We start from the raw sequence: 72,089 nt of genomic DNA, 5'->3' as shown, positions 1-72,089 counted from the left end.
GCAAGAATCATTTTCTCTCCTTTCACTCAGTTACTATCTTAGTTTAAATACGCATCACTTCTTCCCCAGACCATTAAATCACCTATTAATGGATTTTCCTCTTTCACCCTAACACACACACATACACACACAGACACACACTTAATTGTGGAGCCTTTAAAAATATTTCCCCCCAATAATTGATATTCCTGCCAACTAATTCTATTTGCTTTTATTTACTTCTATTTTAGAAGAAGTTCTGGTTCTGGAGTCACTTATGATCACTAGCCTAGTTGAGTGTTGTGAAAAATAAAATTTATATTCATTTACTTTCATAGCAACCATCTTAGATACCTCTGCTTTCTTCTACTGTCTTATCTCTTTCTAAAAGGGCCTATTGCCTTTCCAGCTTTAACTACTTAAAGATACTGTACTGTATCAGCAATTTAAGGAATTATTAAGGGTGATTTAGGACATTAATGCCTGAGAAAGTAGGTGTACGGTAGACAGAGTACCAAGCCTAGAGTCACAAAGACTCATCTTCCTGAATTTAAATCTAGCCTTAGACACTTACTAGCTGTGTGAACTTAGGCAAGTCATTTAACCCTGTTTGCCTCAGTTTCCTCATCTGTAAAATGAAACTGGAAGTAAATGCAAATCATTCCAGTATCTGTGCCAAGATAACCCCAAATGGGCTCACAAATACTCAGACATGACTAAAAATGACTAACAACAGCAGTGCCTGAGAAAGAGGTGAATCTACTTCCTTTTACAAAAAAAAACATGTTAATAGAGACTTTCAGCAAAGGATCAGAACCTTTTATTCATTCCTGCGAATCCATCCTTATTTCCTTTTGCTGTGATCTGTATCCCTAGAGTGAATGGGGCATGTTCAAGGACATAGAGAACTCTCACATAAGCAAACTCTACCAGTGTAGATCAGTACTTTCTCTACAACTTAGGGTAATAGGGGGTTACCTAAGGCACAGAAAAGTGAAATGCCTTACTCAGGTTTATACAGCCCATATATGAGCTAGGGAAGACCCAGGTCTACTTGGCTATAAGGATAGTTCTCTATCCCCTGTACCACGCTGCCTCTCAGGGTTTAGAAAATAACAAATAGTACCTCCAAGACAAACATCCTTATCTGCACCCATAGAATTTAATAAAATCCTAGCTAAAAACTCAGAGAAAGAAGAGCTGTGGCCTCATTTGCAGTTTGCTAATTTGAAGCTTTGATCATTCTTACATTAACTGAGTTCAAGTTTAATTTGGATATATTCTGTGTTCAATAGCTTAATATCATAAACCACATTGCAAAGGGACTTTAAAATTACTTAAGGGACTCTTTCATTCATTTGACACAATTGACTTGTTAATTACAAAACCATGTTATCTTTTTATTATTATAATTTCTGGTTCCCTATGGATCTCTATTAGGCAATCTACTGTTAGCTGAGTTCAAGTAATTTTAGATCCTTCTGTAGTGGGGGTATTTATACCACCACTAACAACCTTCTTTTGGATGTAGATACTTACAGCTCAGAATGTACCTTGACCCTTCCTATGGGTGGGTCCCTTGCTATAGTACATGTGTAGACAGTCTTCTCATTTTGCCCCTGCGATTGGCTTATCCCCCCATAACTTGGCACCTTATTAAAGATAATTAATCAAGAAAAAAATCTATCCATTGAGTATAAATTGAAAGGAGAAAGAACAACCACTATAATGCTCTCTCTCTTCCTATCTTCAGAATATATTCAGACTATTGAAACTCACCCTTGGGCTTCCATTGGAGGGTTAGACAGTTTCAGGGGATATTTTATTATACTCTCTAGTAGCTAAGATGGCTGCTCACTCATGGAAGCAATAACATGTTGCTAGCAACACAAACTTGGGATTGGACCTCCTATCTTTGGCTGTCTCTTCTATCTGAGATGATCACAAGATTCATGACAACTTTGTGAGTTGAAGATTTTAGGAGCCCTAGGTCTATCAGAGTTCCCAAACTTATTTGGCCTACCTCCCCCTTTTCAAAAAAATTACTCAGTGCCACCCCCTAAAAATCTATTTTCTTTGACCCTTTACCTGTAAAAAAAAATTGTGCCATTTCATACTATGCCCCCCCATCATTCCAATGCCCCCCAGGGGGCAGTATTGCCCACTTTGGGAACCTGTGGGAGATACTGGTTGCTCAGCAAGAAAGATGACCTCTTCCAGTAGCATGAGCCCAAACTGTGCCCTGGCTTGCCTGAGGATGGGACCTTGAATGAGTTTCTGAGATAGTGCAGAGTTAAGCGAAGGTGAAAATGCCTGCTCAGTAATCCCATAATATTTTTTATAATGTTTTAAGTTTCAGCCTCCTGGGAAACTATAGTAAGAGTAAAAGCTTATTGTGCCATTTCATGTTGTCAATGTATGTTTCAAAGTCTTTTTATTTTAAGCATATTTTTATAGAGGCTATTCCTGATCTATTTTACACATTGAACATCATTCTAGAACATCCCCTTTTAGGGATATTCTAAAGAGCAAAATCTAAGATTTAAGAAAGGGATTCTTAATCTTTTTATTTTTGGTCATGGACCTTTTTTAGAGTTAAGCCTACGGACACCTTCTTACAATAATGATTTTAAATGCATAAAATAAATAGGATAACAAAGGAAATAAATTATACTGAAATACAGTAATCATTTTTAACATTCACCAATTCCATGTTAAGAACCTCTACTTTATGACCTTTTTCTTGGGACTCCAGGATGGGACTTTAATAAGCCATAGGATGCTTAAAGATCCTGACCATTTTTTGCGGCTGGGCACATCTAGAATATAAACTCAGTCTGTGGGAGTCCAAGCCTCATGTCCTCTACAATTCATATTGATTCTATTAACTCATACTAGCCTTCCCCCATCAGTTTGAATCTGTGAGATGGCCCTTTCAAATTCCATTTAGACCCACAAAGTTATTTCTTTTGGGTGCCAGATTATTTTTTTTTCATGTCTTGACCATGTAGGCTTCACAGGTGCTGCAGAAGAGGTCAGATTCCCTCACTGAGGGAATTAAGTGAATTTCTGAGAGCAGCATCTGGCCTAAATAGAAGTGACTGGCTATTATACTTGTTTACAGTCATTATATTACAGAAATGTAATAAGTGACACAGCATTCTATTGTAATGAACCTTTGTCTGTCTTCCAGGGCACCATTGGACCCTGCAGAGAGATCACATGACCACAAGAGCTTCCCTCACTAGGATAGACTTGTCGAGTATTTGACAAATTAGTAAGCTGCCAAGTTAAAAGTGCTACAGTGGCCTGCTCAGTCAATACAGAAGAAAAAAGAGACAAAGGAACATATCTCCCAACTATTTCTTCCCTCACCATTTGCCACTGTGTGCAAGAGGCAGCCCTTAGTCACTTAAGGCTGTCATGATGAGGCAGATACTCATGGTGTTTGACTTTATTATAGTCAAGCCAAATCAAATGCAGAGGCACTGCTTCCTCAGATGTCTATATTTCACTTAAACTGGGATAAAGCAAAGAAACTGGAATATTGTCTCATCATGCATTCTAAATCAGCCAGGGTAGAAAATAATGGGGAGTTAATCAGATCACTGAAACTCTAATTCACTTGGCATTGATCGGGCAAATTCCTAATGGGACAGCAGACCAATTTCAAATTACAGTAAGCTGACTTGTCCTGGAATACCAATGACCATGCTCAAGGATGAGCCCAAACAGATTATGAGCTCTGCTCTCATGATGGTATGGCTGAATTATAATGTATGAATGCATAATATGATGCAGCAGTTTAGCTAATTAATAGGGAATTGATGAAAGGGGGCAGTTTTGAAAGCAGCCATATCACTTGAATAAACATGGGACAAGAGGCCCCATGGGAACAGGTAGTCTTTAGAAAGGAAAGTATGCCGCATAAGCAAATGGAAAGTAATGCAATTAAACCAGGCTTTTAATTATATTAATGTGTGACTTCATGGTAGCTTAATGTATGCAGAATTGACTCCATGAGTACAAGTTTCTCTAAGCATTCCATAGCCATATTAAAATATCAAGTTTGGAAAAAAAAATAGACTAAGGAATATTTATTCATATTCCAAATATCTAAAGCTTTTTGGTAATAGATCAATATAATATCCTATCTCTGAGAAAACCATGTGTGTTTGTGTATGGAAAGGGAGGGAATAAAGGAGGGAAGAGAGAAGACAGGAGGGAGGGGAGAGGAGAAGAAAGAATCAGATTGTGTCTAGCAGGGTGTGGATTCTGAGAGAGAGAGCAATAGGAGAATGAATAATGTCAAAAGATAAGAGAAGCATCCCGAATGAAAGAGAAACTATTTCTTTTGAGGTCGGTAAGCCAGTTAACGACGAGTTTTTAATAAGTTACTATGTGCCAGGCACATTGCTAAATGCCAGGGATATAAGGAAAGGAAAAGAATTGTTCCTGACTTCAGGGAGCTCACATACTTCAGGAGGAAACAATATGCAATTAAATAGGTAGGTACAATACAGATACAGATATATAGGTATATATATATATATATATATATATATATATATATATATATATACACACAAATGCACACCTCTATAGACATAGATATATACATGTATGTACGTATGTGTATAGTGTATGTATATATATACATATATATTCACTTTTTCATAAAACGTGTACATCATCAAAGAGAAGAGTGGTCAGACACATAAAGTACAGTAATAGTGAGGCATAGGAAGCACGTGTTCAAGGCACAAAACATCTGCAGTATGTCGGATACGTGAAGTCTTTTCTCTTTTCATGCATTCAGGATTCAGCATCTCTACTGGACAGGTTGCCTCCACCGGAATCCCAGGTTCTATTCCCATCTGTAGCTCAACTTGATCCTATAACAGGACTGTCTGACCTGCCTCTTTCCACTGCTGTACTCCGGTAAAAGTATTCCATTTCATGAACAAAAATAAAAAATTGACCCATATACAAACATGAATCCTCAGTCTATCAAACAATAAATATTTATTTAAAACTTAATTATATTCCATGTTTCAAACTCTAGGGAAACAAAGACAAAAGTGACATAAGCCCTGTCCTCAATGAGTTTCTATTCTAACGGTGCATACAACAGCTAACTATATATGAGTATGTGCATAATTTAAGTTACCATGAGTGTTACCATGAAGCTGTTTGTCTGAGGAAGACCTCTCCCTTCCTTTCTAGGAATACAAGGCAAGGTGCTATAAATTCCTCCTAGACCATTCTTGTTCATATCCATAGGGTTTGGCTTTGAGTGTTATGTTCTTACCTTCATCACATTCTCATTCCTCATGGGGTAGATTGCCAAGCCCACATTTAAAGCTGGTCCAGCCTGCTTCAGATAAAGAAATTGATTCACACTTTTAACCCAGAGATGAATCTACCTGAATCCACAGTGCTCTTTTCTCTGTAAAGGTAGGGAGCTTACATATATAGATTATTCAAAACAAAAACAAAAAATCATATACTTAGCTCCAAGACCCCTAGTCTACCTTCCACTGCCACCTGAACCTCACTATCATCTGAACTGGTCAAAAGAGGGAAGAATACACACACACACACACACACACACATTTGGACATGGCCAATGCAGAAATTTGTTTTGCTTGACTGTACATATTTGTAACTGGGGTTTTAGTGGGTTTTTTTCAATTCTCAGTTGAGGGGGTGGAAAAGATAGACAAAAGGCAGATTTTTTTCAAAGTGAAAAAATACATTATTTAAATTTTAAAAAGAAACGGCAAGTAAGCTATTTAAAAATAGTAATTAGTATTTAATTTGAGGAAAAAAATAAACACTTAGGGAAAACGATGCCTTCTAGATATTGATAAAGCAAAGGGAGAAATGGAGAGTGGAAAAATTCAGCAAGTTGCAGGATATCTCAGGGTAGGCAAAATTCATTCAGATCCCAGTTGGATTCTTTCCATAAATATAGGGGCAAAGGCCAGGGTCTCCAATTCCATCCTGGTCCATCTCCAGTCATCCTGATGAATATCTGGCCACTGGACCCAAATGACTCTGGAGGAAAAAGTGAGGCACAGCCTTCCCTCACTCAAATCAAAGTCAAATGCAAGTCATGTCATCATTTGCCTGATGTCATGGTCTTCTTTGACAACAAAGTACAAACAACAACCATAGAGGCAAGTAAAGGAAGACTTTATGCAGTGCTTATGGTCAATCCCTATCCAAAAAAAGCATTCTCCTTTGCTGTTTCTACTGCCACTGTTCTGCAGCTCCTACTCTACATGTCTCCTATGGACTAGTTGAACATCTTGGGTAAACATAATCTCACCATCTCCAGTATAAAGGATGTAATTGTTCTGTCTCTTCCTGGGCTGGAATAATGTTATAAGGACCGAAGTCCTTAATAAGAGTTTAAGCTATTTTTCTCAACATGTCTAAATATCTAGTTATATGCACAAAACGAATAGAAGGGAGTTTGAGGAGAGTTGTCACTTGAAGCTGGAGGACAAAGAAAGGCTTCATTTAGAAGGTAGCACTTGAACAGATTCCTGAAGAAAATAGGGAATTCCCAGAGGAGAGGGGGGGGTGGAGGAGGGAGTGGATTCCAAAGGAAAGTTTGAAAGGGGGGAAACCTGAGCCCCTCATTGACTCCATTACTTCCAATTATTTTCTGCAATATCATCAAGTGGACTGTGGGGATTCATTTGGTCAGAGTTCTTATTAACTCTGCCCTTACACTAACAAACAGCACCTGCCCCCTTTAAAATAAAGCATATGAGAGACTAAGAGATATCTACTTTAGACAGGTATAAGACCATGTGAGGTAGTGTGGCATAGTAGGTGGAGATTTAGTTTCAGATTCAAGAGAAGCTAGGTTCAAGTCTGCCTCTGATACATGCTAACTGTGTGATTCTGGACAATTTACCTAACCTCTCTGTGACTGAGACAACTACCTCAAACTCTAAGTTGAAGAATAGACATTGAATCTCTTTCCTAAAAGTTCCCTAAACCAACAAAATAATAAGTCTGTTAAAAGATAAATATGGAGTGTGGGGGGAGTGGATATATGGCACCAAGCCAGTCATAAAATCTTGAAGTATCCTCAAGCAACTCTCTAAGACTCTAAATTACAGATAATTTGCTGATAGACATCAGTGGTGGATGTTTCCATGCTGAGATTTCCCCACGGTGATGAAATAATAGGGGGAGAATCAGGCCAAGCAAAATATGTACAAATGAATATAGATACATTACATCCAAAAACCTGATTGGTGGTAGCTAGGTGGCACCGTGGATAGTGTACTGGCCTTGGAGTCAGGAGGACCTGAGTTCAAAAACCTGATTGGCTAATTGATGTTATATAAACTTGTTTTTTCCTCTAGCTGACCCAGATATCTATCTCTCTCTCTCTCTCTCTTTCTCTCTCTCTCTCTCTCTCTCTCTCTCTCTCTCTCTCTCTCTCTCTCTCTTTCTCTCTCTCTCTCTCTGTGTGTGTGTGTGTGTGTGTGTGTGTGTGTGTGTGTGTGTGCCTGTGTGTGTGTTTGTTTGTTTTTTCTCTAATAACTGAACCACAGAAATCATGGTTCATTCTATCTATTTCAGCAAGAACCTATGTCCATTGCTCGCATTACAGTTTCCAGGGACCAATTCTCAACATCAGGTTGAAACAAGTAGATAGATCTTATCCCTCCATGAAAGAAGAGGCAGATTCTTCCTGTTTCAAGTCAATCTGATGTGATCCTACTCTCTCAGTCTCCTGATCTCATCCCTAGGAAGTTTGTCTAAAGCAGACATCAGTTAGAATAAGTTGGGAAATTCTGTCTTTAAAAAATTCAGCACCTGATCAAAGAAAGTTACCGGGTAAAGGTCAGAGAGAGATGGAAATAGGAGAAAAGTAAATGAGAGGATAATAATATGGTAAAGCTGGACTATTTTATTTTAAATTCTCCATTATGTAGATCTCTCATGATGATGCCAATATTACTAAATTTAGTCATCAATTCTAATATAGCTTTGTGTTTCATGAAAATTTAATTAAATAAATGTTTTTTGATTGCTTAATATGTACAAGATATAGACTGTGATAGCCAAATGTTTTTCTCTAGTTTTTTCCCTCTTGTAACTCAGGCAAGAATCAAAGAAAGATTCACCTAAGAACAGGCCTCAGACCTGTTCGAGAACCAACTAATTCAGGTACATGTCCTGATTCTCAAGCACACAAACTATAAGGGTCACTCAAGAGAGTTCTGCTGTTTCTAGGACACAGGGAGTACATGATTTTCCTATTGAGCTCTTTCCAGGAAGACAAAACAAAATGTTATGGGAGTAGTTTATCAGCAGATCAGGTCCAAATATGATATACTCACACTCATAATTCCCATAAAATTATTATTCCCCTTGGTAATGCAGGGTTTGGGGAGAGAACTGGAGAGGTTATTGGGTTTTATATGTCTATACCTCAAACTATGGCCAGATGTTCTCTCTTTTTGTCTCACAAACACACAAGAATAGGGAAATAATTTCCCCTTCTAGATTCCAATGCCAGGAACTGGTTCCTAGCTGTTAGTGATAATCAGATACAGAACAGAATTTCTCCTTATGGTCCTTACACCTTTTAAAGAGTGAAACTGTCACTAAGGAAAGTCTAGAAGTTATTAGCTGCTTTTGGCAAAGAGTTTGTTCCAACAGATGTCTAAACAGTTGAAGCCTCTAATCATGACTATATTGTGAAAAAATTCAGTACTCTGAATTTGGGGCTGAAACCTGATGGAGATAAATTTGTTAACTTAATTAATATAATTGTAAGTATCCCTGCTTAGAAAGAAAATCCAAAAGGATAGGAAGCCATTCTTCTTTCGCAAATCCCCATTTCACTTATAACTTTGTAACATTCCTTCCAAATAAAATACAAAATTACAGGATAAGGCAAAACAGAGATTCAGAGTTCAAGTAAAAGTCCAGATAACAGTTTTTATTCATCAAACAGAATAATAGTCACTTAACTTTTGGCAGACCCTGGAGAATCATTTTCCTAAAGCCATTCAATCCCTCTTTTACCACTCCCTCTTAAGCATCTTTCTTTCAGCCTGGTCAAAGGTGAATTCAAGAGATCTTCTAGTAACTCAATTAATCAGACTTCTTTCTTTTCTTAGGCTGATCATTACCCTAATCACTTCAGGGAGGAGTCCCTTCAGGGCAGAGTAGACCTTTCTCTCAAGGAAAGCCTTGGGTAGGAACGATATTAAAAACATTTCAGTTAAGAATATCTTTTTGGAATCAATAGTTAAAGAAAGACTCAAGATAGTTTCTCATTCAGAATAGATCAAGGACTTCAGACTGAAGTGCTACATTACTTTATTTTTAATATTCAGCCTAAAGGGTAAATAGAGAAGTCTTACTATGTTCTCACAGTATCTTGCCTCTGAACCAGGCATATGGTGTATTTCTCAAACTCTTAGCCTATTTGTTATTTAGGTCTAGGAGGGGTGGGGAACCTGTGGCCTGGAGACTACATGTGACCCTCTAGGTCCTCAGGTATGACTGCATTCAGTCAAAGGGCTGCACTTGAGGACCTAGCGGGCCACATGTGGCCTCAAGGTGACCAGCCTATAGAATACCCCAATGATAAAAAAAAAAGATAAAAATATTTTTCTCTTTCTTTAACCTTCACCTAAGAAGTCTTCTTGAGACTTCTCCTTGCTGGTTCCTGGATTTCCTCACATGGTTCCACTTTCTTAACATTCAGTGATACCCCATATCCAACCTTTAGCTAGTTCATTTCTTTTGAATGAGGTATACATGTCCAGAACCATGGTCAAGACATAAATTTAATCCCCCCAAAATCAGTGATCTATATGAGGCCAAATTTGCCTCCTGGCATTAAGACATCTAATTTTTTTCTTATTTTCTGCCTGTAGTTTCAATATTTGTGCATAGTCACTTGAGGCCATGGGATTTACCAACTGGCTTCTTTCTTGGACTTTGTCTCCTGTCAATTTCTAGGTGTCTCAACAGTTAATTTTCTCCTTTATTTGTAGCTATTCTCTTAGCTTATCTCTTATCTCTTATCTTATGTCTTAGGGGATAAGCAGTTCTCCATTCCCAATCATTTTGATTGGAGTTGAAACTTGAACCCTAGAATCTTGACACCAGATGCTGTCTCCTCATTTACCCACATTACTTCTTTCTTGTCCCTGATTCTGACCTTTCTGCTCAAGATATACTTTGCATTTGTGACTCTCTGGTCGTATAACAATGACACTTTTGTTTCCTGATATCCTGGAAACTTATAATTTGTGGCTTCCACTCAAACTAAAGGCGAGGCTTCAATGGAACCTGCTTATCCCCAACTCATCATAGAGCCCCATCCACAGCCCCCCAATCCCCTGGATTCAGGTGGGTCAGGTCGATATATTGGGACAAACACTGGACTGAGGGTCAGAAGACATGAGTCCTAGTCCAAGTGCCATGACTACTAACCTTCTGAGCTGGAAGAAATCTCTGGCCCTGCTTTACCAGCTTCAAAATAAAGTCAATAATACCATTAAATCTTACTACAATTCTTCACTGTGGTGTGGAAATGACTATGGATTCTTAAAGGTGATACGTAGTGCATATAGAAGTCTGGAGATGAATTGTACATCTGTTGTCTGAAATTGAGCCTGGGGAAGTTCAGACAAACTCTTCCCTAGTTTGATCACAAAGAGATGAAATTTTAACCATTGTGTCTTTTGAAGAATATCTAAGTTGCTATTTCAACAATCCAGCTAGCAGCTGCTGTGGGGGATGTAAAACCAACAACGACCAGCTCACGGAACACTGCAAGCCCAGGTTCTTTTGATCCGCTTTGCTAAGGAAAGAAACATTAAGGGGTTGACAAGTTTACTTTAATCAAGCATACAAATGCCATTCACTCAGTTCAGGGGGAAAAGCCAGCACCCTGAACTTCAGAGCAAATACAAACAAATTACAAATATCAACAGACAGGCCAAATACAATTCATAGTTACCAACATCTGAGTTGAGCCAGGGAGCTCATAACAAGGGCTGGCCCAGAGTCTCGCAGCACTCCTGCTGTGGATCAGAGCTCCCTGGCTGAACTCAGATGTTGGTAACTATGAATTGTATTTGGCCTGTCTGTTGATGTTTGTAATTTGTTTGTATTTTGCTCTGAAGTTCAGGGTGCTGGCTTTTTCCCCTGAACTAAGTGAATGGTACTTGTATGCTGGATTAAAGTAAACTTGTCAACCCCTTAATGTTTCTTTCCTTAGCAAAGCGGATCAAAAGAACCTGGGCTTGCAGTGTTCCGTGAGCTGGTTGTTGTTGGTTTTACACCCCCCACAACAGCTGCCAGCCAGATTGTTGTAACAGTTGCAGAGGGGTTATGACCTTCATCAATTATGGGAGAGCACCCACTAACAAAATTATAGATATGCAAACTCCTGAAGTAAAAATAACATTTTGGTCTGAATGTAAATTAAAATCTGGCTCACATAGAACTTGAGTGGGCCTATAATCAATGTTATTTTGAAATTTATATTTCATTTTCCCTTCAAAGAAAACTCATGTTAGGATTGTAGTTTATATTCAGAATAAACTTATAATTCAACCAAAACAGTACTTACCTTCCCTCCATTACAATGCTATTGTGGAAAAAAAAATGAAATAGATGATCATGATTATTTTCAAAACCATAATGAAGTGCTAAATAAATTCAAAACATAATTATTATTATGTGAGGCAATTGGGGTTAAGTGACTTGCCCAGGATCACACAGCTAGAGCGTGTCAAGTGTCTGAGGCCACATTTGAACTCAGATCCTGCCTGACTGTAAGGTAGGTATGTTATCCATTGTACTACCCAACTGCCCCAAAATGTTATTATTATAAAAGAGCTATCACCTGATTCAGAATCCAGCTTCAGCTCACCTGCCCCTCATCACATAGTCACTGACTTCCTCAGATTTTTTTTTTAATTATACTGAGATGACCTAGAGGTATTAGAGTTATGGGGCTGACCAAAAGGTTACAAGCACAGGGTCTAAGATCAGAAAAATAAATTTAAGCAGACAGTAGGCAAATAAGTGATTTAGGTAGAAGTAGGCAGGCAAGGTTGACAATCTTGCAGAGCACAGTCTACAAGACACATTCTAACAAATAGGGTTTAACTTTCATCTTAGGAAAGGCTTTTTGGCCTATTTTATAATGTCTTCTAGGTATAGTTGATTTAAGGCCTGCAGATGTTGACTATAATCCAAACTGAAGTCAGCTCTTATGCTGACTTACAAGGGAAACATCCTTTACTCTATTTGCAGATTTTTGCAAAGCAGAATCATTACTATGTATATTGAGAAAATTATTTTAAATCATTGAATTGCCTTCATCATTCTTCAGTCTAGATACATTACTTGACTACAAAGTAAATGCATTAAATTTAAGTGACTAAATGTAGTCCACTACCCTGAAATAGAATGATCGGACTTTTAATAATATTTAACCCTAGATAAAAGCATGTTGAATTGGGGAATGATGTTGGATAAATATTGAGTGCTTTTCAGAATCTTCTGTTCTCCTCCTCTATTACATTTTGCAAATTTGCTGACTGGGGCAGGGCTTTCTCTTCTAGCACCCTCCTCTAACTTTCTGGAGACAGGTGGTTGTGACTAGGAGGAAAAGGGAAATTTTTAGTCTCAGAGATGTGCCAAGATCTCCCAGAGAGACGATTGTTGATTACAACCCACAGAAAAGAAAGACAAGCTTGTGGTCTAAGGAGCAGATTCTGTTTGACTCTACCTTTGGGAATTTAGTTATGAAACAGGTATAGAATATCCTCAAGTAGTCTACTTGACCATCAAATCAGGACATGGGGTTCTAGCTTGTATATTATGCAATATACATCCTCAGAGATCCTTGGTTTTGGCATTTTCAGTCATATTCAGCCAAACAATAGAGAAAAAAGCTCTTTATCTAGATGAATCAAGATAGAAAAAAATTGCATAGTGAAAGATCACTGTAAAGGGAGGAGACAAATGCAGATGTGTGAAACCAATGATTGTAGTCCTCAAGCTGCCTGTAAAATATCCTCAATGTGGCCCAAACCAAATTAAAATGGAATTGAAAAATATTTTAAAAAATAACTAAAAAATACAATACAACATAGGTAATGTTAATCTGTAGTTTTCTAAGTCAATATGCTGCCCACAAAGCATCTATTTCTGTTTGAGTCTAGGACCATTGCTCTAGAAGAAAAGAAAAACAAACTATGGTTACACAGAAGGGAAGGAAAATAGGAAGAAAGGAGATACCCAAGACACTTGCTTTCTTATTCAAGAGGAAAGTCCATTAATGCTCCACATCTTTTCTGAAATTCTTGGAGTTGCAGCCTACTTATGATCTGAACTTTAGGATTACAATATTAAAAAATCATTGGGAGCATCAAAAGTGGGCTAGATTAGCCCATAGCTAGCCTAAAAGGGTATTGATTATAGAGCACATAAAGACTGCTGGCCCTGCTTGGCTATGTAGGTCCTTATATATATAAGCATAGAACTCATAATGAGGCCTTTTATAAAATATTCATAAATATAACAAGCAAGGGTATCATAATATATTCCAGTTAATACTGTACAGATATCTTCTCTATTTAAAAATTATTCATTTGCGCTCTGATTTTCCCCTGACAGTTCCTCACATGTAGCCCAGTTCCCCCATAGGTAAATAAGACATGTTTAAAAATTCAGAAGAGAGTTCCCAGAATTTTGGGCAGACCATCTATAGAAGCTGTGTGAAAGGACACAGACAAGAATTACAGAGCGTGAAGCAATGTAAGTGGGTTGCAACTGCACACGTGAAGAGAGACCCATGCTGGGGAGGGCAGGGATCCACCAACATATTAAAGTACTCCAATTGCTCAGCCCTTACAATATTCCCATTCTTGCTCTGAGAGACTGCAGCTGAGGCCCCTGGGCTGGAGGACAGTATTTAGTCATATGGCTCAGATATTCTTGGACACCTGCCTGTAATTTTGGGGCTGGGGCTCCCCTTTCTCACATTCTTCAGCTCTTTTAAGTCTTATACTCCTGTGCCCCAAAGAGATGGTTTGACATATGACTCAGATCTAGGGCCTTCTCAAGAGTGTAGAGGGAGTAAAAAGGGTTGGTTTTTCAGTTGTCTCCAATTCTTCATGACACCATTTTTAGGGTTTTCTTGGGATAGATACTGGAGTTGTTTGTCATTTCCTTCCCTAGCTTATTTTACAGATGATAAAACAGAGGCAAACAGGGTTAAATGACTTGACCAAGGTCACACTGTCTGAGGCTGTATTTGAACTCAGGTCTTCTTGACTCCAATCCTAACACTCTATCCACTGTACCACCAAACTGCTAACTGGCCTGAATATAAAGGTACTCCATAGAAAGTGCCAATCAGGTTTAAAACCATTTATTTCTTCCTATACACATAAGAAAGAATAAATGTCTAAAAATCAATGCATGCATTAACAGAACAGAACTCAATAACAACTTGTAACTGACTATAGGTAAATTGGCTGAGTGAACAGTACCTGGGCTCCATCAGTACACAAAACAATGTGTGGAATTGCCACCTGGGCATTTTTCCTTTCTCCTCTGCTCCCAACTCTCACTCCACTACAGATGTGAACCATGTCTACACCCCATGTTCCACTCATTGCTGAAACCAGCTGTAGCCAGAATGGACTTTGTTTTCTTTGAATGACTCAGCTTGCCTCATTGAGCTTCCCTGTACGCTGGGGCTTGCTCTTCCAGGGCAGGACCAGAGCTTCCTGTGTGATGAGTTGTGGGGCTGGCTGAGGGGAAGTGTGTTAAGGTGGTCTACGCTAGGGGGAAGGGCCAAGTCAAGAACCAATAGGCCCTGGTCGTTCAGGCGGCGCTTGATGATGTCAAAAACTCTATAAGAGGGGAGAGGACAGCTTGAAGATCCTCCTTTCCTTTTCTGGTTGGAGCCAGAGACACCTACAGCCGAAGCTGAGCTGCCGGTAGCAGAGCTGACTAGAGGCTAGTGGGTAATCTTCTTACCGTAGAGGGGAAGCATGTATATGATTTTGCCTTATACCATCTCGCTTCTCTGTGGCCTCCTGGTTACCCTTATAAGGCGGACTTATTGGGCCTGGAAGCTTTTGATGAAAATATCAAAATGGGGACGCTGGTTTGTGGGCTTGTTATTGTGGAGTGTAAATACATGCTTTAGTTCTCCTGCCTTCTGCCTAGAGAATTCCTTATATCCTGCGGTTCCGGACCTTTTAGGCACATATGAGATTCTCTTTGAAATCATAAATTCTGCCTTCCTAATATACCAGCCATTCCTCCCACCTCCAAGATCTGACCACCTATGGGATTTATGGACCATTTGAGCTCCAAGGTTGCTTCCAAAACTGTACCCATCCATCCCAGGCTACTCATTTACCTAAGATCAGCAGAGACTAAACAAATACAAGAGAGATAAGGTGGTCAGGGGTTGGGGGCCTGCTGTCATGAGTCCGGGATTGCTGAAGGATCGCTCAAGTCTTCTACATCACTCTAAAATGCCATATGTTTTCAGGGCCAGGTCATCCGATGACCAGAAACAGACCCCAAACCCACTTGATCTCCTGGAACCAAGAGAAATGGCTCTGAACATGCTTTATGGTGGAGGAATATGGCTTCTTATATACTATCATAATATTTAACAGCTGATTCTTTCATTCCAATAATAAAGTGTTGCATCTTGGGACATCCCTGTCTCCCTGTACTGCCAGATACCTCCCAAGTAGAGTAATCCTTCCAAAAGTCAAGGTTATTTTGATTTATTTGTTTAGAAATGCTTACTGATTTCACCTAAAACCACAGTTTCAAATGACTTTGCTTTCTTTCTTTATCTAATTTCTCTATCCAGTGTAAGCCCCAAAGAGTGTGTGTGTGTGTGTGTGTGTGTGTGTGTATGTGTGTGTGTTGTGAGAGAGAGAGAGAGAGAGAGAGAGAGAGACTGCTACTCTAAGTGTTTGTTCTGCTGGTTAAAATTCTCTTCTCTCCTGTATCACAAAGCCCTGACAAGAGATCGCAGTAAATCCTGGCTTGGGAAATAAGGTGTCTCAGCCCTGGAGACAGTGTGTATTGCAACAGGAGGCTGGCAAAACCCTGGAGATAAACTGCGTTGCCTACCCACTTTCAAACTCAATTGTAATTTGCCCATCCCATCTGTTTGGAGAAGGAAGTGTGTCAGGCCAGGATTCACAGGAGCATCCCTGAAGCCCACAGGATTGTTATGTGACTGTGTGCTAGGAAAACTGTAATGGCATCAGACAGCAAGATTGTTGAACCAGTTCAACAGCAAAGGGCACAGGTGACATACTGCTACTGTATGTTGTTTCCTGTGATGCAGAGACAAGGAATCCATTTTTGTTCCAAGGGAATACCTGATTATTTGTGGCAAGAAGGAAGATAATGCTAGCAAAGTGGTGAGATGTGTTGTAATTGCCTCCATGGTGTAGTTGAAAGCCAGTTTATGAAAATTACCATAAACTTGAACCATTCTATCACAAAGATTTTCAATGAAATCATCACAATTGCAAATGTCCATTGAAAAAGTACTTCTCATTGTAGTGCAAAGAAGAGGAAACCAACTAGAAACCCATTAATTAGGGAGTAGTTAAACAAGTCCTAGAATACAGATGGGATGGAATATGACTGCATAGAGTAACTCCTATCACATTGTTTCCATTCAACAATTTTTCCTTCATATTTCTAAGAATGGGAGAAGGGGGAAGAGGGAAAGGGGAATATCTAGAAATGCAGTTCTGAAGAAATTCAATAGATATAGGATTTCAAATTTCTTACTTTGGAAGTGCTAACCTCAGAAATAATAATGAAGGAACAAGTACAGTATAATCCATGAATTATAAAATAGAATTATGAATAAACTAAAGGGAAAAAGAAATAATCAAGAGGATATAGCTTATGAAAACATCATAGAAAATGGCATGGCAAAAGAATATTACTTCAACTAAGAAATTAAAGGCAAAGAGAGAAGATTTTCAACCACATGCATATGGGGATAAATAAAATGAAAGGAGAAACAGGAAATAGGTAGATAAATAAACAGATAATTTAAAAATTAAAAAACTAACAATTTATGCAAATTCAATAACTTGAGATAGGACAAGTAAACAAAAGTGGGATGGGTGTGAGCCTAGAAGAATTAACTAACATCAAAATCATGTGAACAGAATGAATTGCAGGGGAAATGTACTAGCATAAAAGAGGAAGTGAATTGAAATCAACTTAAAATATTTAAATGAAGGTAAACACAAACCTAAAAGTCATAACCTTAAATATGATTGAATTCAATAATTCAATAAAATAAGACAAGCAGAGAGGATAGAAAAACAAAACCTAACAATCTATCACACACAATGAATGCAAAGGAATTCAAGACACATGGAGAGACAAAAATAAAGCATACCTGTGTGAGTAGGGAGAAATCATATCACCTCTCTATGACTCAATTTCTTTATCTATTAAATGAGAATAATATATTTAAGGACTTTAAAAAATTTAAAACAATGTGTAAATGACATCTAATATTGTTGTTAACCATTACTATATTTTATTCGTTGTTCTGAGGCAGGCGTTACTTGGATTTGAAAAAAAAAATGAGCCACTTACAGATTCTGACATCCAACAAAGAAGTCATTGACAATAGCATGGGAAGGATCTTTAGCTAGGATACAACACTGATTTAGTTAGGTGCAGTTTCCCTGTCTGAGTCACCTTATTGTGGTGCACTGGCCAAGAACAGCAATTGTCAACAATGAGGAATCAGCTAATTCTTTCTCAATTACACTTTTGTACTTAGAGGACCAAGAAGTTATATCCTCAGCTTGAGCCCCATTAGTCCTATGAACTGATTAGACCTGAAGGATGTTTCAATTATTTAAAAAAATAAAACCTAGTCTAGACTTTGCATGATAGATGAGATCAACAAATAAAATAGATAATATTCTAAGATATTCATCCTGAAAATGGGACCCATTGATGATATATAAAACAATAATGATACAAATAATTTTTCCTAAAACATATGCTCAATATGATATTAATATGTGTATGTCATGGAATAATCAATTAACCCTAAGACTAATACGTTGATTAGGGTATTAGGGGACCCTATTAGTGATTCTCAGGGTAGACGTAAGTATTGTTGCCTGCAACCTCTTAAGAGATGTATGCATACAAGGCAGTCAGTGTTGAAGAGATATTAGAGATAGTTGAGTTTAGCCCAGCACAAAGTAAAACACTCCAACCCTGAGTCTGTCTGGGGCTTGTTCAGTGCCTGAATACTGATAATGCACTGTATTCAAATATAATCTGTCAGAAAGTTCATTCTTCTGTAGAACCTTGATTTCCCAGTCATTGTCGTGCAGTCCTGTAAGTCTATTTTACAAGTTTTTAAACATATAGAAGCTGTGAAATGAAGGTAGGTATCTAATCTCAATTGATAATTAACTTAACTAACTCTAGTGGTTTTAGAACCAAATATTAACTTCTCTGATTGCCATTTAAAGCTCCTAGTCCCTTTCTACTTTTCCAGTCTTTTAATACATTAATTATGCCCATTTATATTATTTATATTATAGTCTAGACATTTGCTGTTCCTTCATCATCATGTTCCATCTTCTGTTTCCAGGATTTTGCACTGGCTGTCCTCCATGTTGGGAATTCTCTCCCTTTCCACTGCCAACTCTTAGAATCTCTGGTTTCCTTTAAGACTGTTCAAATGTCACCTTAGCAAAAACCTTTTCCAGTCCCGCCAGCCATGTAACTCTTTTCCTCACTAGAATGTAAGCTCCTTGAGGCCAGGGACTATTCTTGCATTTTATTCACATCCCAAGTGCTTAGTTTAGTATCTGGCACAAAGTAAGTGCTTAACAAATTATTGATTGATTAATGTAATTTGGAATTGAAGTCTCACTTTAAAGATTTACTTGACCAAGCAAACAAAATTAGGGAAATTATGCCAACCTGCTGGAACACAGAGAAGTCAATAACTAAGTTAAAGGACCTTTACTACACATCATACTTCAATATAGCACCATTTCTATATATATGTGTGTGTGTGTGTGTGTGTGTGTGTGTGTGTGTGTGTATGTACGTGTCAAATGGAAATTTTAATCAAGATAGAGTTTTCTGTATTGCAGAAATAACTTTATTGGGCCATAAATGACGAGATAAGAGAAAGGTTGAAGTGAATAACATTATATCTGAGAGGATTTCATGATGTTCTCATAATTTTCACTGGAGACATTGATCTCAGATCTCAAGGAAACCTTCTGGGGGACTATGCATTCACATTTTTTCCAGAGCATTATATATCAACTGTTAATTTTTATTGATAATGTACCAAGTCATGGTGCTTTCAAAAGTATACAGCTAGAAAATACCTGCATGGGAATCAAGCTTTGGTCAATGAGCAAGAGGAAAAATAGTCAGAAAGACACACTTACAAGACTCTGGTGCCCACATCCACCAGTCACTAGGAGAATGGAATGACACAGCCTGTAAGGCAACAGATCATTCTTGTAGATGCTGTACAAGCCAGCATTATAATATTAACCACTAACAGCTCTTGTTTCAGTTCATTCCACCAGTGGTTCCTTGTTTTAAATGTTCTTTTTGTTGAGGAATGGAGGGGCCCCCCAGACCAGGTATCTCATCTAGATTCGTTCTTGTTTGTTTGTTTGTTTGTTTTATTTAGTATTTTTAGTTTTGAACATGGATTTCCACATGATTTTGAGTTACAAATTTTCTCCCCATTTCTACCCTCCCCCCCAACCTGTGATGGCATATATTCTGATTGCCCCTTTCCCTAGTCTAACCTCCTTTCTGTCACCCCACTTCCCCCCCATCCCCTTTCCCTTTACTTTCTTGTAGGGCAAGATAGATTTCTATACCCCATTGCCTGTAGATCTTATTTCCCAGTTGCATGTAAAAACAACTTTTTAAAAAAACATTTGTTTTTAGAAATTTGAGTTCCAAATTCTCTCCCTTCTTCCCTCCCCACCCACCCTGCTTGAGAAGGCAAGCAATTCAACATAGGCCACGCATGTATTGTTATGCAAAACATTTCCATAATACTCATGTTGTGAAAGACTAACTATATTACCCTCTATCCTATCCTCTCCCCCTTTATTCAATTTTCTCCCTTGACTCTATCCCTTTTCAAAAATGTTTGCTTTTGACTACCTCCTCATCCAATCTGCCCTTCCTTCTATTATCTGCCCTCTTACCCCCTCCTCCCTACTTTCCTGTAGTGTAAGATACCAAATTGAGTGTATATGTTATTCCCTCCTTAAGTGAAATCCAATGAATGCAAGATTCACTCATTCCCTTTCACCTGCCCCCTCCTCCCTTCCATTAGTGGCTTTTTCTTCCACTTTTATTTGAGGTAATTTACCCTGTTCTATCTCTGCTATATACTTCTCCCCATATATTCCTCTCTCATCACTTAATTTTATTTTATTTTTTAGATATCATCCCTTCATATTCAACTCACCCTGTGCCCTCTGTCTTTACATATGCATATTCCCTTCAACTACCCTAACACTGAGCAAAGTCTCATGAGTTACAAATATCATCATTCCATGTAGGAATGTAAACAAAACAGTTCAACTTTAGAAAGAACCTTATGATTTCTCTTTCCTGTTTACCTTTTCATGATTCTCTTGATTCTTGTATTTGAAAGTCAAATTTTCTATTCAGCTCTGGTCTTTTCATTGAGAAAACTTGAAAGTCCTCTATTTTGTTGAAAATCCATATTTTGCCCTGGAGTACTCCACTCAGTTTTGTTGGGTATGTGATTCTTAGTTTTAATCCTAGCTCCTTTGACCTCCAAAATATCATATTCCAAGCCCTTCGATACCCTAATGTAGAAGTGGCTAGATCTTGAGTTATCCCCATTGTGTTTCCACAATACTCAAATTCTTTCTTTCTGGCTGCTTGTAATATTTTCTCCTTGACCTGGGAACTCTGGAATTTGGCAACAATATTCCTTGGAGTTTTCTTTTTGGGATCTTTTTCAAGAGGCAATTGGTGGATTCTTTCCATTTCTATTTTGCCCTTTGGTTCCAGAATATCAGGGCAGTTTTCCTTGATAATTTCTTGAAAGACAATGTATAGGCTCTTTATTTGATCATGGCTTTCAGGCAGTCAAATAATTTTCAAATTATCTCTCCTGGAAATTCTGTTTAATTTAAGAAAATTTTTAAAAATTATCTCTCCTGGATCTATTCTCCAGATCAGTGGTTTTTCCAATGAGATGTTTCACATTGTCTTCCATTTTTTCATTCTTTTGGTTCTGTTTTATAAATTCTTGATTTCTCATAAGGTCACTAGCTTCTACTTGCTTCATTCTAATTTTAAGGCAGTATTTTCTTCAATGGCCTTTTGGACCTCCTTTTCCATTTGGCTAATTCTGCCTTTCAAGGCATTCTTCTCCTCATTGGTTTTTTGGAGCTCTTTTGCCATTTGGTTAGTCTATTTTTTAAGGTGTTATTTTCTTCAGTATTTTTATGGCTCTCCTTTAGCAAGTCATTGACTTGTTTTTCATGATTTTCTTGCATCACTCTCATTTCTCTTCCCAATTTTTCCTCTACTTCACTTACTTGATTTTCCAAATCCTTTTTGAGCTCTTCCACTGCCTGAGACCAATTCGTTTTTTCTTGGAGGTTTTTGATGTAGGATCTCTGACTTTGTTGACTTCTTCTGGCTGTATGTTTTGATCTTCTTTGTCACCAAAGAAAGGTTCTATACGCTGAGTCCTTTTATGCTGATTGCTCATTTTCCCAGCCAATTACTTGACTTTTGAGCTTTTTATCATGATATGACTGCTTTCAGAGTGGAGAGTGCTTTGTCCCAAGCTTCAGGGGTTTCGTGCTGCTGTTTGCAGAGCTACTTCTATTCTGAGGTGTTATGATGCTCCTCTCCTGGCCTGTGGTCTGGTCTGTGAGTGCAGTCACTCCTTTCTGCTGTGCAACCACCAGGAGGAATCCCTCTCTACAGCCACCACAAAGCTCTGCCACACCAGCACTCCTCCTCCCCCAAGAAAAACCAGCAAGGACTGTGACCCAGATCCAAGCAAGGCAAAGTAAGAGATCCTTGCCTCAGATCCAGTAAAGCAATCTCTGCACTCCTGCTCTGATCAGCCACTTGATTCCCACCACTGTGTGGGCCTGGGGGAAGAAGCACCTGCTGCCTGGGCTGCTGTTTTGGCTGCTGCCACCACTGCTACAGCCACCCCAGGGCTGCAGCCAGATCCATGCACTTCCCTCATCCAGTTCCAGCAGTTTTCCCACTGACTTGCTCCATGGTCTTTGGCTTCTGTGGCTGAAAAGTCTGGTAACTGCCACAGTTCAATGATTCAGGGCCCTGAGGCCTGCTCTGCCTGGTCTACTCTGGCCTAGTCTATCCTGGCGGGGCCCACATTGGGCTGTGCTCCACTCCCAGCATGGTGCAACAGACCCTTACCAGTGACCATCCAGGCCATCTTGGGCTGGAGACTTGTTTCCCTCTGTTATTTCATGGGTTCTGTAGCTCTAGAATTTGTCTAGAGTCATTTTTTTTACAGATGTTTGGAGGTATTCAGAGGAGAGCTTAAGCAAGTCCCTGTTCCCAAGCCACCATCTTGACTCTACCACCCCCTTGATTCATTCTTAGTAGACAGCCATAGCTGTCTCAGGGACCCTGTCTCTCTGCCCACAGAGACACTTATCAATGGTAAGAAAGAATTGAAGGTTTTGGTGTCATAATTCTCAGGTTTTCTTACATAGTGATTCTGCTGTCACTGTACGATTTTTTTTTTCAAGAAGCAGTGTTCAGTCCTGTGATTTCAGTGGTGCAGAGAACTCTTGATGAGAAAACTCTCATTCTATAAGAGTCAATATACAATTTGTATTTACTCCTCCTCCTAGTAAAATATCTAATAAGGATTTTGTAAAGATTAATTTGAAAGTCTCCTTGAGCTTCTTAGAAAAAGACATTCTATAATATAAGCTCCTTATAATGTTGTTATTGCTGTTATGGTTAATAAATTTAATCTAAGAACCTAATACTTCAGTTTTTAAATAAGCTTTGCCCCTAGAATCTTGTTTATACATAGAGGAAATGATGCAACTTTCTTGAATAAAGAGTCTAATTCATTTGTAATAAAAGAACTCAGAAAGTGAAAGAAGTTTCCTTGTTCAGACAAAACCACTGTTTGTACCCAATGGCACCCACAGCTGCACATATGCATAAATAGAGTAGCAATTTCCATAATTTCTCTATGGAAAGACAAAAATCATAAGTGCAAATAAATAAAAACAATAGTCTGAATTAAATGTCCTCTCCATGAAGTTAGAGAAAATAGAGAGGTCTATAGAGTGTGATAGACATATAAATCTCATTTTATGACAATTACTCTCTACCTTATTCTATTTATTTCCAGTAAATAGCATTTGACCTTTCACAGTGATACCATAGTTAACAAAAAAAATCTGTTTCAAGAATGCTGGTCTTTGAACAGTCAGCAAAGCTGCCACAACTCTAAAATCATTATGCTCACCTATTTCCTGAAGCATGGTGCTAACAACATTTGGTAGGATCAAAGGAAATTTGCAGAGGGCATAGCCTTCACTAACCCCCATCCAATCAAGTATGGCATGATCAATACAGCATTTCATATCATTCTACCTCAAGCCAAATGTGAGAATTTCTCTGAGAAATGATCCCACCCACACTTCCAATGAGTAGAGTGAAACTGAAAGTAGAAAATATCGTTTTTATTAGTGATTACACCAGGGATCTTTTTTTTTTATCTTTGTATCTTAAGTTTCCAAGTTCATCACATTTGGCAAATTCTTAATAAATGTCAACTGATTGACTATAGATTGAATAGTGAGTATGACATAAAATACACTAAGTTCTGCTCAAGCTAATGAATCTTATCTAGTCAAGGAAGATGAAAATTGATGCCATCTAGTCTCTACTTGGGGCAGCTAGGCGGCGCAGCAGATAGCGTGCTGGACCTGAATTCAGGAAGACTCATCTTCCTGAGTTCAAATCTGACCTCAGACACTTACTAGCTGTGTGATCCTAGGCAAGTCACTTAATCCTGTTTGCCTTGGTTTGCATCTATGTAAAATTAGTTGGAGAAGAAAATAGCATACCACTCTAGTATCTTTGCCAAGTAAACCCCAAGTGGGGTCACCAAGAGTCAGACACAACTGAACTACAAAGCTCTCCTTAGACCAAATAAAACCACTAAAGATTAGGTTCTTAGTGCCATTAGGAGCCCCATTCTACGATCATTCCAATGTTAGGTTTTCAAAATGATTTCCAGAATGGTGTATGACTAGGTCAGATTATCAGATTTCGCAGGAAAGCTTTAGCGATAACTTTAACCAGAAGATTCCAGTAAATAGTTCAGATGTTTACATAAACCCTGTGTAATAACAGCCTCCTGAAGCTAGAAGTGTCATGGTCCCTATAGATAGATAGATAGATAGATAGATAGATAGATAGATAGATAGATAGATAGATATAGACAGATATAGATATAGATAGATAGATATAGATATAGATAGATATATAGATATAACTAAGCACTTTATATATTATATCTATACACTTATATGCTAGATATACTACTACTACTGTTGCTGCTGCTGCTGCTGCTACTACTACTACTAATAATAATAATGATGATGATGATGATGATGATGAAGATGATAACAAAAGTTAGCCTTTACGTAATACCTACTATGTGCCAAGCACTCTGGTAAGTTATTTACAAATATTAGCTCATTTGATCTTACAACAACACAGTTAAGTAGGTGTTAATATTTTCCCTATTTTATAGTTCAGGCAACTGAGGCAAAGAATAATCAAATGACTTGCCCAAATGAGTGTTTGAGGCCAGATTTGAACACAGGTCTTCCTGACTCTAAGTCCAATGTTCCTTGCATTGTGTCACTTACCTGAGTCTCATATAGAAATTCAGTGTTCGTTAAGAAAGAGTGTTGATCTTAGACTAAGAGGTGTGGACATTAATTAGTTCTCTGACTTTAAGCAAGGGTTAGCATCTCTCTGCCTCAGTTCTCTAATCTGTAAATTTGGAAAAGTAATATTTACACTTCTTACCTCATGGGGTTGTTACAAGGAAAGTGATCTATAAACTTAAAAGCACTATATAAATATGAGTCATTACTTTCTTGTATTGCCTAAATTGACTTTGTAACTTATTTTTAAAGCGTGTAATATTGCTATGGTTCATTATAACTTACATGAAATGATAGAATGGTATTTAGAATACTAGACTACTGTTAGAATAGGTAGGACAATTTTTGTAATGGGTAAAAGGACCTTCCAAGGAAAGTCTCTGACTTTCCCTGACCATATACAAGAACAGCAGCCGCAGCTTTTAAAATATAGAGACCTAGAAGAAGATGTCAAAACTGTGAGGGTACAATATGAATTACATATCATCCCCATTATCCTATCAGCTGCTTGTGATGTCCCTCGGATGCTTTCATTGATCCCCCAGAAGATGAGCTAACAATCCAATACTTTTATCCAATTACAAAAGACAGCCAATTTGTCCAGCTGCATTATAGTCCCTGGGACACTAAATATAAAAGAATAATAGTAGGACTAGAACATTTCAGAATCATTTCTATTCAAGCTTTATTTTAAGAATGAGAATCAGAAAATAATAACTTGTGATATGTACATATAATACAACAATAGTAATTATATATTTTATAATAAAGCATAAAGTATTATTGTTAGTATTATTTCATTGTCATTTCTTTCACTGGGGTTCAGATAGAAACAGTCTAAGACAAGTTGCTATCTATTGTTTTTCTTTTGCATATTTAATATTCAACAGACTATTGCAGGGCAGATAAAATAAATGTTTTTTGTAGTTGAATAAAGTAATCTCACTGTAAGCTGATTTAATCATCTTTGATCATCAATTTTAAGCTCACTGCAAGCATGCTTGCAGCAGTTCGTACAGGTGACAGGATATCAGGGATGATACTCTTCATCCTTCTCACACATGATTTTATTCTCTTCAGCTAGGTCTCTGTATTTCGAAACCACTTCGCTCCGTGTTGCTGGGGGTACTAATATTCAGTAACAATTATATGGGTACATTATAAACGAAAACAACAATAATATTCAATATAATCATATATTATACCATATATCGTAATCAGGAGAATGTGGAAAATTTCTAGTTGTCTTTGTGGTCATAAAAAAGTTGAACAGGAGTTGTGTTCTCTACAGTTAGAGCTCACTCTCCTTTGTACAATTTTTACTCATAAAATAGTTTATACCGAACAAGGGGTGAGAGGGGTTTGTTTGTTTTTTTAATCAACTGAATCTCCTTAGATAACGTTCCATTGTAAACCCAAGAGCCTAGCAAGCAAGCATTGATAATAAGATATAAACTGCATAAGTGATGGTGACAGTGGCAGCTACCTCTTACCCTTTGTCATGTTTGGTTTTTGATAGAATTTCTGGAGTTTGTGTCAAATTAAGATTTTCGGTGGCATCAGGTCCCATAAATTTTCCTTCTCCAAATCATAGTAACTCTCCCATTTTATCTCTCATTTAATCTAACTTAGACTTTAAAGTGAAGTTATTGCTTATATCTACCTATGGTAACTGGAGATACATTGCTGTTGGACATGGACCTAAAAGTAGCAGTAACAAAAAACAAACAATAAAGAGCCCTTGCCTATAACTGACAAGACCTGAGTTAGCTGTGAAGAAGTATCAGTACATAATGAAGGTGCTCATGTCTTCAGTCTATTTCATGTGCGTGTGTGATTTGCCTAATTTAGCAGGTCAGCACAATCTGTGCTAACCGAGCTTGTCTAGTAGGTGAAGTATTGATATTTCTTGTTCTGCTTTATTTTTCCTCCTTAGCATCACTAAGTCATCTATCCAGTGTCAAACTGACTATCTTGATGGTTTAAAGCAGGGCCAGTATGTACTCATATGCCGCCCCATCCATTTATTTTATTCATGGGAAGAACTGTATCACACTGACAGCTAAATTCAATGGTGTCACAAGAACCCAACTCCCCAGTATTTCAGGTTCCAACAGCCAAGCCTTCACAGAACAGGTCCACGTCTTATGTAGTTCCCACTAGGAATCCCACTGAGTTGCACTCATGGAATGGATATCAAAAGCTTACAATCACCAAACTCTATGGGATGAGAAGTTTTCAAATTATGGAGTTAGTACATTAAATAAAAAAGAATAAGTGCAATTTAAATACAAAGACAAATTAATGATAACTATAATTCAGGATTAGATTATCCTTACAATACAGACTTCTTGATCAGTATAGATTATGCAAGGAAATTATAAAAACTGCTTACCCCTGTTCACTACAGTCTGTAAAATATTAACTCCCAGCAGATATCTAAGAAGACAAAATCTGGTGTATGAGGCATGCATATTTCTTTATGGATGTAAACTGAATTTCAATATGGAGCATTTTATCTAAGATTCTCCCAATTAGTGGATGTAATGATGACAACACTGTATGCCTCTGTGAGAGGCAGTAATGTTTGAGATCTTTGGAGAGGAAGGGCGTTCTTGCTTTTCTGCTTCAAGATACCTGACTCTCTTCAGGTCTGACTCCAGGAAGGAGAAAGAGAAAGTCCCTCTTGTAGATCATTAAGGGGAAGCTGGCTCCTCAGCATGTTCCTGATTTCCAGAATGACTCCCTAGAGATTTGGGGGAATTACCTTTTAGTGAGATTGGAGTCTCTTCCTTGGTTGGGCAAGATGTCAAGTCACTCAATGTAAAGAATTCATTGACTCATATATTTTATTACATATTCTATTCTATAGAATTCTAATTTCTGTTTGCTCTCTGCTCAGATAAATGGCTTTACTCACTATTCACCATTTGTGTTGGTCTTTTGTCTACCATTTGGTGAGAAAGACTCCAACTTGTAGGTGTAAGCTTGACTTCCCCCTCCCCTTTAAGGGATAACCACCAAGGAAGAAAGCAGTTTTGTTTATTTTGAACCTAATCTAATTGTCCCTCTAGACAACCAAAATTGGGGGGGGGGGGGGTAGATAGGAATAATTATATTGTAATACCTTCTCTCAAAGGAGAAAAAAGTAGCTTACATAGGAAGCACACCCTTACATAAAAATGAAGGAATTTATGATGGTTAAGTCAAGACTGGGTCATAGTGATCAGAAAGTATACATAAGTTATCCTTACAGATTCCAGACTTACTGATCAATGCAGAATATGCTAGAAAATGTTAGTGACTGGGGGCACAGTCCTGCTGATGGTAAAAACTAACATCTACTGAAAATCTAGTACTACAAAGCTTTTAGCTAAAGTCAACAAATCAAATATTCAATACCTTCCTAAACAAAGATATTATAGACCTCTACACTCTTGTTCAAGCACAACCCAGCAGTACTATGGTACTGTAGTATTACAGCATTAAGTCCATCAGTAAATAGGAACATCAAAATATGTTTCAGCATTAAAACCATAAACTATACTCAAACTAGTTTGTTATCACACAGAACCACAATCACCCAGACATAACACGGATCAAGAAAATAATGTTTAAAATAGATGATATCATACTAAATACTTATAATCTCCAACATATAATGAAAGAAAAGCTTTCCAAGCATAGAGATCTAGTGGAAGAAATCAGAATTATGTGGGAATAAGAAGAAATATAGGTTACCTCCAACATACTATCGGTTACTTGATCTGTTCCTAAGATACTGTGCACTTTCCTACAGAAAATAAGCTAAATTCCTGATACTTTTATTGAGTTATAAAAAGAAATTATTTTATTCACCTGTACATAAAACATTAAATAAAAAGGAATTATAGCGGTATGGATACTTGTCCTAGTGCTATCTCAATCAGAATAATTGAAAATTCTAAGAATGACACTATGATTAATGATAATAGTACTAAACATTCTTTTCATGAGCTAATAGAAGATAAAGTTATCACCAATACTTGTTTACATAAAAAATACTATATTTTTTATCTTTCTGTACCAATACTACAAATAAAAGAACAATAGTATGACAGTGACTTATCCCAGAAATATTTCTGATTTTCATCAAGTATAAGATGGGAAGATAATAATGACAATCTCCCTCATTTAAATAATTTTACATTTTTCAAGGCATTTTACAGACATTATGTCATTTGATCCTTAAAAACAAAGTCTGTTAAGGCAGGGGGAAAGTGTCCATTGAATTCATTCTCATACATTTTTATCTGTGTTTTAAAAGGGTAGAGTTCAGTGCAACTGGCTGTGGCTGCCCTGCTGGGCAACAAGATTCACTTGAGGTTAAATAAACTCAGTTGTTTCTCTGTACCTTGCCAAGTGAGGCTTCCTATTTTTTTTCTGACTCACCATTTTAATAAGCCATGCATTTCCCCTCTATATATGAAACAAGAAAGGCTAAAAATAACCAATTGCCAATATTTATACAATGCAAGGTTTACAAAGTATATTACACATATTATCTCATTTAATCCTCACAACAACACTGTGAGATAATGTTCTTATTATTCCCATTTTACAGATGAGGAATTGAAGTAAAAAGAGGCGAAATTTGAACACAGGTCTTTTCAGTTTCAAATTCAATACTCCATCTGCTATGTCATTTTCTTTTCTAATGTTTTGGGGAAGCATTTCATTAGGATGAAAAAGTAAGCCAAAAAGCATTCATTAATCCCTTTCTATGTGATGAGGACTATAGAAAGCATTGAGAATACAAAGAATGATGAAAACAGTCTCCATCCTAATGGCAAGGTAGCATGCAAATAACTATAGACAAATAAGATATATACAGAATGTATCAGAACTGATTTCAGAGGGAAATCTGATTTTAGCTAAAACTTGAAGGAAGGCAGAAAAGTGAAGAGATAAGAAGGGGAAGAATTACAGGTATGGAAGGGGCCAGCCCATGAAAATTCATGGAGTTGGGAGATGGAGTGCCTTGTGTGAAGAACAGGTAAGGAGATCCATGTCACTAAAAGAGGGAATAAAGTATAAAAAGATGGAAAGATAGGAAGGGTCTAGGTCAGGGCTTCTTAAAAGTTTTCCACGTGTGACTTCTTTTCACTTGAGAAATTTTACACAACTGTGGGTATATAGGCATATAAAATAGTTATACAAATCAAACATTTACTGATAATAAGTCGTAGGGAAATTTATTTTTTTTTGGTCTGGCTATAGACTATTTTTTTATTTTTTTATTTAATTTATTTAATATTTTTAGTTTTCAGCATTGATTTTCATAAGAGTTTGAATTACAAATTTTCTCCCCATTTTTACCCTTCCCCCACTCCAAGATGTCATATATTCTGATTGCCCCGTTCCCCAGTCAGCCCTCCCTTCTGTCACCCCACTCCCTCCCCCATCCCCTTTTCCCTTACTTTATTTGTAGGGCAAGATAAATTTCTATGCCCCATTGCCTGTATGTCTTATTTCCTAGTTGCATGCAAAGACTTTTTTTTTGAACATCTGTTTTTAAAACTTTGAGTTCCAAATTCTCTCCCCTCTTCCCTCCCCACCCACCCTCCCTAAGAAGGCAGGCAATTCAACATAGGCCACATGCATATCATTATGTAAAACCATTCCACAATACTCATGTTGTAAAAGACTAACTATATTTTGCTCCTTCCTATCGTATCCCCCTTTATTCAATTTTCTCCCTTGAACCTGTCCCTTTTCAAAAGTGTTTGTTTTTGATTACCTCCTCCCCCATCTGCCCTCCCTTCTATTGTCCCCCCTTTTTATCTTCTTCCTCCTTCTTTCCTGTGGGGTAAGGTAACCAATTGAGTGTGTATGTTATTCCCTCCTCAGGTCAAATCTGATGACAGCAAGATTCACTCATTCCTCCTCACCTGCCCCCTCTTCCCTTCCTACAGAACTGCTTTTTCTTGCCACTTTTATGTGACATAATTTACCCCATTCTATCTTTCCCTTTCTCCCTCTCTCAATATATTCCTCTCTCATCCCTTAATTTTATTTTATTTTTTTTAGATATCATCCCTTCATACTCAACTCACCCTGTGCCTTCTCTCTATATACATGTATATTCCCTTCAGCTACCCTTATACTGAGGTCTCATGAATATACACATCATCTTTCCATGTTGGAATGTAAACAAAACAGTTCAACTTTAGTAAGTCCCTTATGATTTCTCTTTCTTGTTTGCCTTCTCATTCTTCTCTTGATTCTTGTGTTTGAAAGTCAAATTTTCTATTCAGCTCTGGTCTTTTCACTGAGAAAGCTTGAAAGTCCTCTATTTTAATGAAAATCCATATTTTTCCTTGGAGCATGATACACAGTTTTGCTGCGTAGATGATTCTCAGTTTTAATCCTAGCTCCATTGACCTCCAAAATATCATATTCCAAGCCCTTCAATACCTTAATGTAGAAGCTGCTAGATCTTGTGTTATCCTGATTGTGTTTCCACAATACTCAAATCATTTCTTTATGACTGCTTGAAGTATTTTGTCCTTGATCTGGAAGTTCTGGAATTTGGTGACAATATTCCTAGGAGTTTTCCTTCTGGGATCTTTTTGAGGAGGCAATTGGTGGATTCTTTCAATTTCTATTTTACCCTCTGGCTCTAGAATATCAGGGCAGTTCTCCTTGATAATTTTTTGAAAGATGACATCTAGGCTCTTTTTTTGGTCATGGATTTCAGGTAGTACAACAATTTTTAAATCATCTCTCCTGGATCTATTTCCAGGTCAGTGGTTTTTCCAATGAGATATTTCACATTGTCTTCCATTTTTCATTCCTTCGGTTCTGTTTTATAATATTTTGATTTCTCATCAAGTCACTAGCTTTCACTTGCTCCAATCTAATTTTTAAGGTAGTATTTTCTTCAGTGGTCTTTTGGACCTCCTTTGCCATTTGGCTAATTCTGCCTTTCAAGGCATTCTTCTCCTCATCAGCTTTTTGGAGCTCTTTTGCCATTTGAGTTAGTCTATTTTTTTAAGGTTTTATTTTCTTCAGTATTTATTTGTGTCTCCTTTAGACAGTCATTGGCTTGTTTTTCATGGTTTTCTTGCATCATTCTCATTTATCTTCCCAAGTTTTCCTCTACTTCTCTAACTTGCCTTTCCAAATCCTTTTTGAGCTCTTCCATGGCCTAAGACCAGTTCATGTTTATCTTGGAGTCTTTTGATGTAGGCTCTTTGACTTTGTTGACTTCTTCTGTCTGTATGTTTTGGTCTTCTTTATCATCAGAGAAAGATTCCAAAGTCTGAGACTGAATCTGAGTGCATTTTCACTGCCTCGCCATGTTCTCAGCCAACTTACTTGACCCTTGAGTTTTTCATTGGGGTTTGACTACTTGTAGAGTATAGAGTACTTTGTGCCAAGCTTGAGGGCCTGTGCTATTGTTTCCAGAGTTATTTCTACACAGCAAGCTCTGCCACACCAGTGTTCCTCCTCCCCCAAGAACAGCCAACCTGGATCTGACTCAGATCTAAGATGGCTCTGCACACCTGCTCAAATCCGCCACTTAATTCCTCCCACCAGGTGGACCTGGGGCTGGAAGCAACTGCAACTATAGTTCTATAAGCATCCTCAGAGCTGCATCACCTCCACTGCCTCCAGGGTGGTGGCCAAACAGTGAACTCCTTCCACTCTGCCCCCCACAGTTTTTCCCACTAACCTTCTCTGTTGTCTTTGGTGTTTGTCGGTTGGGATGTCTGGTAACTGCCACAGCTCACTGATTCAGGGTGCTAGGGCCTGTTCCACCCGGCTCCTGGTCTGGTTGGTCTGGACACGGCTCACGCTGGGCTCTGCTCCACTCTGCTCCCAGTTCCATGCTAGACCTTACCCTAATACCATCCAGGCTGTCCTGGGCTGAAGCCCTGCTTCCCTCTGCTATTTTGTGGATTTTGCAGTTCTAGAATTTGTTCAGAGCCATTTTTTATAGGTGTTTGGAGGGACCTGGAGGGAAGCTCACACAAGTCCCTGCTTTCTAGCCGCCATCTTGGCTCTGCCCTGTAGACTTGATAAATTTATTTTAAAACAATTCTTTGATATATTATTATTTTACCATTTATTAAAGACAAAAGCAAATTTGCATACTAATAAGATGGATGTGCTTGTTTATTTTTACACAAAGGATTAAATTCTGGTGGAATATTTGATACTGCAGGATATAAAACATCTCCAATGTTTTTCAGAATCAGTCAATATTCTGGTTTTATAATTATCAAGGCTCTTCAGAACCAAGGCTGCAGTGAAATCATGTGATACAACATAGACAAACATTGCCATTACATGTTTGATTTTGAATTAATTTTTGACTGTTACACACTCAGAAACCTTTGACTGTTTTCAAATTTTTCACAACCCCCACATGCAGTTACATGACCCCATCAGGTCAAGACCCACAGTTTAAGAAGCACTGGGTTAGGTGATGAAGGACTTTAAAATCCAAACAGGGCATTTTCTATTTGATCTTGAAGACAATAGGGTGCCATGAGAGTTTATTGAATAGGGAGGAGGATGATATAGTCAGACTTACATTTTGGGAAGATCACTTTGGTAGCTGAATGGATGATGCACAGGAGTGGGGACAGACTTAAGACAGAGAGACCAACCAGAAGGCCATTGCAGTAATCCAGGTATAAGTTGATGAGGAATTGCATAAGTGTGGTAGCAGTGTCAGAGGAGGCAAAAGGGAATAGATCAGAGATATTTCAAAGGTAGATCAAACAGTCTAAAATGGCCTGGGCACAGATTAGACATGCAGGTGAGAAAGAGTGAACAGTCAGAGATGACACTTCCATTGCAAGTCTGTTTCCACTCCCTGCTGAACATTTTTCCTATCCTTCCCAGATCATTTTTCTGTGGAAGAGACAATAGAAGTAAAGAAGAAGCAACAGATTCCTAGAATGCTGTACTCTCACTAAAGGAGGGGCAATCAAGCCAGCTAACATTATAATAAAGAAATCTGACACTTAGAGACCCAGCCTGGTATAGTGGATAGGACATTATACCTGAAGTCAGGAAGACCTGAGTTTGAATCTTGCCTCAAATATTTCTTTATCTTGGAACTTCTGTCACAAGCTCTCTGAGTTTCAGCTGCCTTTCCTATAAAATATGGATATAAGCACTAGCACCTACCTTACATGGTTGTTTTGAGGATCAAATATGATATTGTATATAATGTTTTGCAAAATTTCAAGTTTTATGCAAATATGACCTGTTATTGTTATTGGGACAAAATCCAGACATAAAAAATCCATTTCAAAAAGTCAATTTTTAAGACCCAGTTCCCTCACTGAGTGCCCTCAAAAAATAGCACCAAGAACTTTTGGATAACCATATTGTAGGACAACATGACTTCCAAGAGCCCACATAGATTATAGTTATGCATCCATAGACTTTGCTACTTCTTATGGTAGAATTTGTGGAATCATGATGTCTTAGCCACATATCTCCTAGGACCCAACAACCATCGAGGGAAGAAAGTGACATCTATGACAATTCAATTTGAGTTTTTAAGAACTTGCAAATGCGGGCAAAAGTGGCTGGTAATGATGCTCCCCTCAAGCAACTTCTAGATTCAGGAAAATGCTCTAATAGCAGAGCCACTGAATGGGAAATAGGCTATGTTAGTTAATCATCAGTGAGAAAATAATTGCTGCAAACAGAATTTCTTTACAGATTTTGTATGCTTCTTTTGGAAACAAAAAAAAACCCTCAGGGTGCTATTAGTCTGAGCTAAAGAGACTTTTGAAAATTTAATCTTCAAGATCCAGGCTAAAGCAGTTTATAAAGGTCATAAAAAATTAACTTATCTTGCTGACTGGATCTTTTCTAATGCACTCTAAGTTACAAAGGAATCACAGAGGGGCCCTTAGGCCAATGTTCTACTATATTTTTCTCTCATTTGTAAGGACAGCAAATATCTGCTTTTGTATTTTTACCACTGCAATCATCTCTGATTCCCTTAGTCTTCATGATTGAATATAAAGAGAACATGGAGCCAAGGGTAGCTATTTTGTACTGATCTTATTTGCTAATTCTCTCTATCTTTCAGTTTTAGATAGCTAAGATGTTGAGTAGAAATTGGTTTTCTACCTGAGGCAGAATGTCTGGAGCCAAGAAAAGATTCAAGGAACCAAGGAGTTTCCTTAAAGTGTACCAGAAGATATAACACCACATTCTTGTGCAAAAGCCAGTTCAGATGAAAAGAAAATTCTGCATTGCCTTGGTATTTTCTACAGCTACACAAATCCATGTGCCATCAAATGTCCATAGCATAGGAGAAAATCTTTATAAATTAGAATTTTGATGAAATCAAAATAGTAGCTATGACTAAGAGACACCAAAATAATTAGTCAATTAAATCAATCAGATAGAAGTATGTTTCAGTTTAGACAATCCAATGAAGGGAGATTGGGACTTACTTTATAAAACAGATAAGTTAAGGAGTGACCATTCATTTTACAAAATCATCCCCCCTTTTGAGTCCTTGTTAAGTTAATCTTTGTAGGTGGTCTGAGGATGATGTGATTCTTAGTATCCTTTAAGTGTCTAAGAATTCTTCCTTTTACTAAAGAAATCACTATTTGATTTTTTTAAACAAAGAAAACATTTTCTCTCTTTAAAACACATTCAATTTACACACTCACTGATTCTCAGAGTCAGCAGACACTTCAGAGACTATCTTGTCTAACTGTACCTGAACAAAAATCCTTTCAGTGGTCTCCCAACATTACTTAATGGATTTCATTTAGGAGAAACCCAGAAGCTGCTGGGGCAAACCATTCCACTTCTGGATAATTTTATTAAATTAACAAGTTTTCCCCTAAATTAAGTCTAAATTTTCCTCTTTGAATCTCTGCCCCTTGGAACTTCTTCTACCCTCTAGCACCTAACAAGACAAGTCTAATCTTTTTCTTCTATGACATTCCTTCTGATACTCAAAGACAACTGTGATTCTCCTGAGTTTATCTCCTCCTGGCCAGACATCTTCAGTTCATTCAATCAATATTCATACTTGATCTCAAGACTCTTCAACATCCTGGCCACCCTCCTTTGAATGCTATGTAGCTTGTCAATGTGTTTCCTAAAAGATGGTGCCCCAGATGGGACTCAGCATATGAGATGTTGCCTGACTATGGAGAAGTACAGGGGGACTATCGATTCTGTATTAATTAATGTAAGATTGCATTACAAATAAAATCTGTAAATGCAATATTTCAGGAACTTGCATGTTCTATTAAGCCAAGTATGGTTTTTTCAGTCAATTGAGTTTCATAAAAGACCACTGAATGAGTCATTTGACTTCACATTGATAATCCATAACTTATAAAATACTTCATAGAATGGATTTTAATTGCTTTCACCTGGTTTGTCATCATGATGCTGATGAGCATAAGAAGGGACAGTGAAAAATCCACCAGCTACTTTAAAAGAATCCTGTGGACTCTTTGATCCTCTCTATACAACTGGTATAGATTCTCCTAAACCTGATATCTCAATGTTGCAGGAAATCCTGATTGGGATGTCTCCAATAAACTAAATTATTTTTCAAATTAGAAAATGTCCAATAAGCTAGCCATTAACAGCAGAGTCATTAGGGGGATTATTCTTTGAAATAAATTGCATTCATCTCATTTGTATTCAGAATAAGATGCCTTAAAAATTGATGATACTATATTGTTAGGAAATGGAGAATAATGTACAAGAAAATACAGTATCATTTGTGTATTACCTGTTTTCATTATAGATCTTATGAGCATTTCTGTGTGTTTTTTCTTTTGCCGTACTCGGGACTGGAATAGGTTTCCTTACATCCCCATTATTTATGACAAGCTCAATCTACACAGGGGTCATCCCTTCATACCCTTTCTTAATCATGACAATGACAGTAGAGAATTGACATTGTGCACGACTGCACTCCATGAATTGCATAACAAATATTTTGCAGCCTTAAACAGCCCAAATACTACAGCTTTTCATTTGGGTCAATGTCTGGTTTCTGACACCAGGGTACGGGTGAAGGGATTGATCTCAATACATCCAGTCCCAAACAGTGACATTTAATTTAATCAAACAATTTAAAAACTAGGTTTAAAGGTATGTGTTCTTTGCAATGGTCCTGCCATGAATCAAATAAAAATTAATGACTTAGTTGGTAATATTTTAGAAATTACAGTAATGACAACATAGCAAGACTTTTATATTTTATTGGGTTTATTTTGAATAAACAGACTCAGACAGTAATTGAAATAATCTGGTCATTTTACCTATAGATTTAATTCCAAGAACAGGTGTATTTCTGAAGTTTCTGCAAGTGAAATCAAATAGGCTAAATGGTCCTGGGGTAGGGGTGCAGTGTTATTACTGAACTCCATGGACATTAACAACAGGAAATTTATTCAAAATTGAGAGCTCTCATAGATACCTTTTTTCAATTTCATATTTGATATTCTCCAAGAACAGGGAAAAAATCTGGGCCAATATTGTTACGGCATATGTGAAATACTTGCCAAATTTTATAGAGTCAAACATGTTATCAAACAGAAATTTATAGTGAATGAATAAAGACTTGCTCAATGTTTTCCCTAATCATTTTTTTTAATTCCAAGTATAATTACAATAGGCAGCCAATTCCATGACTGCAAGGCTAAGTAAATATTATCATGATTGCATTGTGATATCTAAATGGGACTTGTTTTAACTGAGCAATTTTGAAAGAAACATTTTTACTAAATCATTTCCCAGGCGTGAGGAAATTTCTCTAAGTACAATTCATCACCTGAGATGATAATCAGAAAGCCTTCACTTTTGTTTTACTGAACGGTGGATACAAAATTTTAGTCATTCGACTGTTGAGGGAACGACAGTTGCTAACCATGGATGTTGACAGGGCATATTCCCCCTAGCTTGAGTAGCAACTCTTCTCCATAACTGAGTTAAGTTAGTTGGAGCATTCAATAATGGTGAGCTGTCTGGTTGTTTTTTTTTTTTTTCAAAAAATTAACCTGGTGTAGACTAGATGCAGTTCCACTCCAATCTGAATCCTTTCATCTTTTCAGTAACTCAGATTGTGATTTATGAAGCAACTCAGAAGTCACTGATAGTTAACTTTCAAGATATTTGGGAGATTTTTAACTCTATTGTGTATATAAAAAGTTATTTTGTTACAATCAAATTATAAATACTGCAATGCAATAATTACAGGAATAAATTGTTACTCATTTATGGGTGCAGCTACAGCCTTGGCTACAGCAGAAAATGTCAATTTATAAGACTTTTCCAGCTTCAGAATGTCATTTAACTTCTCTTTACCTTAGTTACACCTAGAACCATAACCATTGAGTAGTGAATGGAGCTTTGTTCTAGGGCATCATATGTGGAGGTTAGGCACATCTTTCACAGGACACTTCCTCCTCACAATTACTGCATCACCTCACTGTTCCGTGGCAAAAAAAAAAAAAATTCTCTAGCCTACCATACTCAGAGTTCCATTTCCATGGCACTCCTGTCATAGTACACCACCCCCAAAAGATTGGACTCTCTGGGAACATACTCTTCTAGTACAAATCAATTCAATCAGGTGATTCAATAAACATTAATTAAGTGCCTATAGTGTGTCTAGTGAGAGATAGTGAAGTGTAGCAGATGGAGAGCTGACCTCAGAATCAGGAGACTGGGGTACAAGCCTTGTTTCTGACATACATGAGCTGTAAGACTCCAGGGAAGTCATTTCATTTCTCCATGCCCCCAGGAAATTCTCTAAGACTGTAAATTACAGAATATTTATTGGTAAGTATTAGTACTTGAAATTGAAGTCTGCCAAATAGATAGATAGATAGATAGATAGATAGATAGATAGATAGATAGACAGAGAGATAGAGAGATAAAATATTGCAGGCAATGGACCAAGTACTGAACTTACAAAGACAAACATGAAATGATTCCCCTCCATGAGAAGCTTACATCCTAATCCACCCCTCACTGAACTAAGTGTATTTCTATGTTATTAGCCTATTGCCAGCTTCTTCTCCCTTACCTGAATTTGCCCCAGGTACAAGAATACTCTGTTATTGATCTGAGAGGATGGCCTATCAAATTAGAATGACATCACCAGATTTATCACCAAATAACAACAATGTTTTGGCCTGATGTGGAATATGTTGGAGAATATAATAAAATATTCTATTTATATTAAATATTTTCTACTTATATTTGATGCCAGTAAAACCGTTTCTCTCTTCTGAGATAAAAGATAAAAAGAATAAAGTAGGAAAATGAATCTTAAACATTCCATCCATGGATTATATCCTTGTTTGCTGTTTCCCCAAAGATCTTTTTCATTTCCTTTTTTTTCTTTTTTTGGTGTTGTTCATACACCTGTGTTCACCTCCTCAAACGCTGAAGTATTCCAAACCCTAATGGATGTATATGGACATCTGGGACAGATTGTGTATAGATAGCAAATCATTATCATGGCTCTCATGATCACATTTTCACCTGGTTATGTGTTATGGACAGCTGTTCCTTTTTGGAAATACAGTTGGCTTCGGAAGCAAATGCTGTTTGTAATACCACTGCTTAACATGCTGGCATAAATATAATAAGGCCTTAATGCAAAGTGGAATATGGACATGTTCATAAGTTATCAATACTTCTTAGGAATCTCGGGATGACACATTGTGCATTGGGGGAAAGGGTTGCTTCTTTCACAGCCCCACTCATTTTGGGATCACTGTTATTTTATCTTTGGCAAAAGTTGCCCAGATGCCCAATAAATGAATGTATTAACTTCCAGAAGCATAGAAACACAATACTTAGAATTTAGCTCCACTGTTCCTATACTGGATACATGCTCTGCATCTGCAAATGCATCCAAATGTGCATTAACTTGGCTTATTTGTAGCTCCCAAATCACTCCGTAAACTCGCTTGCCCTGCAACTGATGTTTGTATTCATATGGGACTGGCCAGAGGTAGAGCACTAGTGAACATCAGTCACTTAATCATTGTTGGTGGGGTTTGTTTCATGCCCTTTGTTTAGTTTCCTTCCCTTTGATTATCCATATGTTCTCCCTCACCTACTGTATGTTTGAGGTCCAGGAGCAAAATCAAGATTTTGACTATTCTCTGGAGTAGATACCAGTTTATAAATAGTACTGGTGTTCCTGTGTACTGGTTTTCTGAATACGAAAAGGTCAGAAAAAACATTTTCTTTCAAAATGAAAAAAGGAGGGTAAAACAAGAGTTTTAATAACAGGCCTGACATGAGAGCAGCGTAATACCAGCATGAATTACACTTGCTACCAGGCTTTTATTAGAAGCCTTGGATTGCTTTGTTCCTGCTCCTGACATAATATTCAGGACTCGGGTTTATATTTGCACAGAAGGGGGTTGCTCACTCCAGTACATGCAAATCTAACGCTTGATTTATGCACCATTCCACTGGAGGGTGTAACAATGAATTAAATTTTGTGAGGGAAGTCCAAGGTACCTCAGTGTCTCTGCCTGACACTGTGAACTAGGCAGAGAGGCACACAAAAATTCATTACAGTTTCCAATATGCGAAATGTGGCATTTGAATGAAACATTTGTCTCTTGTCAAAAAGGAGTAATGTCTGCTTTTTGTTAAAAAAAAAAAAGAAATCCCCTCCACACCTCCTGAAGACACACCAACATGAACACATACACACATACACACACACACACACACACACATACATGCACATACATTTTCATTTATCACAAACCTTGGTGAGGAATGGATGACTTCACATATCTTTGGGCTAGGAGAACATCAGGCAGGTGTCTGGATTTCTTCCAAGTATCAATGATAATACATTTAATTTAAAAGGCCCATAAATAGTCCTAAATCTGAATGAAGGTATTAATGTCATTTCCATTCTTCCCATACCACATCAAACAAATGTGTGTTGAACCAGAACAAAGAAAACCAGACTTTGGCATCAGAATTTGTAGCTTCTGTTCCTGGCAGGGTTGCCAATCATTTCATTATATAAAGAAACTTTGGTTTTGGGCCTCAGTTTCTCGATCTATAAAGGGGGGATAACCATACTTTCCAAGGCTTTTGTTTCAAACAAAACACTGAAATAGATTAGATGACATGTTATTTCCAATAACAGTTTCCTTAAAGAATTTTCTGTCGGATTTTTGCTTGTTTATAGAAAAGGAAAATTATACCACACTTGATTCCCAGATGTTAATAAATTCTATAAGAGCAAAGGTGGCAAGCAGAGATTGGTTTCTTGGTTAACTAAGATTATTCAACCATGATTAAAAAACCCATTTCAATACTTATAATTGCTATGATTTCTTGGATGCAACATCCCTTCTGTGCTTTGGGAGGTCGTTTGGTGGATTTCTGATTCCAAAAATGAATCAGTATCTAATGTCCAATATTTAATGTGAGCCTCTCCCACCTCAGACTGGAGATTGTGCTCAGATCACAGATATGCAATACTGTCCATCACCAAGTGCATTCTCCAAGTCTTTCTGGCTTGACTAGGCCTGCCAGAATTTTAGTGAGTCAAAACCATCTCTCTGCAGCGATAAGGCACTGGCACAGGATTTTAGTGGAATGTTTCAGAGTCCCATTTAAGCAAATAATATTTATTTATCTAGATATGAAGCTCCCTTTCTTTGAGGACAGAATTGGAATGGGGAAAATACCTCCTACCAATTCATACCTATGCCACCGAAAAGACGTAAAAGAGATGATGTAGTCACTCGCCCACTTGTTCTAATCATGCAAACACTCGATTTAGCAGGGATTTATAAATAGCATTACAAATAATAAGGCCACATTCAAGGATAATGCCAAAAATAAGAATTCCTGGGTGCTCAGGCCATAGTGATATTGGAATCAGCATTCCAGTCCAGATGTTGCTGCTAGTCTAGTAGGGAAGGCCTGAGAAGTCAGTGTTGGAACTTAAGTGGGAGGAGAGGTAGGGGTGTTGATTTTGGACTTTCAACTTGGTGGGATCAGTGCTATGTAAAAACTAAGCTGTGAACCTAATCTCCCTCCCCTCTCCAGAGACCGAGGTGTTATAAGTGGGTGGATTTTGCCCCACTCAGGGTTTTAGGGAGAATGTTTATATATTTTTCTAACTGTATTTTGAAGTTAATATTCCTTTGCAAAAGCTAATATGACTATCAAGGGGTTAAAAGGAACTAGAGTTCAGGAAACCCCTAAAATTGGGAGGATACAGTTGCCTGAGCCTTGAACCAGTGACAGACACTAAATACATTTCCTCCCATTAAGGGTACCAGAGATCCCTGCCAAAGGGGTGGAATGTAATACACCTGGCTTTCAGGCAAGTCACTGTCACACATACAAGTACAAAATTGTTCCTTACCATTGAAAATGAGAACTGTGTAAATACAAGATTAAAGCAAAACAGCTCATCAATATAAAACCCATTTGAATATTTAATGTATAATTTTAAAGTTAATCTCTAAGAAGTATTTAGGTATGTTGTTTTCAGTTACTAACCAGAATAGTTAAGTCTTGTGATATTTGACGACACTAGTTACTTGAAAAACACTCCTAATAATCTAGTTCATTTTAATTTAATTGGCTAGAGGTCAGGAGATCTGGGTTCTAGTCCCAGCTCTACAGTTTATTGTATAACCTTGGGCTAAGTTAATTCACTTAATTTAACATTTATTAAGTGTCAGCAACAATATGCATGGCACCAGGATGGACTGTATGAATTCTGGATTATACCATTTGGTACGTACAATGCCCCACAATCTTTAAAAGGTTCCTAAATCAAATGTCTCGAGCTCTTCTCATATTTTCATTTATGCCTGGGACTCTTCCCAGCACTCTGAATTGGCCTAGATAATGTTCCACAGCATGGGCAATGTTACTTATGTACCAAATTGGACAAGTGTCAATTTAAGAAGGAGATACATACATACATACACGATAGATATAAATATACACACATATATACATAGTTATATTTATATATGTATATTGTATACATCTATATTTTTATTTATGTCTGTATATGTGTATAATTTCTAGGATACATAATGATATACATAGATCCAAGGAAATGAGTTAGACAACATACCTTAGTTGGACACCTGCAGCAAAAAGTCAGAAAATATTTGCAATGTTTCCCATTTCTTAGGGGCTACTACTTGTGTTCTATCTCCAGATTTCCCATTCTGATGGTACTTATAGCTATTTTAAAATAACCCAAGGCATTTCACTGTACATAGGAGGGATAATGTGGAATCCATAGGGATACTGATGAAACTGAGCAAGTTTTAGGTTCAGAGTATATATGGTTAGCATGTAAGAACCAGGACACTGTCTCAATTGAAGATTTTGTATGAGCAAACTTTCATTTGTTAATAGGAAACAGAAAGAGATTTAACATTTCCACCAATTAGATACTCATTTTAAATAGCATACAAATGCCTCTTAGAAGCTGAAAGGACGGTATCCATCCTTAACCTTACCTTAACCATACATTAACATGCATTAATTTGATCAGGATGTCCTCCATGTATAATCTACATGAACATAGATTATAGACAGAGATAATTATATAGATATAAATGAATGACAAATGGAGGGAGAGGGGGGAAAGGGAGAGGGAGAGGGAGACAGAGAGAGACAGAGAGAGACAGAGAAAGACAGAGACAGAGAGAGAGAGAGAGAGAGAGAGAGAGAGAGAGAGAGAGAGAAACAAAAATGGAGATGGAGATAGAGAGACATAGACAGAGAGAGATAGCTACAGAGACAAAAGAGTTGATTGGCTCTATACAGAAATATGCTAAGCCTCTTGTGGAGGTTGAGTTTATGACATCAAGTGTCTCAGATATACACAAGTACAACCATAACAACTATAACCCTCCTCAGGTTTATAGCTTTTCTTCTTAAATTGCATAAATTCTCTAAAAATCATTTTGGCCTCCATCTCAGCGTATACCAGGGAAATATTTTTCCCTCTCTTAGTTTCAAACACCGGATTTGTAGGCACAGACAAAATCACTATTGATACCCATGTAATTTATTAATGTTATAAAGTTGTATAGATGCTTGTTACTGTTTAGTCATTTTTCAGTCTTGTCTAACTCTTTGTGACCCCTTTTGAGGGTTTTCTCAGCAAAGATCCTAGAATGGTTTGCCATTTCCTTCTCCAGATCATTTCTATAGATGAAGAAACTGAGGCAAATAGGGCTAAGTGACTTTCCCAGAGTCACACAGCTAGTAAATGTCTTAAGCCACATTTGAACTCAGGTCTTCCTAACTTCAGACACAGTGCACTATACCACACTACTGACTGGAATTCTTCTCATCGACTATCATAACCAAGAATGTCTATTTGATCTAGACTTACCTCCAACTCACTCCTGCCCCCATACTACAAATAGATATAGATATAAATGATAGATTGATTTGTTGTTGTTCAGTCATGCCCAACTCTTCATGACCCCACTTGGGGTTTTCTTGGCAAAGATATGGGAGTGGTTTGCCATTTCCTTCTTCAGCTTAGTTTACAGATAAGGAAACTGAGGCAAATAGGGATAAGTGACTTGCCCAGGGTCACATAGCTAGCAAGTGTCTGAGGCAAGAATTGAACTCAGAAAGAGGAGTCTTCCAGATTTCAAGCCCAATGTTCTATTCACTGTACTACCTACCTGCCCAGATAAATAGGTAATAGAAAGATAGATGATACAGATACCTATAGCTACAGACACAGATATAGACCTAGATATTTTAAAGCAACATGACTGTATATACATATTAAAGACAGGGATGAGGCTAGGAAACAGTTCTGGCCCTAGATTTTTCCCCCTTCCCATTCATTTAGACAGGGGAAATACAAGAGCCTTGGAACTGAGAAACTGAAGGAACCAGGACCATGAAAGCCAATGGTTGTTTGACAGAAAAGTAGCATCTAAATGGAAGCTGACTAGAAACAGTCTAGCAATTGCATGGACTTCGTGACCGTAAATCAGGCATGGAACAGAAAATTGAGATTTAAAAAGATTTAAGCCTAAGAACCTTAGTTAGCTAGACTTATTTTGACTTTGTGTTCCAAAGAGCTTGTCTTGGGATGAGCAACCTTATTCTGTAGGAGAGAAATTCATTACAGCTTCAAAGAAACACAGACCTACCCCAATGGAAAACAAAAGGGAATATTTTCTACCCTCCTAAGCTCAATGCTTGGATGTGTCAGGGTTTCTTCCTTCTCTAAAATTGCTATAGTAATAACAATCCTCTGGGATTTAATTTAAAAGGGTAATAAAATAACGGCACAGTTTTCCCCTTACGAAGAAATACTGCAGTTAGAGAATCCAGCTAAAGCCAGAAACCAGTAGAAGAGATGATCTCCATGACCTCTGGCCCAATGGAGCTTCATGCAACAGTGACAGTCATCATGAGACCAGTGAAACAATGGCCAAGAGCAACTACATGAAACCAGAAGGAAGTGGTCCCCAGGAGGAGCTACAGATTGTTGTTGTTCATCCTTCATTTTCAAAAAGGACCAATTACATCATGGTGTTGGGGTAAAAGAGTGGATGATGGGTGATGCCTTGACTTGTGCATGGATTGGATTTAAATGAGGCAGATTTGTGAAGTCAGCAGCCCCACTCTGTCTTCTAGAGTTATCAAAATCCTGTGGCAAGACAAAAGTCAGGATGACAGGTGGTGGCCCAGAATGCAGCGGATGACTTTGCTATCTTCAGAGTCTGACCGGATTCTAAGCTTCAGTTTCCTTCGTGGCCATTGGAGCAAATTGTTCTCATCTATCCCTTCCACTGGGAGAAGTACTCATATACTTGAGGTAGATATCCTCCTAACTCATCAGTGGGGTTGAGGCCTGTTGGTTACCCTCAACTTAGTTCAGCCCATCTACCAAGATAGTTTTACAAGGGTGTAGTCACTGTGCACACTACAGCTTCTTGGAGCCACAGGTGAAAGTTGAGTGACAGGTGGATACCAAATGTGGATGAGCAGCCCTGGAAAGGGCTTGGCAAGCCCTCACACCAGAAGGACTAGTCCTCCCTGAAAACCTTATATACTCCTATGGACAGTGACAGATAGTAACAGATATTGACCAGTAGGGACCAGGAATAGTGAAATCAATCCAATGACATCATCAAAAGACACTGGTGAGCCTGAAGCATCAGAGGGGTGACTTACACCTCTAAACTGCATGCCTTTAATACATTTGTTCCCTATGTGAGGATGCCTCCATATGTGTTCCTTACATGTTTCCAACCTTCCTTCCAATGGGGTATATATTTTAGGGAAAATGCCCCCAGTGTTCATTTGGGAAACGCTACTTTGCCTACTATGCTATTTTATTGAATGCTTTTGCCATGACTTATTGACTATCCTTTGAAGAACCGGAAAAAGCAATTACATCAGTTGGGACTTGAGAGCCATGACATTAAGTATATAGATACTGGCAAATACTTTGAACCTGAGAAGCTTTGCCAGGGGCATGCATGTTATCTGAGGGGAGTTATCTCCAGATGAAATATTGCACCACCAGAAGTGATGGAACCTTACTTCTGTTAGATTCCAGGTTTTGTTCTAAGCTACCTTCCTATTTCAAATACCCTGAAGTGAGGCATCATTGCTTTTTAAATTATGCTTTCTCTCATGTCCTCTTCTTGGCTATCACTACAGTACCACAGACCTCTCTAAAATCATGTTTATACAAACATACATAACTGCAGACCTAATCAACTTATCCATCCCCCCAAAATGAAATTAATTTGGGTTTTAAAAATCACATATTTTGTTGTTCATTTGTGTCCAAGTCTTTGTGATGCCATTTGGGGTTTTCTTGGCAAAGATACTAGAGTGTTTTGACATTTCCTTCTCCAGATTATCTTACAGTTGAGGAAACTGAGGCAAACAGGGTTAAGTGACTTGCCCAGGGCCAAGTGACTTGCCCAGGATCACACAGCTAGTAAGTATCTGAGGCTGGATTTGAACTTGGGAAGATGAGTCTTCCCAACTCTAGGCTTGGCATTCTATCTATTGAGCCACCTGTCCACCCCTCACTTATACATATTATCACATAGCTCATACAATTACATGCCTAAATCTATGGCTTCAGAACTTTCTCTTGCTCTCTGGATTTCAAAAAATAAAAAATCACCTTAAAGTATTGTATCACTAAGAATAAATTGGGACCATAAGAAATGAATAAGGTAATGGAAGAATTATAGGCAAAAACTAACACATGGTAACATCAGATAAAGGACAGGTTAGCTTCCAGAGGTGCATCATATTGGGAAACATGGAGAAGAAACACAAGTATAGTCATATGACTTAGTGATTTTACAAAATAAGCCTGGTCCCATCCCAAAAACATTCCTTCTAGGAATAGCCTTGTTTACCATTCCTTCTTTCTCTGTGTGTCTCTCTCTGTCTCTCTCCGTCTCTATCTCCATCTCTCTGTCCATCTCCCTCTCTCTCCCTCTCTCTCTCTCTCTGTGTGTCTCTCTCTCTTTCCCTTCTCTTTTTTATATTTGAGCCAAGGGTCACACAGCTAGTAAGTGCCTGAGACCAGATTTGCATCAATGTTAGCAATTATTATATTTGGGACTCTATCTAGGGAACATTCAGAAGAGTTCCAGCAGTAATGCCATTTGCATTACTACAGAAATGGGCAGAATTAAAGAGCCATAAGCATATGGGATTCCAGAGTTTAGGGCCACATGGATCCAACCTTCACTCCCCTCAGATTTTCTTTTTATCATTCTTTCAGGTGGGGCTGGTTTTTTCACCCAACCTGTTCCCACTGTGGCAAGTCTAATTGGTTCACCAGAATAGTAGCCACCTGGCTACTACTTGAACTCTGAGAATCCTGTTGGTAACCCCTGTGGTTTACTCTTCTCATGAACACTATAGCTCATGAGCCTTTACAGTTGTATTTTCCACCAACAAATAATTACTATTCAAATAATCTTAAAATATTTACTGAAAATGAAAAGCAAACATAATGTTTACATAACATTTCACCCACAAATCTCAATTACATTCCCTCATCAATATGCATGTTGTCCATTGGGAGAGTAACAGACATCTAAAATCCCAAGTTAGTAAAGCACATGTGCTAGGCATACACATGGTCAGAGATATTCATAACTATTGGAGACTTTTGTTTTTTCTTTATATTTCAGGAATTGTACATGAGAAATCCTTGATAAACTTAGCTTCTACATTGAACAGATATTTTTTCACTGCTAAGCTGAACTAAACCATGCCGTGATTGTCTAACACCTCACTGGACACCATGTCTCAGCTGGACTCAAGCTACTTTTCTGATTCTCTGCTTCCTGGCTGTTTATTCTACTCAGCTCCTCTTCATTATCAACTATAGTCTCCATTGCTTCCAGCTTCAACCTTAGCTGATGCCTTTGGATGAAATAGTGTTCTGTTCTTTTAAGAAAAGGCTCTGGAAAAAGCCTCTCTGGCATGCTCTTTTCTCTAATTTTTGCTTCCCAACCTCTCAATCTCAATAGGTGGCAATGCAGAAATATAACTTTCCTTTCCTTTAATTTCCCTACTCAGCAAGTCATACTAGAAAGCAAAATATTTTCTTCAAAGAAACAGGTAATAATAACAGACAATAAAGCCTTTTATTGGTCAACCAATGTGCTTAATAAGTGAAAATGCAAAGAAAAGTTAGGGACTCCTTTGACATTTTTCAAAAATATGATCTTTCACCTTTAAGGGTTTTTTTTGTTCAACAGCTATGGCCACTCTACAAATGACTCCACCTTGACTTATGGTTAGTAACCAAATTGTCATCATATAGCTATAATCAGGTAAATTATAGGTTTCATAATCATAGAACAGTTCTGACGTCCATTCTTCCCCAGTTACTAAGCAAAAGTTCTCCAATTTGTCATGTTGAGATCATTGGGGCATACTGTGCTCTCAGGTGACTCCAACATTCTAAAGCTCATTATACAAATGAGCAAATGCAGTGTCAAAACTGTGAGTCACACTTAACTGAATAACTACTTCTCTTAGAACTCTAAGACAAATCAATGTCCTGGATAAGTGAACTTTCAAGGCAGACAACTTAGCTTGCTTCTTTTTCTCAGAAAAAGATAACACATGTGGCCCATCAAAGTCACAATCTTGCATTGTGATGCATAAAATTTCAAAAGTTTTAAAAAGGCTGAACGATAGTTCATTACGCTTTTCACTGTTTATCTCCACAGAAACCTACTTATCTTTCTCTGGTCAAATCTGTAACCACTGTCCACTTCCAATTAGATTGGTTTCAATATATGTGGAGCGGCATCATGTAGGGGGAAGTAGCACTGACTCTAGACCCAGAGGATGGGTATTGGAATCTAGGCTCTGATACTCCCTAGCTGTTTATACTTGGAATAAGTCTCTGGTCCTCTCAAGACTTCAGTTCACTTATCTATAAATTATACAGGAGTTGAACTAGATGACCTCTTAGGCCCTTTTTGCCTCTAAGTCTAGACTTCTGTAATCCTCTGATCTTTAAGGTCACTTTCATCTGCAAATCCAATGATCCGTTGGTAGAGAGAGCCAAAAGAATTAAATGTCTTGACTCTGCTAAAATTTTTCTCTTCCCTTAATTTTTTATATCTTGACATATATGCACATATATAAAATAATAAAATATTTGCATTTCCATATACAGACAATATCATCAGTAAATAGCAAACTTGATGAAAGTGAAAGTCCCATGTCCACATCATAATTTCATTATAGAACCTTCAGCCCATCTCTCTAGTCTTATTTCTTATTTTGCACATAGCTTTTGGCACACAGTTAAGCAGAATGTGAAAGTTAATCTCTGGCCTAAATGCTATTAAAATGTACACAACTGTACAAAATGTAAACCTCAAAATAGTATGTCTTTAATGTGACCAGGCTTGAAATTAACAACACATACATACAAAAAGAAATCTTGGGAAAGGATTCTATCTAATGCACATTTGCATCAGTTAGAACTACAAGTCAAATTCAACAGCACAAAATTAGTTATTAGGTATAACTAAATGGAAACCCTAGAAGGGCACCTGCATGCACTATTTACCATGGACCTTTGGAAAAGGCTCTATTCCCTCACCCCCAATGCTCTGGTGTAGGTTTCATTAATATTAATGAAAAATAACTACATACCAAGGGGTGAATGGATCTTCAATCTACATTTCCATTATTGCAAAACAACAGGGTTTTTTTTTCAGAACAGCTTTTTTAGGACCTCATAAACATTTTAAAGTAGTGATCTTTGGTAAGTTTATTTATATGCATGCATATATATGCATACTCACTTATATATGTATTGTATATGTAATATACATTTATACTTATATATGTACAAAGATGTATACTCAAATACCAAGTATATTTATATTTCTGTAAAATTATATTTATATTATAACCTTAGGTACACCATATATGTTGCATATCATACAAATATAATTAGTATATAAATTTTATAAATACATTAAATACATACACATTAACATAATGTTTTCAAATATGTGCATATATTGTGTTGGCAGATATAAATATCTAAATATGCCTATATAACACATACGTACACATTATATATAAACACATATATTTATATATGCATATGTAATACATATGTATATACATATATGTGTACATTTACAACATAATCAAAATTAAATCCTTTGAAGTATTATAAAAATATGGATTTCATTCAGATTTCACAAGCATTTCAACATTCAAGCAAGAATATAATACATGCAAGATATTGGTCCAGGCACTGAAGATGGAAAGAAAAAATTAACAATTCATGTCTATTTTCTATTGAAGGATAAAATATGTAAACATAAATAAAAATAAGTTGAGGAGAGATAAAATAACAATGTGGATAATAAGGTAAAATGACATGTGATTTGAGGTTTAAAGGAGTCTAGCGATTTTAAGGGGAGACATGAGTACATTCCAAGAAAGAAAACCTTTTTCAGACTTGGAAATGGGGCAAAAAATGCCAAGTTTATAGAGCAGCTAGCTTTGCACTAAAAATTAAACAAAATGACTTATAGAGAAGTGATTCCTAAGATAAATAAGGAGACAGTAAAAGTCCAATTAGTTGTTCTTGATGAATTGGAGTCAGTTTTTATTACTCTGTCATTCAATTTGTCCCATTCTTTGGAACTCAGTGGAACATTTTGTCCAGAGGTTTTCTTGGCAAAGGTACCAGAGTGGTTTGCCATTTCCCTCTCCAACTCATTTTACAGATGAGTAAACTGAGACAAACAGGGTTAAGTGACTTGCCCAGGGTCACACAGCTAGTAAGTGTCTGAGACCAGATTTGAATTCAGGTCTTCCTGACTCCAGGATCAGTGCTTTATCCATTTGTGTCATTTAAAATTTCACAAAAAAAGGCAAACTGAGGCAAATCTCTGTGTAAGATATCATTTATTATGATGGGCATGTGGCCTGATAACAAAGGATCAGTCCAATGGCCCTGCCTCTGGCCAAGAGACCCTGAATTGATGGTGCAATACATTTTTATAAGCATAGAACAAAGAACAGAAGAGAAATTACCTACTTGGCCAGCATCACAGAGATGAAAGATCGTCATTGGTTGCATCAAAGAAAGTGGGCATAGCCCTCATGTTTCACAAAATTTAAGAGAGTGTAAAATTTAAGAAATTGTAAAGTGTATTAAGATCTGTTTGACAAATTCTTCATTATCTCCAAGGAATGCCTTTCTAAATTCACAGGTCCAAGCTACTCCCTGAAGTCCCTGATAAGGGCAGACTTACTGGCAACTGGGGAATTCAATAAGACCACCTTAATTGTTAAAGATGGCACAAGGTCGGGTTCTCCTAGCTTCTCAGGAATACTCCACAAACCTTGAAGGGGACGGTGAAATAATTTCTTGTAAAGGTATGGAGAACAAAGGTTTGTTTTTTAACTAGCAGCACTGTATCTTTGGTATCTAAAATCAGAGAGGGGGAGGTTTGGATTTAAGCACACATGAGCTTCTCCACTCAAACCTCAGAGAAGAGGCTTCAGATTCAAAATAAATGTTATAGTATAAAATCGTAAATATAGTGTGCATAGGATAGTAAAAAGTACAGTGTAGAAAAATCATAATATGGTATAAAATATAGGATAAAAATTAACTCCCTCAATTTCCCCCTCTAACCCATGAGAGACATGTATGGCTATCATTGATCACTCATGTATAAATTAATCCTGTGAGATCTTAAACATAATCATTACTAGTAATTACTAGGGTGTACTAATGCAAGCTTTTCAAATGCAGGGTTGGGACAGCCTGAACACAGTTACTAATACAAAGTTGTAAAGGGAATAATGATACTGATTAATCAGAGTGCAAGTCATAGTAGGAATATCTAAAACCATGGACTAAATTTAGAAGGGAGATTTACATGTCTCAGGTGGCTAAGGGATCTCAGAACATGTGATGTAACAAAAAAACAAAAGTAATACAAAAATTATCAAAACATTAACTAAAATTAAGTCTCCTAGTATCCCAGTAGCCAGCTACCAATGTCCGTTTGATCGACATATTTCATCTTGGTTCCCAGATGTCCCATGTGGTCATCTGATCTGGCAACAGGTCTCATTCCCTGGGCACCTCTAAAGGTGACTTCTTCTAGTAGATCTTCTTCTTCTGGTTGTACATTTTTGCAAATTCTTAGATGTGCCTGCTAAAATCTTTTACAAACCAGATCTCAATACACATAGTATGGTTTCTTACATTTTACACTCTCTTTTTAAAAAATTCATTTTGTTTTTAATCCATGGAATAAAACAAGCATTTCTGTAACATTGTACAATTTTTAAAAAGATCACTGCACATGAAACCACAAATCTACTGTTTATATAATTTATTTATATTTATATAATTATATATATAATTAATGTATAATATATATAATTAATATATAATCTATATAATTATATATAATTTATATAATTACTATTCCTTTCAAATATATAATAAAGTTCTCACATAAATTTCTTTTTCTTTTTTCTTCCCTCCCCCCAGCCTATAGATGACTAGTATTAGACACAAATACATGTAAGTGTGTATATACATATATATATATATACATATATATATATGCACACAAACACACACACATACATACACATTTGTATGTCTATATGTATATGTATGTTTGGGAAATTATTCTATACATATTTCTAGTTATCAGTTCTTTCTCTAGATGCATATAGCGTCTTTCTTTATGTGTCCTTTATTTTCACTTTGTGCATTTATAATAGTCAAAATGACTTGGTTGCTCAAAGTCTTTCTTAAAATGCTATTGTGGTTGCTATATACAATGTTCTCTTGGTTCTGCTCACTTCGCTCTTCATCATTTCATGTAATGACTTTCTTAGATCATTGAGCTCATCATTTCTCATAGCATGATAGTATTCTATCACACTGAAATACTACAACTTGTGAAGCCATTTCCCAATTGATGGGGATTCCTGCAATCTATAGCTCTTAGCCACCAAAAAATTTTACACTCTTAAATTTACTTCTCCAAAACCAGTTTATGGGGTGAAGACCAGCTTAAACCTTATAATCCCGATATCATCAACAATAGAGTTTTCAAGTTAGGAACCCACACTTCACTTTAAAACTTTGGAGATTTTCAGTTCATAAATACCCTCTTTCTGTTTCTATTTTTACCTAAGCCTTATAGTTGATACAAATACTACCATCAAAGATAAATCTGTAGGAATCTGAAAAATCAAAAACTAAATATTCTAAAATATCACAGAAGGTAGAATTCTGAAAGCCTTCAGATTATGTATATGTGTATGTATACACATACATAATTTTCTTGTTGCTTTCTTAAATATTTTACTCAATTTTTACTTTGCAAATTTTACTTTAGTTATTTATAGCTTTATTTTAAAATTCAATTAATTCCAACTCCCCTCTCAGGAGAAGTACAGACTGATAAGGACCTAATCCTTAACAGAAAAATATAGACAACAATACACTACACTGTGTAAGTAGATAATCCCTACTACACAAATAAATTTACATAAAAGTTGCACATTTTACAACTGGAGCAAAAGGTCCTAGAATTTGATGTGCAAATATCCTACGTAATCAATGCCAAGTGGTATAAAACATGTTTGCATTTTGGGAAATGCTCCACACAGGTGTTAATCCCACATTAAATAATAAATCTGAGTGTGATTGGAATCCCCTTTGAGGCAACAGAGGATACTCCAAAAATTTTTCTCCTTTAAGATTACTGATTACAGGAGTGGTTGGGGGGCAGAGCCAAGATGGCGGCTGGTAAGCAGGGAATAGTGTGAGCTCCCTACGGAGACCCTCCAAAAACTTATAAAAAATGGCTCTGAACCAATTCTAGAATGGCAGAACCCACAGAACAGCAGAGGGAAGCAGGGCTCCAGCCCAGGACAGCCTGGATGGTCTCTGGGTGAGGTCTATACCACGTGGAGCTGGGAGCTGGGAGCTGGGAGCTGGGAACGGAGTGGAGCAGAGCCCAGCCTGAGCAGCGTGGACCATCCAGACCAGAAGCCAGGTGGAGGGAGCCCTAGCACCCTGATTCAGTGAGCTGCAGCAGTTACAAGACTTCTCAACCCACAAACACCAAAGACTGCGGAGAAGGTTAGTGGGAAAAGCTGCAGGCGTGGAAGGAGTTCGCGGTTCGGCTTCCAGCCCCAGGGGCAGCGGAGGTGGGGCAGCTACAGCTGTTGTTACTTCCGGCTCCAGGCCCACCTGGTAGGAGGAATTAAGTGGTGGATCAGAGCAGGGGTGCACAGCCTGCCGAAGATCTAAGCCCAGTTCGGGGCGGGGGTTCTTGGGGATGGAGCAGTGCTGGTGTGGCAGAGCTGGCACCTCCCCCCGAAACGTGGAACATAGAACTCTGTAATCTACAAGCAGTCATACCCCACTGAAAAACTCAAGGTCAAGTTAGTTGGCTGGGAATATTGCCAGGCAGCGAAAATGCACCCAGATTCAGTCTCAGACTTTGCATTCTTTCTTTGGTGACAAAGAAGACCAAAACATACAGACAGAAGAAATTAATAAAGTCAAAGAGCCTACAACAGAAACCTCCAAGAAAAACAGGAACTGGTCCCAGGCCATGGAAGAGCTTAAAAAGGAGTTGGAAAAGCAAGTTAGAGAAGTAGAGGAAAAATTGGGAAGAGAAATGAGAAGGATGCGAGAAAACCATGAAAAACAAGTCAATGACTTGCTAAAGGAGACCCAAAAAAATACTGAAAAATACACTGAAGAAAACAACACCTTAAAAAACAGACTAACTCAAATGGCAAAAGAGCTCCAAAAAGCCACTGAGGAGAAGAATGCCTTGAAAGACAGAATTAGCCAAATGGAAAAGGAGGTCCAAAAGACCACTGAAGAAAATACTACTTTAAAAATTAGATTGGAGCAAGTGGAAGCTAGTGACTTTATGAGAAATCAGGATATTATAAAACAGAACCAAAGGAATGAAAAAATGGAAGACAATGTGAAATATCTCCTTGGAAAAACCACTGACCTGGAAAATAGATCCAGGAGAGATAATTTAAAAATTATTGGACTACCTGAAAGTCATGATCAAAAAAAGAGCCTAGATACCATCTTTCAAGAAATTATCAAGGAGAACTGCCCTGATATTCTAGAGCCACAGGGCAAAATAGAAACTGAAAGAATCCATTGATCACCTCCTCAAATAGATCCCAAAAAGAAATCTCCTAGGAATATTGTCGCCAAATTCCAGAGCTCCCAGATCAAGGAGAAAATATTGCAAGCAGCCAGAAAGAAACAATTTGAGTATTGTGGAAACCCAATCAGAATAACCCAAGATCTGGCAGCTTCTACATTAAGAGATCGAAGGGTTTGGAATGCAATATTCCAGAGGTCAATGGAGCTAGGATTAAAACCTAGAATCACCTACCCAGCAAAACTGAGTATCATGTTCCAAGGCAAAATATGGACTTTCAATAAAATAGAGGACTTTCAAACTTTCACAGTGAAAAGACCAGAACTGAATAGAAAATTTGACTTTCAAACACAAGAATCAAGAGAAGCATGAAAAGGTAATCAAGAAACGGAAATTGCAAGGGATTTACTAAAGTTGAACTGTTTTGTTTACATTCCTACATGGAAAGATGATGTGTATGATTCATGAGACCTCAGTATTAGGGTAGTTGAAGGGAATATGCATATATATATATATATATATATATATATATATATATATATATATATATATATATGTTTATGTATATATATATATAAGTGAATGTGTATGTATGTATCTGTGTATCTATGTGTATGTGTATGCATGTGTATGCATCTGTGTATATATATGTGTTTTTATATGTATATATATGTGTGTGTGTATATATATATATATATATATATATATATATATATATATATGTAAAAGAGAGAGAGCAGACACAGGGTGAGTTGAAGATGAAGGGAAGATATCTAAAAGAAATAAAATGAAATTAAGGGATGAGAGAGCAACATACTGAGAGAGGGAGATAGGGAGAGATAGAATGGGGTGGATTATCTCACATAAAGGTGGCAAGAGGAAGCAGTTCTGTGGGAGGAGGGGAGAGGGCAGGTGAGGGGGGAATGAGTGAACCTTACTCTCATCAGATTTGGCCTGAGGAGGGAATACCATACATACTCAGTTGGGTATCTTACCCCACAGGAAAGAAGAGGGAGGAAGATAAAAAAAAATAAAAGGGGGAGGATGATGGAGGGGAGGGCAGATGGGGGTGGAGGTAATCAAAACCAACACTTTGGAAAGGGGACAGGGTCAAGGGAGAAAATTCAATAAAGCGGGATGGGTTGGGAAGGAGCAAAATGTAGTTAGCCTTTCACAACATGAGTATTGTGGAAGGGTTATACATAATGATACATGCGTGGCCTAGGTTGAAGTGCTCGACTTCTTAGGGAGGGTGGGTGGGAAGGGAAGAGGGGAGAGAATTTTGAACTCAAAGTTTTAAAAACAGATGTTCAAAAACAAAAATAAAAGTTTTGGCATGCAACTAAAAAATAAGATACACAGGCAATGGGGCGTAGAAATTTATCTTGCCCTACAAGAAAGGAAGGGAAAAGGGGATGAGAGGGGAGGTAGGTGATAGAGGGGAGGGCTGACTGGGGAACAGGGCAACCAGAATATATGCCATCTTGGAGTGGGGGGGAGGGGAGAAATGGGGAGAAAATTTGTAATTCAAACTGTTGTGAAAATCAATGCTGAAAACCAAATATGTTAAATAAATAAATTTAAATTAAAAAAAAAGATTACTGATTACACTGAAATCCTCATCTTTAAAACAAAACTGAAGATTTTTCAGATTTAACCCCAATAAATAATAGATTTATACCTTAGTCCCACATTGCTGCAACGTTATCTGATTATTCCCATAATACTTTGAGATATTTTAAGGACCCGATATATGAATATAGAATGAGTAATGGGCAGATAACAAGCCAAAATGCTCATCCACTTAGTAGTTTAGGATATGCAAATAACAACATTTTTAGATTGGAAACAGGAAGATCCTATGTACTTGCGTGTTATGCTAAAGTATTTCAATAAGATTCATTAGATTAAATAAAAAGAAATGAGTTTAATTTGCTTGGTTATAGAGATTTCCTATGAGAGAGAGAAGTAGGGACGTGTTCAACAGCACCAAAACTGGTCCTGAAGGTCTAAGCCCAAAGACACAGAATGAATCAGCACATGTATAATAGCATAAAGGATCCTTAGTTCTGTTTGATTCCTGTTAAGAGTCACTGTCAAGTCAAGTTTTAAGAGCTGAGCATAAATTCCACCATTAACAGGGTGTCACAGTGAGGCTGCAGGTGGGAAACATTTTTGTTCAAAAAGGAAGAAATATAGGAGGGAAACTGAGTCAAGAGGATCCTACCTTAGGCCATGCCAAGGTTGTCTTCTCAACCTTCCCAGACAGATAGGCACCTTGTGTCCTCCTCCAGTTCCCTTTGTCCCTTAGGTCTCTGGCTAAGCTTTGATGCGAAAGCAATATGCTACTGCCCCAGGTAGAGAATTTTTCTACTTTCCTATACCTATACATTCTTTGTACCAGGGAGGCAGAGTAGAGTGCTATTACTTGTGAGGGTGAAGGCAGGGGAGTGAAGGGGAGTATTCTAGCAAAGATAACCAAAGCAACAAAGGAATTGCTGAATGCATCCTAGAGCACAAGCCCATAAATTCTGTTATGTCACCCTGCCAAGTGTGACAACTAGGGGGTGAAGAAGGGATGCTGAGGGGATCAAAGATTAGTCTACCGTGATTTTAATTCATCAGTGTTGATGGAGCTGGGACTTGCTCCAGTCATTCTCAAAAGCAGTTTGAAACTGTCACCAAACTATTCATATCTTTTGTCCCAGCTGTACCATTCCTAGGGCTAAACTCCTAAAGAGACAAAGAGAAATAAAGGGGAAAAGGATCTATGTGTACAAAAAATCTTTATAACAATTCCTTTTATACTACCCTGGTTTAAAATTCTTTGACATTAGGAGCATAGACATAGGAATAATGTGCATTAACTGCCCATTGTTCTGAAGTTCCTACAATAATCATTATTTTCTTTTTTTTTCTTTTGTCATTTTATCCAATCTTATGAGAGTAAGGCGGAACATCAGAGTTACTTTAATTTGCCTTTCCTGAGCAATTAATATTTCCCCAGTTATTTAGATGCATATTTCTGTAAGAAGTATTTTGTAGTTATATTCATATAGTTTATTCTTGTGTGTGCTTTGATAGGTAGATTCTCAAGTATTTCATATATTCTGTGGCTATTTTGACAACATATCTTCCTGAAGGGTTTTGTTGATAACATATAGTATAGAGAAAAGCACATGATTTGTCTGGGTTTTCTATTTAGGAAATTTGCTTGAGTTTTAATCTACAAAAAGCAATAATGCTGTTTCTTCTTTGCCTATACTCAATTTCTTTTTATTGTCATATACTATATGTCATATAGTATAGTAATTGTCATATTACTATATAGGATTACTACATATTACATATAGTGTCATCATATTACTATAGCTGGCATTTCTACCAATACATGATGGTGATAATAGTTGTGGTTTAGTCATTTTCAGTAATATCCAAATCTTCATTCTCTTTTTGGGTTTTCTTGGCAAAGATACTGGGGTGGTTTGCCATTTCCTTCTCCAGCTCATTTTACATATGGGAAAACTGAGGCAAAAAAATTAAGTGACTTGCCCAGGGCCACACAGCTAGTAAGTATCTGAGGCAGGATTTGAACCCAGGTCTTCTCACTCTAAGCCCAGTGATAATGGACATCCTTGCATTTGCTTTTTTTTTTTTTGTTAAATCCCTGATGGAAGAGGGAAAGGAAAGGGAATAAGCATTGATATAGGGCCCATTTATTCACTAGTCATTGTGCTAAATATTTTATAAATATTATCCCATATAATCTTCACAATAATTCTGCAAGCTATGCACTGTTAACCCCACTTCATGGTTGGGGAAACTGAGACAAACAGAGGTTACATGACTTGCCTAGAGTCACATAAATAGAAGATGTCTGAGGTCAAATTTGAATTCAGGTCTTTCTGACTAGGCCTAGTGCTCTATCCTCTGTACCACTTAGCAGCCTCCAAAAGAGGTCCTAGTGGAAAGGTCTCTCTTTATTAATCATTAAATATAATGCTGGCACTGGGTTTTATGTATATATTAATTATCATATTAAAGAAAGATCCATTTATTTACATGAATGGGGGTGTTTTGAGCAGAAATGAATATTGAACTCTGTCAAAAAGTTTTTTATCTGTTGATACAGTCATTTTAATATTCTTGTTATTAATAGTATCTATTACATTGATAAGTTTTCTGATATTGAAGTATGATCTTTTGGATAGTTGCTATAGACTTTTTGTTAAAAATTTTTAAAGAATTTTGCATCATATTCGCTAAGAATATTGGCAATTTGATATGTTTCACTGTTTTGACTCACCTTTATTTAGGTATTATGTCATATTTATACCAAAGTAGAAAATGATAGGAGTTCATCCTTTCTTATTTCTTCAAATAGTTTACCTAATATTGGGATTAACTGTTCTTTGAATGTTTGATTGAATTCATTTGTAAATCTATTTGGTCCCAGGGTTTTTCTATTTTTGTTTCTGTTTTCTTTGGGAGTCTATTTATGGCTTTTCCAATTTCAGTTGGACTATTTACATTTTCTATTTCCTGCTCTGTTAATCAGAGCATTTTATGTTTTTGCAAATATTTATTCTTTTCATTTGTCAATTATATTTCCATAAATTTGTGTACTGTAGATTCTAATAGGTTCCTTTATTCCTTCTTCATTTGTTATAAATTCCATTTCCATTTTTGAAACCGATAATTTGGTTTTTTTTTTCCTTTTTTGGAAATTAAATTAGCTAATTATTTTTTTTTAATTTCTTAGTTTTATTTATCGGTTTCATCCTTTTTTTTCCTTTCAGTGTTATTCATCTGTTCTTTGATTTCTAAAATTTCTATGTTAGTGCTTTCTTGGAATTAAAAAAAAAGTTTTGATTGTATGTCTAATTCATCTATCCTCTTTTTCTGTCTTTCTTTCTCTCCATCTGTCTCCCTCTCTCTCCCTTATTCTCACTGTAAGTGTATATCTTTAGTGTTTTAGTTTCCTATAAATATTGTTGTAGCTGAATCCCCACACATTTTTCTATGTTAATCATCTGTTAATATATTTGATTCAATTATCTATTAGTTCTGTAATTTGTTCTACTTCCCACCAATCTTTAGGATTATATTATTTAGTCTCAAAGTAATTTTAAATCTCTTTTTCTTTAATTGAATACAACTTCAATGCATTATGGTCAATATTTTCTGCCTTTCTGCATTCTTTTGCAGTTTATGTACTAATGCATGGTGAATTTTTATAAAATGGTCATTCATCACTGAGTAATTTTTTTAAAAAAAAAACTCTTTTTATTCCCATTCACTAGCCATCAGACATCTTATATGCCTGATTTTCTAAAGTTCCATTCAGATCTTTATTTTCTTTCTTGTTGGGGGAGTTTATTTGTTAAATTTTTATAAGTTGCAAAAGGGCACAATTGAGATCCCTATTTTTGCTGTCATCAGAATGCTTACATTTACCATTAACTATTTAGATTTAATTACTTTTATTGAATAAATATGTACATATAAGATTCTTACATTAATTCACTCTCTGTTACTTTTCTGTATAGTATAGTTTTCTTATTTATTTCTTTTATGAAATCTATTTTGCTGCTACTTTGAGATCATCTTTGCTACCCCTCCTTTAAAAAAATTCAGCTAAAGTATAAAAAATTCTGTACCAGCTCATTAGTTTAACTTGATGTGATGTATTACATTTCAAGTGTATTTCTAATAAACAGTACATTGTTAGATTCTACTTTCTAATCCATTCTGCTATCCTCTTTCCACTTTAATGGGTAAGTTCATCCTATTCATTTTCACAATTATCATCATTAATTGCACATTTCTTTCATCCGTATGTTTTCTACTTTTTCCTCTCTGTTCCGCCCCAACCCCTATCTATACAAAGAAAAGGAAGATGAGAAAGGAGGGTCCTCAGCATGAGTACTCTGTGCTTGATGTAATCAGCTTCTGCCCCTTTCCCCTCTTCGCTTCCCCTCACCCAGACCCCAATAACAAGGTTCTTGCCATGTTTTTTCTTTCCTTTTCAAGCCCTGATAACAATCTACCCTCTTAGGTCAGAGTTTGCCTTGCTTACACACAATCCCTCCCTAAATCTACTCTCCCTTTTGTTCCTACTTCTCCTCTCTCTCCAATCTCTGTCTTTCCATGATTAGTTAAATGCTTACCTACACCAAACTCTTTTTGTGTGCATACATGTGTAGAACTATCCATTCTATCTTCTTTTGACTAATCATATTAAAGAGATCTTCAAATGACACCTATTCACCTCTTCCTCCTTGTAAATTTAGTCTTCTACTTTTGTATAATGAGTCTATGAAGTAGTAAGTTTCCCTTTCTTCCTTCTTTCAGTCTGTTTCTTTTTCCTTCTCTTTATATTGTTATTTAAAGATTATAAAAACATAATAAAATCACCCTCAATACCTCTGTCTTATTTAAGTCCCTCTATGACCTATGATAGATACATAGATATGCAAATGGGGACAACAGCATCTATATCCCAGTTTTGTTATGAGAATCAAATGAGATAATATTGATAAAGAGCTTTGCAAACCATAAAATGCTATGTGTATCTTAGGTATACACAAACACACACACACAAAATCACAGAGACAAAGCTCCAGAAACTCATGATGCATGTGTATAGACACATATAAACATACACATATATACATATACATACTTTGAAGTGTTTATGTTCAAATGGGGGGAACATGACACATATATACATGTGTATATACATATTCAATTACATACCACATGCATACATACATATGTATGTATACATACCACTAGACCTAACTGAAATAAACAAGTGAGGAAAAAACAATCTGAGTCTAGGCAGTGTTAGTCTCTTTTGGGGGTGTTGGTACTCCATGGAACTGATGCTGTCTTTTACATCTGTTACTACTGGGAATATCATCTTTGGTATAACATGAACAAATATTTTTCTTTTTTTCTGTTGCTTTTTCTCTTGTAATTGGGATTTATATTTTATTTTGTTTTTGAAAGTTTATTTTAATCCTTCCACAAGCATTTGATTTTATGTCAATTTTGTGTTTGGTTGGTGCTGATGTGGAAAAGAGATTTTGTTTCATCTTTCTTGTACTTTTATATCTCAGTTATTTAATTTTAAATAGATTTTTATACCTATTCAATGATTTTTTTCCTATGGTAAGATATTAAAACTTTTAACTTTTGTCTTCCTCTATATTTTACTTTGGGTTTCATTGTCTCCAATGGAATATTTTATGTCTCCATTCAGGATATTTTATTATTTCTTTTTTTCTGCTGTAGAAAAAATATTACTCTAGCTCCCTTTAAATGCATTTTCCATTTTATTTTCATTTTTTACAAGCATATTTTGCATACTTTTTATATCAGAAAAGTCTTCCTTTAATTTCTAGTTTTTTTATCAGTTTTAGAGGGTGTCCTTCAGCCTTTCAAAGACAAAAATACTATTATGCAAAATTTTAATTAGGGCTAATATATAGTACATATGTTGACTAGACATCATGTTTATGTGGCTATGAGAATGAGCAAGCTTTTTTTAGAAAATAGCATGGGAACCAAATTGTTATCTGCTATATGTTTGCTTATGAGGAAAGTTATTAATAGCTTTCATGATTTAAATCTATTTCTATTGCAGTAATAGCAATATTAACATTTGCTTATTATTTATTCACCAAGTATTGCTTTAATATTGCCTTGTTTATTGTTTAATTATGTTGTAACTTTGCATGTTTATTTTTTATGGTTTAAGAATATTCTAAATATGGAGCAATTTCTAACTAAAAATATTTTTAAAACATTGCAATCATTGAAAGTAAAAGAGGTCATCTAATGTTAAGAATTCATGCAAAGTATAATACTAAAGATATTATAAAGAAATGCCCCAAACTTAAAGGATTTTAGAGAAATTATAGTTACATAGAAATGTGAAAGAAATAAAATTTTGCTCAGTATCATAAATTCATTAGAATTCAAGCCCTTTTAGAGAATACATTCTTTTATTTTTTTTTTGTGCTTGTATCCCGAATGCCTTGCAAACTTCCTAGTATGTTGGAATTTAATAAAGCCTTATTGATTGATTTTTTTTGATAAAGTTAAATGAGGTCACTAAAGAAGTGTCCTGTGATACTGTGTTCTACCTGATCATTCAAACATACCAGAATTACTGAAAGCAGCCATCTCCAAGGAGAAGGAGCTGCTTAGAAAAGTGTTCTCTCCTGAGCAAGAATTCTCACATGGAAATTGAATCCAATTAATGTCAGGATATGACGTTTCCCCTGTAAATAAGGTAGAGCCAAGACCTCCCATGCCACAGAGATACAGGACAAGAACCATTCCTCCTCACCCACTCAAGAGAACAATAGTAAGAATATTAACAAATATTCTCTTTAATTATTTAATTATTCCTGATCCTGCTTCTAGAAGTTAAATCTGGACCAGTACTTAGACCAGGAAATTGTTTTCAAATTTTCCTCAATTTCCCCTAACTTTTTACCAAGTTTCTCCACCATAAATTCAGCCTCTGCTTACTTCACTAGACTAAACTCTTCCAAGGCACCTACCTGATTTACTTTATATTTAATTCATGTTTTCTCTTCCTATCCTCCTCTCAATAATGCCAGAAATAGTTTTTTTTTTTAAAAAAAAGGACCAGGTTTGCAAAGCCTCTGTTGTTATGTGTGCCCCTTAGGAATCCCATAAGGCACCCAGATTAAAATAAAAATGCTCCTGATGTGACCATCTCCATAGAACATTCAAGGTCTAAGAATTCTAGAGTTTGGTGGCTATTAAGTGGTGTGGCAGTAAAGATCACCAGACTTGGTGATCAGTTCACCAGACTTGGAACTCAGTTCAAATTCTGCTGTGTGGCCCTAGTCAAGTCATTTAAACTCTCAACTTCAATTTCCTCATCTGTAAAGTAGGGGTAAAGTAGCACCACCTCAGAAAATTGTTATGAGGATCAAGTGATATAACATATATGGTGCTTTGCAAACCTCAAAGAGCTGTATAAATACTACATCATCATCATCATCATCATTTGAAGTTTGTTAAGAAGCATCCTACAATTAATTAAATACTGAATGACCTAACTTTGCATATATGATTAAAGAGATCTAGAACTGAAGGATGAGAAGTATCAAAATGTCTTAACACAAAGCCATTCACATTAATGGTCACATTTTTCAAAGATTTTATAATCTGTCTCACACATGCACCAGTGTTAAACTATGAAGATCACAGAAGTCATTTGTTCCTACATGGAGATACCAGGCTAGATGCTTGGCGAGTAGTCCTTTTTCAATAGAATGATGGGCACCAAAAATGAATTGTATTCACCAGTAGAGGTTTGACTAGATAGCCTAGCCACTTGACCAGCGATGTTACTAGACATTTTCTTCAGTTCTCATGATATTTAAAAACCTCTTCAAAAGAATAATTATCCTCAAAAGATAAAGCAACTTTAGGTGTCTTTACAGTCTAGGACACCAAGAAGTGTTTGTCTTGCCACTGGACTTTGCTGACTTTGGAGGAGAGAGTGAGGCTATAACAATTCCACCTCACTTAAAACCAATTCACAAGCAAATCAAGACATCATCCTTGTGAGGCCATTGTTTCTATTTGAGAATGAAGAATGAATAACAACAGCAATAAGGTAAAAACCAAATGAATGAATAGAAAGGAAGACTAATTGCTAACCCCCGTGCACTAATTTAGGACAACTAGGTGGTGAAGTGAATAGAATGCCAGGGCCTAAAGTCGGTAAAACTCTTCTTCCTGAATTCAAATCTGGCCTCAGACACTTACTAGCTGTGTGACCCTGGGCAAGACACAACCCTATTTATCTCAGTTTCTTCACCTGCAAAATGAGCTAGAAAAGGAAATGGCAAGCCACTCCAGTATCTTTGCCAAGAAAAAACCACAGGTTTTAGGATGAGTGGGACATGAGTGAAATGACTGAACAACAATGACAACATTGCACTCATCTCAATGCCATCTCCTCCACTAGCCACCATTCTATAGCTGGGCTGCACTAGTCAACCTACATAACAAAAGAACTCTACACCTTCTTCCTCATGGTACCACAGAAAACAAAAGGGCTGAAGCTTATTCTGGATGGGGCTACAGCACTTTATGCTGCAACAGTACACAACTAGAGAATAAAAGAATGGAGGGAATTAGAGCAGGAATCAGAGTATGTATGGATCCACCAGGCTTATGTGAAGCAAAGGACTAGCATCCAAATGGAACCCCTTCATTCCTCCCACCCAAGTCACCTGGGAGTGAGAACGAAAGGAGATTTGGAGAGCTTTGAGGCACAGCCCCAGTGAAATCACCATCAAAAGGGAGAGAGTCAGAAAGTGAGCCTAGGTAACATAAGGAGAGAGGACTGAAATTAACAAAGATTTCAGGATAGAGAAAACTTTGTTCAAGACTTTGAGAAATGAAGATAAAACAACTGGGAAGATACTAGCAAGGAAAGGGAATGTGGATTTCAGATCAGCCAAAAAAGAATACAAGATTCTATGAATAAATATTACAAGACAAAGGAAAATGAATCAATGCCTGATGAGTCAGGGGACCCTGTGGATTCCCAAAAGAATGTGGAACCACAGAAGAATGTTCCCAAATTGTTTGGAAGAGCAATTAGAATTGTGAAGGCAGAATTTATGGCCAGTACATCAGAAAAAAAACTGGCAGAATAGGAAAACTGGAATCCATGGTGCCAAATCTTACCAAGGAAACAAAAAAAGAATTACCAATTAAGAATGCAAATACATACAAGTAAAGGACAAGTTGGTGATTAATATTGGTACTGGTAGAAATTAGGGGGAAAGGGGTTTTGGTCTGTTAGAATATAGTTCTTATTCTGGAATCCACTCTATGGATAGACTTCAGGAGTTTCATGAACCAGATGAGAAAAAATATATATATTTCTTTTCAGTTTTTAACTGAAATTTATCTTCTTTCATTATAAATGTAGGTAAAATCGATTATTCTGGAAAGGGACTCATGACACATAAAAAAAGTTAAAAACTCCTACTTTAGAGCCAAATCCCTAAAACCCCTACAGCTATCCAATACAGCTTGCAATGCTGTCCTTTCTTATCTCTGCCTTCTGACTTCCCTGACTTCTTTTAACTCTCAACTAAAATCTCATCTCCTAGAGAAAGCTTTTCCCAAACCTATTTTAATTATATTTATATTTTTTATATTTATAAATCTATATGTATTTATATGTGTATATTCTCTTATTTCTCACTTTATATACATATGTACATATATATTTCCTATTTTACGTTTTTTATATATATATATATACATATATATATATATATATATATATATATATTTCCCTTTCCTATTTATTTCCTACTTTTCCTGTATGTAGTTTGTTTGCACATATTTGTTTGCTTGTTTTCTCCCTCACCAGATTGTAAACTTCTTGAGGGCAAGGCTTGTCTTTTGATGCTTTTTGTACTCCCAGTCCTTAGCACAATGCCTAGTACATGGTAGGAGCTTAATAAAGGTGTACTGACTAACTGACTGATTGGTACCAATATAATATTAAATCAAGACCTTGCTTTTGACCATTTACCTCAGACTTGATCATTTTTATTGCTTGTTAATAATTCTCAGTTAGAACAACTGAATTAATGGGGACTTATTATAGGGAGTATCACCTAGATGTTAAATGAGTTTGGGGAGAGGGATAAGGAAAGATTTCTTTTCTTTGTTTATCACACATGATACTTCCAGATAATTTTATGGCTGTTTCATGACAATTTTCTGAGGGGATATGAGCCACATCTCTCATATATTGATCTCAAAGACCCCAGTCAATTTTACTTTCCTCTTTGCTAGGGCTGAAATGCCACATAGTTGCACCTATTGCTGAAGTTTGCAAGCCTATGCTGCTTCTTTGAAAAGTCATGCATACACACACATGCACGCACACACACACACACACACGCACACACACATGCACACACACACACATACACACACACACACACTGGAAATATTAAGCAGATCCCTCACGATTCCTAGGATGACCATCTCAACCCACAACTTCCAATTCCATTGTGGTGTATTGCTAGCAAGATGTGTGCAACCAATGCCACACTTAAGCTTAGCTTCAAGGGATAAAGAATCCCTTGGGGTATATGTGGAGGGAAAAAGGAGGAAGAAAGAAAACAAGGAAATTTTGGCCCTGAAACCTCAAGGCAAAGAAAGACCTTCAGCCCATACCACTGGGATCCAAAAAACACAGATTATGGATTCATAGACTATTAGAAAGGAACCTTAGGAATTATCTAGTCCAATCCTCTAATTTTACAAATGAGGAAACTGAGGCTATCAGCAAAAAACTGACTTGATCTACCTCACAATCAGTAAGTAAACAAAGCTATCTTCTTGTTATCCTTTGTTGCCCTTCCTAGAGAGTAAATGGGTTGAACAAGGGAATAAGAGCTGGTTCCTGGATACTATTTTTAACTTCTAGAAGCTTGTCACATTAGTGACTTAACCTCAGCATCTTCATCTGCTAAAATAAAGGGATGTTACATAGCAAACTCCACAGCTAATGAGTTCAAATAGTGCCCACATAAAAAGTACTGCATGAATATTATTAAATGTGAATTATAGCCAGTTTTATATACACTACATCATTATATATACCTAGTCTAAGTGCCTGCATAAGCATATTTTAAAATCTATTTCCAGGGTCCTCCAACAAGATGTCTTCTATTCACATGCAGCAACAAATATGTAGAATAGTCCCACTGTTTTCTAAAGAGGAAAGAAAAGAATTATATTTGTACCCAGACCAGTCTTCTCATTAAGAACTGATACTACTCTGTTTCCGCGTAATGAACTATTATTGCACGTCACCTGAACTTTGCACTACATTTAGCATTGCAGTCCTTTCTGTATTTTTCCAGTTCTTCTTGAGGCTTTTAAAATCATTTCCTTGCACTGGCCCCCAGAGCCTGTTTGCAACAATATTGTGAAACAAATGAGCAGACATAATGACTTTCCAAGGTCCTTGCACTTCCTTATTAACATTCAGTTAGCATAAGTCCTTACTTTATTATTGACTATATCGAATACACAATATATTGACCTCTGCCATCTGCAACGAAATCTCTTCCTGCAGATCTATGAGAGTGGCTTCATACAGAGAGGAAGCAGAAGGAAACAAAGCAATAGCCACTTATCTTCTTCTGGCCTAGGAAACATTAGCACTCTCACACCTGCAGTCCAAAAGAGGAAAGAAAACCCTTTAGCATCAATTACTGTAAAGCCGAGAGTGAGCATAATAATCAAGAGAATAAAAAAACCCAAGCTATCCTCCTAAACCATGGTGGGAAAGCCAGAGAAATAACATCAGATGCAGATGGATCCTAGCTGCACAGCAACAGGACATGCATCTCTAATTTCTTGCTGAGTTTTAGATAGAACTAAGGAACAAGCTGATTGGATATTCAGGATTTCAGCCTATGTAAACATGAAGAAACTTGGCCAAGCTCAGAATTGTTTCATGTTCCCATTACAATATCTCTCTCTCTCTCTCTCTCTCTCTCTCTCTCTCTCTCTCTCTCTCTCTCCATCAACACAAATATATGAATGACATTTTTCTAAATATGATATAGTATGACAACATATACCCCAGAGGTTTGGAGATTACACATTATATACCAAATATCACCAGAGTGAGAGTGGGATCAGCAAGGAGAAACTTTGGAATCTAGCCCTGGCTATTGCACTAAACAGCTTGTGACCTTAGGCAAGTCATTGAGCCCCTTCGAGCCTTAGTTTCCCATCTGTAAAATGGAGAAGGGGATCTGAGGACTCTTCCAGTTCTGCTATTCCACAATTCTAAATTATTTGGTCCCTAGAGTTTGTATGTTTTCAGATAGGACTGGACAAAAATCACAGAATTGTGTTGATTAGATACTCTACAAATTCATGCTACAAAAATCTCAACTTGGCCATCACTGCAAGGAAATCCTTTTATACCTTTTTAATCTAATTACTTTACCAAACCTTTTCAGTTCTGTTCAAGCATCCCAAAACATTCCACCACACCACACCCCCTCTCCACTGAGGACCTCATTTAATACTTCACCAAAAACATTGAGGTCATTCAGCCAAAGGTCCCTGGTCTGTTCTCTCTTCTTCTCTCATCGCTTAGACATCTTCCCTCTGATAAATCCTTCACATCTATTTCCCATGAATAAGCAAAGATACCCTTCCTCCCTGACAAAGCAAACATCATTATTTGCACCCTTCATCCCAAACCCTCCTTCAGCAGCTTGTCTCCACTATCACACTCACTTTCTTCCTATCTACTTATTTCTCTGCTGCCTACAAACAAACCCATTCCTCCTCCATTATTAAAAAATAAAGCTGTCCCTTGATCTTACCATTGAAAGCAGCTATAATCCTATCTCTTCTCTCTTTCTCAGCTAAACTCTTTGAGAAAACCATCTAAATCAGATGCCTTCAGTTCTGATCCTCTCACTGGCTTCTAAACCCTCTGATATCTGGCTTTTGACCTCATCATTCACTTGAAATTGCTCTCTCTATAGTCAGCACTTATTTGCCAAACTAATGCTCTTTTCACTTTTTTGGCCTTTTTGGATGTGTCTCCTTTTTTTAATACTGAATCTAACAAATATCATATATATGTGTGTACATATGTATATAGATATGTATGTGTATCTATATATGTGTATATGTATATATATACATATATATATATATGAGAGAGAGAACATTGAATATGAAACTTCAGATCTTCATTGTTTGTGGCTTGTTTTTCAGTTTAAGTATAAACTAAGTTCTACCCATATCTTTTAAAAATTATTTCCGGTTTTTTTATACTCTTTTTAAAAATGTTTCAATGACCTCCTTTTCTTCTTTTGTTTTGCTATGCTGCTCACTTCTCCTTCCATTGTTGTTTGTTGTTGTTTAGTCATTTTTCAGTCATGCCCAATTCTTTGTGACCGCATTTGGGGTTTTCTTAGAAAAGATGCTGGAGTAGTTTGTCATTTCCTTCTTCAGCTCATTTTACAGAAGAGGAAATTGAGGCAAACAGGATTGAGTGACTTGCCTAGAGTCACATAGCTGGTTAGTGTCTAAAGTGAGATTTGAACTCAGGAAGATGAGTCTTCCTGGTTCTAGACCTGGCCTATCCACTGTGCCACATTGGAAAAGAAAAAAAAAGACCTTTTAAGAAATATGCACAATTGGGTAAACAAATTCCCATGTTGACAGTATCCAAAAATGTATCTGCTTTTGAGTCTATCACTTTACTCTTGTGGGGGAAGGAAAGGCAGCATTTATCATCATCAGAACTCTGGAAACATTTACAATGACTGAATCATTGTTTTGACCAGTGTTCTTAAGACTTTCATAGTCATATTTTTTGTAATATTGTTATTTTATAAAATATTCTTCTCTTTCTGCTAACTTCATTCTGCATCAGTTGATATGGATCTTCCCAGGTTTCTCTGAAACCATTCATTTCACCATTTCTTATTCTATAATTTGTCTATCTATTTCCTACTATATGGACATACACTTAACCTTCCAGTTCTTTGATTCTACAAAAAGATCTGATATAACCTGAGACAAAAAAATATCCAAAGTCTTTTAACTTTAGGAACATAATTCTAAATTGCTTTCCAGAATGACTGGACTACCAACAGTCCTTTAGTGTGCCTATTTTCTGACAGCCCCTCCAAAATTAGTTATTTTCCCTTTTTCTCTTCTTGATTTCATCATGTGAATATGACATATACAGAAATTCTGAGTTGCCTTAATTTAATTTGTATTCCCTTTATTATTAGCTATCTGGAACATTTTTAATATAGCTGCCAAGAACTTAGATTTCTGCCTCTGGAAACTGCTTATTTTATTTTTTTGACAATGAATCAATTGGCTTTTGATCTTATAATTTATGTCATGGATATGATGGCTTTATAAGAGAAACTGGATGAAAATTTATTTTCTCCCACTTACCTGTTTCTCATCTAATTTTAATTGTATTGGTTTGTTTGTGCAAAATAAATCAATTTAATACAATCAAAATTGTCCATTTTATCTTCCATGATCCTTTCTATCAATTGTTTCATAACCCTGACCCTCTCTGTACATCTAAAAGCAATTTCTTCCTTGGTCCTCTTATTATTTTCTGATGTCATTGTTTATGCCTAAATCATGCATCCATATATGGCTTATCTGTATATATAGTTTGAGGTACTAGCCT

Source organism: Trichosurus vulpecula, chromosome 6 (assembly GCF_011100635.1).
Source record: "Trichosurus vulpecula isolate mTriVul1 chromosome 6, mTriVul1.pri, whole genome shotgun sequence".
NCBI classification, from domain to species: domain Eukaryota; kingdom Metazoa; phylum Chordata; class Mammalia; order Diprotodontia; family Phalangeridae; genus Trichosurus; species Trichosurus vulpecula.
Note: the sequence above shows the minus strand (reverse complement) of the source record.